Genomic DNA, 69,835 nt, shown 5'->3' on the forward strand with positions numbered 1-69,835 from the left:
AGAAGAGTAAATAAAACAAGATGGGATTGGGAGGGAGACAAACCATAAGTGACTCTTTTTTTTTTTTTAAGATTTTATTTATTTATTTGACAGAGAGAAATCACAAGCAGGCAGAGAGGCAGGCAGAGAGAGAGAGGAGGAAGCAGGCTCCCTGCTGAGCAGAAAGCCCGATGCGGGGCTTGAACCCAGGACCTGGGATCATGACCTGAGCCGAAGGCAGCGGCTTAACCCACTGAGCCACCCAGGCGCCCACCATAAGTATCTCTTAATCTCACAAAACAAACTGAGGGTTGATGGGGGGAGGGGGGTTGGGGGGGTGGGATTATGGACATTGGGGAGGGTATGTGCTATGGTGAGTGCTGTGAAGTGTGTAAACCTGGCGATTCACAGACCTGTACCCCTGGGGATAAAAATATATGTTTATAAAAAATAAAATAAAAAAAGTTAAAATTAAAAAAAAAAGAAAGAAAGTAAATACTTTGTAGTGAAACTGTAGAGATCCTAGGATGGAAAAGATATTAAAATTAATGGAGAGAAAAGACGATCACCTATGAAGGGATTTCAACTAGGCTGAAAACAGTCATCTTTAATGCCAGATAAAAGTAAATGTCAATATAAGAATTTTATATCCACTTGAACTGTCAGTTAAGAATGAGAGTCAAGGGGCACTTGGGTGGCTCAGTCAATTAAGGGTCTGCCTTTGGCTCAGGTCATGATCCCAGGGTCCTGGGATGGAGCCCCACATCGGGCTCCCTGCTCAGCAGGAAGCCTGCTGCTCCCTCTCCCACTCTCCCTGCTTATGTTCCCTCTCTTGCTGTGTCTCTCTCTGTCAAATAAATAAATAAAATCTTAAAAAAAGAAATATGAGAGTTAAAATAAAGACCTTTTAATCAAAGACAGAAGTTATCACTAACCTGCTTTCAGTGAAGGAGAACAATAATAAAACACAAATGCAATAAGGTCTAGAGAACAGTAGCAGCGTGAGAGAGAGGGGTTTCCAAAGAGAGATGAGAAGATAATAATGACCTAATTTGCCTAATTTTTACGTTTTTTACCCTCTCAAGCTTCAATGGCAGCGAGCAAATGGAGCTGGGGAATCACCACTAGCTTAGATCTGCTAACCTTACTTCGCTCCCTGTCTTGCTGCTGCACAGATTATGGGGCAGAGAAGTAGTAGGGTATAATCTTGATTAGCAGGGTAGCACATTAGAGCAGTCCCCTATTTGGTCATTTATGGGATACAGAACATTTCAAAATCTCAGTGAAAAATGAACAATTATAGGGGCCCCTGGCTGGCTCAGTCAGTAGAGCATGGGACTCTTGATCTCAGGATCATGAGTTGGAGCCCCACATTGGTATAGAGATTGCTTAAAATAAAAATGATGAAATTAACAGTTATACAGGGGAAAGAAATCGTTTTGGAATATAGGGTAGTATGGGGGAGATGGGGGTTTTATAGTGTGTTTTGAAATGGTGGAGGGACAGAAGAAAGGTTGACAGAGGGGGAAGGGAGGCGAAATGAGGTGAGAAAGTCTAAGATTGGAAACAGAAGTGACAGGGCGCCTGGGTGGCTCAGTCCGTTAAGCATCTGCCCTTGGCGCCGGTCGTTTGAGCCCTGCATTGGGCTCCCCGCTCAGCAGAGAACCTGCTTCTCCTTGTCCCTCTGTCTCTCCCCCAGCTTGTGCTCTTTCTCTGACCCTCTCTCTCAAATACATAAAATAAAATCTTAAAAAAAAAAAAAAAAAAGAAACAGAAGTAACAGTTGATAGAGCCTATTGTTACAAAATCACTAAAGTTTCGTTTAGCCTTCTATGAGGGCTCCTAGAGGAAGCGTGAGTTGTAGCTTATCAGCTAATTTAGTCAGCAATTCAACTATCTTTTATTTTTTTTTTTTGCTACTTTTTTCAAAAAAAGGTTTTATTTATTTGTCAGAGAGAGCGCGCGCGAGCGCGCAAGCACACAAGCAGGCAGAGGCAGAGAGAGAAGCAAGCTCCCTGCCGAGCAAGGAGCCCGATGTGGAACTCAATCCCAGGACCCTGGGATCATGACCGGAGCCAAAGTCAGCGGCTTAACCCACTGAGCTACCCAGGTGCCCCTCAACTGTCTTTTAGGAGATGCCATTTATTGAGCACTTCTGTGTGTCAGTGGTAGTGCTGAAGGGTGATAGTGTCTTAAAAACTTTAGCATGCAAACTATTCTGTGAAGTAGATTATTATTATTTTTTATTTTGGTAAAATACACAGAATGAAATTTACAATTTTAACCATTTTTCAGTGTACAGTTCTATGATGCCAAGCCTATTCACATTGTTGAGCAAACATCAAATGGAATATATATTTTTTAAAGATTTTATTTTTTTTTAAGAGAGAGAGAGGGTGAGAGCAGGGGTAGGGGCAGAGGAGGAAGGAGAGGAATGAGTGGACTCCATGTTGAGCACAGAGTCTGACGTGGGGCTGGATCTCATGACCCAAGATTAAGACCTGAGCTGAAACTAAGAGTTGGGCACCAAACTGACTGAGCCACCCAGGTGCCCCTCAAATGGAGTAGATTTTTTTTTTAAAGATTTTATTTATTTATTTGACAGAGAGAGATCACAAGCAGGCAGAGAGGCAGGTAGAGAGAGAGGAGGAAGCAGGCTCCCTGCTGAGCAGAGAGCCCGATGCAGGGCTCGATTCCAGGACCCTGAGATCATGACCTGAGCCGAAGGCAGCGGCTTAACCCACTGAGCCACCCAGGTGCCCCTGGAGTAGGTTTTTAAAAGTAGTTTTATTGATGACCAAATTTGGTCCCAGAAAGTTTAAGTAATTTGACTATTAAATGGTAGTAGAGTGAATATTTGTACTCCATGTTTGCCTGACTTCAAATTCCATTTTCTTTCTTTTTTTCTATAGTATAGAGTGTCTTTGCCAGAAGTGACTTGAAAGCCATCTTTAAAGATTATTATCTAGGGCAGGAGCCCAAAGGACTTCCTGGTCTTCCAATCAGAGATGTGATTTTGCGATAAAAAGAAAGATAATGGGGGGTAGATGGTTGGCTACATAGTGATATTGATGGACGAAATAATCATTTGCTTATCCTACATAGTCCTGATTTTTTCCATGTCCACATACCACATATATTGTTATTTAAATTGATCCACTTTGTTTTTCATTGTAACTATATGTCTCTACCATCAATAGAAAATCAGTGGTATTATTGCCCATAACCAGGATGTAACAATAAACACAAAACCAAGGAAACCTAATTCCAGCTAGATATGGTGCCTCCTCTCACATTGTTAAAAAAGAAAGATAAAAGAATATTAGAGAAAATGAAAAATGAAAATGAAAAGGATTGGAAGATATTTGGAAAGGAAACATGTCCTGATATTTCAAGAATGGGGAATATGGCATGGGTGGGCCTCATGGGGGTGGAGGTAGAAATGAGAAAGTTGTTAGGAACTGAGGTGGCCTTCTTTGGTGGTGTTTGGATTCTCCTTCATGATATTCCTGCCTCTCTTTACTCATCTACTGATTTCTCCCTCTACCTACATGATTCTTGTTGGTTCCAAGTGACAGGTTTTGATTTCAGTTCCCTTGGCTAGTTGGCTCAGTCTCTCAGTTCCCCAGTTCCTGAGAGGGGAATTGGAGTGGTCCAGCTAGTCTTTTCAGGCCAGTCCTTATAAACCCTAGGTCATGGCTAATCTGGGACAGCCCCATCACCCCTACCGCAATATAAGCAGCAATGGCTAAACAGTCACATAGTGTGGGATATGGGCATTGCGGGCAGCAGAAGTTTGTGGTAGGACAGATACTAGTGCTCATCCAAGGAATATTTATTGAGTGTTTGCCATGTGTGCAAGCCACTATGGTGGGAGCTGGGGGCTATAAGGGTAGAAAAGACTGACACGGTCCCTGAAACTTTGTGGAGGGAAGTGAGCTTTACACGAGGGACAGAATAAAATCCATGACTGTGTTAAGCCCTAAGAAGGAAATAAATAGAGTGATATGGTTACTAGACTGAAGGTAGAGGAGATTTCTTTTATTTATTTATTTATTTATTTATTTATTTTTAAAGATTTTATTTATTTATTTGACCGAGATCACAAGTAGGCAGAGAGGCAGGCAGAGAAAGAGAGGGGGAAGCAGGGTCCCTGCTGAGCAGAGAGCCCGATGTGGGGCTCGATCCCAGGACCCCAGGATCATGACCAGAGCCGAAGGCAGAGGCCTTAACCCACTGAGCCACCCAGGCACCCCTTATTTATTTATTTTTAAAAAGATTTTATTTATTTGACAGAGATCACAAGTAGAGAGGCAGGCAGAGAGAGAGGGGGAATCAGGGTCCCTGCTGAGCAGAGAGCCCGATGTGGGGCTCGATCCTAGGACCCCGAGATCATGACCTGAGCCAAAGGCAGAGGCTTTAACCCACTGAGCCACCCAGGCGCCTGGAGGAGATTTCTTTTAATGGGATGACACAGAAGCAGAGATCCAGGTGCTGACTCTTTCTTTCTTTCTTTCTTTTTAAGATTTTATTTATTTATTTGACAGAGAGAGAGATCACAAGTAGGCAGAGAGGCAGGCAGAGAGAGAGGGGAGGAAGCAGGCTCCCTGAGGAGCAGAGAGCCCGACGTGGGGCTCGATCCCAGGACCCTGGGACCGTGACCTGAGCTGAAGGCAGAGGCTTTTTTTTTTTTTTTTAAATATTTTATTTATTTGACAGACAAAGATCGCAAGTAGGCAGAGAGGCAGGCAGAGTGAGAGGAGGAAGCAGGCTCCCTGCCAAGCAGAGAGCCCGATGTGGGGCTTGATCCCAGGACCCTGGGACCATGACCTGAGCTGAAGGCAGAGGCTTTAACCCACTGAGCCACCCAGGCTCCCCGCTGACTCTTTCTTGTTGGGAGCATTTATGGGTCCTTTGGAGGCTATACCTGTGAACCTTAAGGTCCCTCTTCAGTCACTGCTTTTTGATGTCCACTCTTCCAGCCCATTACTGGGTCTTTTCACTCTGATGAGAAGCCCTATTGAGTTAGCCACCCGACTCTGTCAAATACAGTGCAGGCTGCCCCATTGCTTCCCTTTTTCCTTATCCTATTGTGGAATGTATCAGCCCTCTTCCCTAATTCAGAATTCTCTAGGCCCATATTGGTAAACACCTTCATGAATGTGCACAGAGGCCCCAACCTCCTGGAGAGACAGGTCTGGTTCACCTCAAAACTCTTACCAATGTGGATGCACAGAGATGGCTAAGTTGCTGTAGTCAGTGAGATTCACCAGCTCGGGAGAAAGATCTTGCAGACACCCCAAGTCTTTTGTAGTGCTCCCTCTTTATAGTGAGGTGAGCATTTCATCCTCTTCCATAATTTCTTCTAATGTATTCCTTTTGAACTTTTATCTCTCCCTGGTGGAGGCTGGAAGTAGATGAAGGTTTTAGGATTGGTCTAGTCATTTTTCAGTAAATCTTTTACTTACTAAAGTAGTAAGGATGAACTGGTAGGCCTCCTGTAGAAGGTGAAGATACTTCCTGCTGTTCTCAGCTGTGGAATTTTATAGCTCATTAGCATTCTGGCATGATATGTTAATTGCACACCAAATTGAGGAGGGAGGAATGCCCTTTCTAAGAAAAGAAAGACTTAGTTTTATACTGAGATTGATGGAATCTCAGAGTTAGGAGAACTCTAGAAGACTTTTAATCTATTTCCCCACCATTGCTATGAATCCTGTTTGCAACTTGATGAGATGTTAATCAATTTTCGTTTGGACACATCCAGGAACTAGGAATGCATTCCCTAACTTTCAGATCTCAGCTCTGCCAATTACCGTATGAGTTTCACCAAATCACTTTAAACCCGGTTCCTCACCTATGAAAGGAGTGTGAATAGCATCTTCTTCACAGAACATTGTTGGAAGGATAAGAGAAGATAAATATATAAATTTCCTAACCCAGTCACAGAGGAGTGCAATGTTGGTTCCCTCTCCAGGTCCCTTTAGGGGACAGCATATTCAGTTTTCGGATTGTCTTCACCGGAGAAATATCTTCTTCATATTGAACTGCCTCTATATTTTTAGCCCTTCCCTTAAGCTCACCCCTCAGTGGTCCTACAGAATGTCTTTTCTCCTTTCACTTGACAGCCCTTCAGTATCTGTGATTTTAGTTGAAGGAGGTGGAAATACTAGAAAAATCCATTTTTTTCTTTTCTGAGTGGGGAGTCCAGATAGCTGTTAGACTTCCGCGTGACCCCCAAGAGGTGTTTATTGAGTGAATGGGGCAAAGATGGTATTTCACTTTCTAACATCAGTTCTCCCCGACGCTGATGGGTTTAATCACAGGCTGGCTATGATTCTGTAGGATTCTAGCCTGCAACGTACGTGTGAGTGTGTGTGTGTGTGTGGGAGAAGAGAGGGAAAGAGAGAGAAAGAGAGAGATGTTATTAGACGCTTGGACGCCTTTGAATGTTGCTATTCTTTGGCACATCGTGAGCACTAATGCGATCGTTTATTGCCCTGAATGAATGGTTAAACGTGGAAGTGACAAAGGAAGCCAAGCGGCTTTCAATGAATATCTAGGCGGGTGCTCCGAAAGTCCTCTCAAGGGCGAGCTAGGAGAGTTGCTGTTACGAGGCCTCTTTTGGAGTGGGTGGGGACTAGCCTTCGGTTCCAACGCTTAGGCACCGCCTCTTTGACTCGCGGGTTGGCCGCTAGGCGGTGCTGGGGAGCTTGCCGCCCACGAGCCCGGGCGCCCCAGCTCTTACCCTCACCCCTCAATCCCCGACTGGCGACAAGACTACAACTCCCGTAGTGCTCTGGGAACGCGAGAGAGAGGGGGCTATGGGGGGAAGAGGGAGGCGAGGGCGGGCTTTCCGGGAGTGTGTTTCCGGCGTCGGCGGCCGCGGCCGGGGACGGTGTGAAAGCGGTAAGATGGCGGCGGCGGCGGTGGTGGAGTTCCAGAGAGCCCAGTCTCTACTCAGCACCGACCGGGAGGCCTCCATCGACATTCTCCATTCCATCGGTAAAGGTCGCCGCGCCCCCTCTCTGACCCTGCCGGCTCAGCTGGGCTTGTGTGGGTCGGCGGCGACGGAGCGGGGCCGGGCTAGCCGGCTCTGGTGCTGCTGACTCACTGTGTGTGAGGGGGGCCGGGCCGGGGGCACAGGCCGCTCGTAGCTCCCTGGAGGCCCCTGGGTCTCACCTGGGTGGGACGCCTCGAGGCAGCCCCGGCGTCCACTTGCCGGCTGCTGACTCACGGTGGGCTCAGCGTGGAGTGAGAGGGTGGGCCGAGCCGGGGCCCCCACCACTCCCCAGCCTTGCCCCCGCTCTGGCCCGTGCGGGCTGGCCCGGGACCGCGAGTAGTGCCGGCCGGCGGGCTTGTCGCGAACAGGACTGAGAGCCTCGAGTTGAAGGGCCTTGGCGAAACCCGCTGTACACAGCGTTTCCCGCCGTTGTTATCAGCACAGCCCGCTCCGGGTGGCAGCGCGAGCGCTCGCTCTTCTCTTGGAGTTTTCTTCCTCGGGACCCTGAGAGCTGCTGCCTCTCCCCAGCCTCGCAGCGGAAGGCTCTACTAAAGGGATGTCTCTTTCTGAATGTGGGAAATAACGGAGGGGACACACACCGCAGATTGGCATTTGGTTTGAAGAGGTGCCCGAGACGTCCCTTTGCCCCCGTGTAGGGTGTAAGAGCGAGATGGGACCGCCCGGCTAGAGGAGGTGACTAATCGTCCTAGTCTCCCCGGTAGAGGTGGGAAGTGAGTTCGGGGAGTGAGTTGTCAGCCGCGGAGTTCGGGGAACCGGTCGGCCGCAGACTGCCAGAGAAAATGAAGAGTCAGTTTGTAGTAGATTGCCTTACACCTTGCACGCCGCAGGAAAACTGAAACGGGAGCTCCAGCCAGTCGCTTCCGACAAGTTTCCACCGGGATTCAGGTGTGAACAGAAATAAATTTGTGATGACAGAGAAGGCTTTTAATGTTCAAGTCGTAAAGGGTTCAGTTAGGGCATGGGTTAGCTCTTCACTGCACATGTAGTAATGTGATCTTTTTAACGCAGCTTGAGAAGATTCAGATCGGATCAACAAGTAGCGTAGGAATGCACGTGTATGTGGGACCTCCAGGATGTTGGCTTTTATGTTGACTTCCTGGCCTGTTGAATTTTGGTATTCCTGACTTGCGTGGAGAAAAGACAATGACAAGAGCTTGATGTCTTTATCTTTGGGGGTACTGGAGAAGGGAAGATGGGGGCTGAGATGCATCTGTGAATGGATGATTTTGTTAAATGAAAGCCTTTAATTCTGAAGTTCTGACCTTTGAGTTAAGTCAGTTACAATTATAGAACCAGGGTCATCTCAGTCACATATATATATTTTTTTATTCTAGGAGTACGTGCTAATGTGAGAAGCATGGATTTTGTGTGTGTGTGTTAAGTGCCTAAATTTTTTACTTTTATAAGTGAAATTATGATGAACATTATAGTTGGGAGTATTTTGTGATTGCCCATTCCACTAGGAGAGAGTTCCCTGAAAGCTTCCCTCTCAGAGCAAGCTTGAGTCATGATGGTTACAGTCTTACTTTTTCCGGACTCCATTATGGAGTATCTAAATCTTGGTTTTTGTCAAGTCATGATGCTTTGTAAGAGAAGTGATAACTAGTGATGGTCACTAAAATGATCACCACAAACTCAGAGAGGTTATTCAGTGTTTGGTAAAATAGTTGTTAACAGTTGAAAGTGGGACAGATAGCACAAAGTTATTTTAACAGGTCCTGAATCCAGTATAAAGCAGCAGTCCGTCCTAAGGATCCATTACAGAGCAGCAGTCCCTCCTAAGGATCACACTGGAGCCTTGATTGAGTTGTTTTTCCTGAATGGCTTTGTAGAACTGCTTACCCCAAGCACCCCATTAGTGGTGTGCTTCAAGTTTATTGAAAGACTCTTGACTTTTTTAGTCACCAGTAAATGATGGTCTTTTGATTTTAGTTTGTGGCAGGTAAACATATAGGCATGTTTAATATTTTCAGTAACAAAGTGCCTAACATGGGGCTAACCACCACAATATGAAGAACTTGTTTGAATTTTTGCTTTAACCAAGTGACTACGACAGAAATCTCATTGTATGTGGGTAAGGGGAATTCTGATTCATAGAATGAAAAGGCACATTTAAAATTGGAGAGGAATCTATTTTTATAATTTACATGGGACATATCTTACATGATGATTTCACTTTTTTAAGAAAAATTTTTTTTAAAGCTCCCTAGAATGTGTCTTTTGTAACTGAGTTTGTAATTGCTCTTGTGAGGGTGAAATCTCCCTCAGTCTTCATTTTTTAATCAGAATTTTAAGAAGGTTTGCATTTTCCTCTCCCAGTGAAGCGTGACATTCAAGAGAATGATGAGGAGGCAGTGCAGGTCAAAGAGCAGAGTATCCTGGAACTGGGGTCTCTCTTGGCAAAGACTGGACAAGCTGCCGGTAAGTGATGCAAACGGGTTGCTTTTTCTTTTACTTGGAAAGTTTCAAGTTTCTTTTGGAGTAGAGGAACATAGGAATGCATCCACACAGTTTATTGGTGGTATAATTCCATTTTATCGTCAACTTGTTGAGCTTCAGTTTTTTAGCAGGAAGCTAGGTGGACCTTTAAATTCAGTTCTTTGGTGGAACAGTTTTCTGCAGGTGAGAGAAGATCCTGTTCCTGTTGGGATATAGTGATCTGTGGGATTTGTTTCTGGTTCTAGTTTTCACTGTGTTCCCTTATATAAGGGCAGCAGCATGAGCAGCAGCTGTCTTTAGTGATTTCAGCTCTGATGTATTTAAGATGGATAGTGACTTAGGCCCCCTGGACTTGAAAGCGACTAGGGATTTTGCATCCAATTCAGTGTGAGAGACCAGTTCAGAGTGAGACGTTCAATGGAATGTCCTTTTTTTCTGTTAAGAAAGTAAGTGAGACGTTAAATGGAAAGAGCCTTCCCGAGATTTCTCCATTGTTACGTGGGACTTCGTGCATGTTATTGCCCAAACATTCTAGTTGTAATTGAATCATTGAGTTTCTAGGCTTGAGGTGATACTCAGATGATGGGTGTGTCCTTGGACTAAGAGTCATTGAAGTAAGAGACCAGGAAGGGCCTTTGACCAAGTTAAGGTGGTAATAGTATTTAGAGAAGCTTAAGCTTAAAATGGATGATTTTTGTCAACTTTAAAGTGAATTTAGGTCTTATCTAATTTAGAATGGATTAAGCTAGGGTAAGGGACCTCACGAATTACTTTCCCCAAAATAATACTGTTTTCCAAGAGGTACAAGTTAGCGAAACTTCTTGAACTTGAGAACTAAGATCTTTCGCAATTAAGGATGACTAACATTGTATAAAGATGTATGCAGTTGGGAGGATATGTTTCTGTAGTTTTTGAATTTTATTTAAAGTATTTAAAAATATCTATAATAAAACAGTTTTTAAGTGCTGTCAACTAGTTACTATTTTAAGCACAAAAATGATACAGTTTATTGCATCTTCAAAACAACTCAGTAATGTGGATGCTGTTGTCCATTTTACACCTGCGGAAACAGAACACAGAAGAGTTAAATAACTTCTCCAAGGTCACTCATCTAGTAAGTGGAAGATCCAGGATTTGAACCAATTTGTCCCACTTCAGTGCTTGAGGCCTTATGGTGTAATGGTTCATGCTTTCCATAGTTAATCACTTAACGCGTTATCAGTGGTCAGTGCTGGGATTTTCACTTTATTTATTTTTTTAAGTTTATTTATTTATTTTTTTAGTAATTTCTATACCCAGCGTGGGGCTCGAACTCGACCCTCATATAAAGAATCATACGCTCTTCTGACTGAGCCAGCTAGGTGTCCCTGTTTTTTTCATTTTAGACTGACTGCCCTCCTATTTAACATATTTATGGATTCCTTTTGCCTGTCAGTTAATGTGAGCTTGGGATTGCATAATAGTTTTGATAATTGGTCCATACAAAATATAATTAATAAGGTTATTTTCCTGAAAGAATTAGAAAGTCAGATAAAGTGATTTAAGACTTTTCTGTTGTTTAAATTTCCAAATATCTGTTTTCCTCCAGTAGCATGGATAATTGCAAATAGCATGTTAGTATGGTCAGTACTTCAAAAATTTATCCAAAAATGTTAACTGTTTTGCTTGAAATTCCCATTTTATGCTTTGCCCTCTCCTTATTCCTTGCCCCTCCCTTTTTTGTGACTTAGTACCTGAGAAATTGAGAAGTGTATAGCTAAACCTATTGGAATTTAACAGATGAATCATAAGGACTTTGAACAACTTTTCTAGGTCATTTGTCATTGTTTTCTAAGAAAGAGTCTGATGAGTATAGGTATATACTGTAGAAACTCTAAGGAAGTCTTGTACCCCACTTTGCTGTTCATAATTGATAGGTTTATATTGTTTCCTTTGAATTTTGGTTTCCTGAGAATAGAAAATATGTCTATTCCATTAATCTTCAATTTTGTTTTATTAGGCACTTAATATACAGTTAGCACTGTGCTAAGTACTCCATTAAAAAAATATAAGATAAGGTCTCTGACCTACAGCAGTCGTTTGGGAATTAGTGAATGAGGCAAGGTTTGATGTATAATAGTGGTTGAAAGTGGCGCTGAGCATCATCAGACGTGATGGCTGGCTCAGGAGCTGCAGATTTCATAGCTTGAGATTCTGAAAGGATTGTTTCGAGTTCTGTGACCTTTTTTTTTCTTTTTAAAGATTTTATTTATTTCTTTGACAGAGAGAGAGAGAGAGATCACAAGCAGGCAGAGAGGCAGGCGGGGGGGTGGGGTGGGGTAGGGGAAGCAGGCTCCTCGCTGAGCAGAGAGCCCGATGCGGGCCTCGATCCCAGGACCCTGAGATCATGACCCGAGTGGCAGGCAGAGGCTTAACCCTCTGAGCCACCCAGGCACCCAAGTTCTGTGACCTTCTAAAAAGAAAGTTCGGGTTGTGTAATTGTAAATAATCTCAATAAGGCAGTATGATTCTTTGGGAATTAAAAATTACTTTAGGATGTATGAAAATGGAAAGAAACAGGGAATAAAACCAAGAATGAATAGCAACAATAGACTGAAATGAAAAGTGGACTGAGTCTTTGGCAACTAAGAGGTCATTTGTTTCTTTGTTGGGATAAGAAGAATAACACTATCAGTGCTTGGAGCAAATACTGTAATGCTAGCAGGTGCTAGAGCAAAAGTCAGGCTGCTTAGTTCATGTTTCACTTCAGCCTTTTCCAGGAAGGAAAATGATTTTCAAAAAGAAAAAGATAGAAAAAAAAATGAGAAAGAGAGAGGAAAGAGCAGATAGGCTCTTTAAATAAGTTCAAGTCTCTAGGCTCTGACAGTTTGTCTTTTAATATCAGAAGCATAGTTCTAGCAGATATATTTATAGAGCCACTATTATTATTCTGAGAAAAGTCATAGAGGATGGAGAAGTATTAAGGAAACTGAGGATGGGCAAACATTATTTTACTTTGCATGAAGATAATGGAAAGAATAATTCCTAGACCCTTTAAACTGGTAATCACTAGTATCTGGGACAGATTATTGGATAAGTAGGTTTTAATCACTTAAGACTGTAGGTTTATTAAGAAAGATTATTTCAAACTCCCCTTCATTCTCTTTGGTTAGCCTTATCAGACGAGTAGATTTGCTGGGCTCCACAGACAGCAGCTCGCCAGCTATTTTTGTAAATAAAGTTTTTTTGGAACCCATCCACACCCATTTGTTTACTTACTGTCTATGATTGCTTTTGTACTGCAGTGGCTGAGTTGAGTATCTGCCAGTGAGACCACATCTCCCAAAAAGCTGAAAATATTTACTATCTGGTCCATCACAGAAAAAGTTTGCCAACCTCTGGGTTAGAGGAATGATACAGACTACATATCTGATGTAAGCAAGGCATTTGAACATTGGCCATGATATTAATGAGAAATACAGAGTATGAAGATCATTTGTCAACCTAGAGGGAAGTCTCTAGCGTCATGTCATAGGGATCTGTCCTTGTTCTTCTGGTCAGCCTCTGGCATTATGGCTAAAGCCACTTCAGAAGGCCTGCTTATTTTTTGTAGATGACTCAGTACAGTAGAGGACAGAATTAAGATTCAGAGTTATTGCCAAAGCCAGCAAGATTAAATTCAATGTGGTAAGTATAAAGTTATTTACTTAAAAGTATTTATCAAAACAGAGGAAGATGAGGAATTACTTGTCTGTGCAAAAAAGACTTTAATAAAGTGCTATTGAGAAAAGGAAGTAGGCTATCATGTGTTACCTGTGGTGGCCAGATCAAGAGAATCAGGCCATGATTCTATTGGTCAGACCCTACCTGGAGAATTGTTTTCAGTTCTGGGTACTATGGATGGTATGTTTGCAAACTAGAGTTCATTCAATGACAAGGAATCTAGAAACCAGAACATTGGAGGAACAGTTGAAATAGCTAAAGATGTTTAGCTTGGAGAAAGGGAAAATTAAGGAGGTATAAAAGATAGTTGTCTTCAGAAATTTGAAACCATGTAGAAGGAGGGTAAAGACTTGGGTCTTAAAAAAAAGAACAATTTAGTTTGACTAACATTCGAATAGTCTGCTTTCTGAACAATTCTGTCATTAGAGATTGTTCAGAATTGTTCTAGCATAGTAGGAAATACTGTGGGAGAAGGGACATTGTACTAAACTACTTTTAAAAAGCTGTGATTGGGACGCCTGGGTGGCTCAGTTGGTTAAGCAGCTGCCTTTGGCTCAGGTCATGATCCCAGCGTCCTGGGATTGAGTCCCGCATCGGGCTCCTTGCTCATCAGGGAGCCTGCTTCTCCCTCTGCCTGCCATTCTGTCTCCCTGTGCTTGCTCTCTCTCCCTCTCTCTCTCTGACAAATAAATAAATAAAATCTTAAAAAAAAAAAAAGCTGTGATTGTATAATTAAAATTTGTACAAATGTAAAAGGAATTTGAGAAGGAGAAATCAGTGCAGCCTGGAGTTGGTTTGGAAGACATAATAGGACTTTAGCTGGACCTAAAAGGACATCTTAAGATTTACATAGGTTGAGAAGATGGAGGAGAAATTCTGCATGGGAATGGAGCAGAAACAAAGTGTGAAAGCAGACACATGTCTAGTCTATGCAGGGGTGAGTGGAGGGGCAGAATGGGGAAAATCTTAGTGGAATCAAAGGTGAGTACTGGGGAGTGAAGGAAAAGATGAACTTTTCCACTGTTTAAGTTCTTTTCGTACCTGACACAGTCCCAGGCATCCTGTGACTGTTCAGGCAGATGAGGATTTCAGGACCCTGAATTAGCATTCTCAGGAGGGTGAGGTTTGCTTGCCCTGAATTAGAATCCTCAGGAGGGTGAGTCCACAATTGGAGAATATTAAAGAGGCGGTGGCACTAAAGTAATTTTAACCTACATTCCAAAAGTACTTCCGTAGTTAACGAGTTGGAATATATTCTCATTTTTACTCTTGTTTCTAAAGATGCTCCCTTAAAATGACTTGCCACCTTTTTTTCCTATACAAGGGGAAGAAAACTTCTGTGGTAGATTCCTTTTTTGTTCATAGTTTAAGACTTAGAACTTACAGATAAATGGAGAAAACACCCTAAGTTTTCTGTGAAAAGTTTATTCGGTGCCAGGGAAGTGCTGTTGCTAAAAGGCTAAACTGGGGAGAACTTCGGGAGGGGAGGAGAAGGGACCCTGGAATTGAACAACTTCATCTGTGTAAGGGGGAGCTGCTACGGTGGACTTGGAAATTCAGCAACAACCACAAAACACCCTTCCCATAACCTCATCAAATTTACCGGTTGTGAGGAAGTGATTTTACCTCAGGTGTCAGAGGCACAACATATTTAATGTTCTAGAAAACTGTGCTCTGAGACCATGAGTACTTTGCTGTTTATCTCTCATTAAGATGGGTAAATGAGGCCAAGAGACGTGAGAGTTTCCCAGGGCCCTCATAGTAATCTAGTAGCTGAGTGCAGAATGGAATACAAATTTAGTATATATTGCTTACTCATTTTTGCTACCCTGTTATCTGCTAAGGATGTTTTAAATTCCTACTATACATCATTTAGAATGATTGCAGTGACATAAGGATGGATTTTATGATCTTGAGTCACTATTTTAATGGGTATTTTGTCTCTGATATTGATGTTTACTTTTTCTTTTCTGAATTGCCTTCCACAAAGAGCTTGGAGGACTCCTGAAGTATGTGCGACCCTTCTTGAATTCCATCAGCAAGGCTAAGGCAGCTCGCCTGGTCCGATCTCTTCTTGATCTGTTTCTTGATATGGAAGCAGCTACAGGGCAGGAGGTAAGTTACTTTAAAGGCAGAAGGTAGATGATATGGAAAAAAAAAAGTGTTTCAGTGAAAGCAATGCCTGCCTACACTGTGGTACTAATGTGGAAGGGACAGCTGGGAGGACAGCTCAGGACTTATCATGTCAGTTTCTCTTTGTTACAGGGCATTTGATACTTTGGGTCTGTTCCATGCTTTGCTTTGTAAGTGGAGATTGTCAGTGGTCCCTGGAATCCTCATTACATCAGGGTCACAAACTGATTCTTGTCTTTGAGGTATTGTATTGCCACACCTTTGTAATGTTTTCTGTGTCTGTGGTACCTTTCATTCTGTGTCGCAAAGCTCTTCGTGAGCACGGAATAAGTCTGTGGCATCCCTTCTTGGCGTGTTTTGTACTGCATATATGCCTTTATGGAGGGGTGAGCATCCATCTGTTTGTGTCTCGTGTGCAGAAGTGACTCTGGTGTACCTGTACATGTCCTCTATGAGTTCAGACCAGACCCTGAACCATTCAGAAGAGTGCCTCTTTGGAATCAGGGAGCCTCTTGTGAACTTTTTGAAGATAGCTATATTTTCTGCAGTTCAGGAGGAGACACTACCAAAGTTAAAACTTACTCTGTAAGAAGCAGCAGATTCAAGCAGGATACTGTTGGTAGAAAGACCATAGTTGTCTTTCCTATAGATACATTGCTTAATATTCACTGAGTGCAGGCTGTGTGCTAAACACTGTTACATATACTGGGGATACATTTGTAAAAACACAGTGTTCTCATGGGAATTAAATTTTAATGAGGAAGGCAGGCGATAAATATATAAAATGTCAGGAAATATAAGGACGGGGTAGGAATAGCTGGCTGGTTATATGTCTGATTTTTTGCTCTGGCCTCCGTGAGTGTACAAGTAAGAAGTATGAAAGGGCACAGTAGCATTCTGAGTAAATAATGAGGAATTTCAGAAATCTAGGACATATAGATCCCACTTTGAAATCAGGTCTTCTGTAAAATCTGCCTTCTTGCCTTAATGATTCTTTGAGGCCTAGTTTAAACACCATAAACTCACTTCATTTGTAGAAAAATTCATTTGTAGGAAAGTTTTCACATTTGTGGCAGAACTGTGTTTCATTATAGTAGATCAAAAAGAGTTAATATTTAGATATCTGTCTTTTGAACCAAAGCATTAGAATTATTTTTAAGAATAATTTAAAAAGAAAAAAAAATGACTTTAATGGGATTTTAGTCTTATTTAACCCTAACTTTTTTTTTTTTTTTTTAAGATTATACTTTGTTCTCACGAAAAAGCAACACCATCTTTTGTTTGAAATGGGGTGCCTTATAATGTACTGACCAAAAAATGTTAGTTTGAGACAGACTGATACATGTTCCTTGGAACTTTTTAGGCAGAAAGAATTAATTATCAAAGCTGCTCCATTACACACTGAAGTCTCTGGAATTTGTCCCTTTCCGTAGCATAGAGTTGACTCAGTGGATGGAATTGCATTTGTGTAACGAGCAGTTCTCCTGCTCCTTTGTGGAGGTCCCTTAAATCAGAATTCAGCGCTCTCCTATAATTGGCTAGTGGGATTTACTGGCCTTTTTCATGTGGCTCTGTGTCTGGTTAGGCCCTCCCATCTGAAATATCCAGTCTGCTTTACCTTTCTTCATATTTATTTTCCTTTTTAACATCTGTTTCCTCCTTAGAAGTTCCATGAGGATAGCTACTCTGTCCCGTCCCATGCCGTATCCTTGGCACTTAGAGTAGTTAGGCCCAGAGGAGCTACAGAACTCATGTTTGTTAGAGGGATGTAGGGATAACGCCATGTTCGATGCTTCCCCATGTTTGATGCTTAGGAGATACTTTGTTGAATTAAGACATAAATTTATTGAATTGAGATATAAGTGTTGTTACTACATTTCTCTAGGTGACTCAGGGTCTCTGACTTGGAGAAATTGGAGCTACATGTTCCTCTTGAAACATTCTGAGTTCTTTGAAAAATTCTTTGAGCAATGGGAAAGGATAGGGAATCAAGTAATGATAGTATTGTCATGATAGTATCATGGCATGAAGCAAAAGAAGAAGTTTGCAGACATTGTTAAGAGAGCTAGGAGTTTTGTGTTGGGGAGTTTGGTACTCAAGAGAATGGAGGAGGGGATTTTCCTTGCCTCTTTCTGTTTAGGAACTAACCATAAGTCGGATAGATTACAAAACAGTTTTTAGCTTGCTATATTCCAGTAGGTGGTAGGAATCAGGTTAGGATGGAGTGAATTGCAGCGTTGAGGTTTACAGCCTAGAAAGGGAGGAGTATGTGTAAGGTAACAGGGTGGGGTGGGAGAGTGAGGATGGGGTGGTTGGTAAAGTAGTGGGGAGTAGAGAAACAGGGTGAAGAGGGGACTGAGCCAGACACTTGCCAAATGGTGAACTGGAATTTCAAACTAACCTTACCTTTCAGGGATCTCTGGGTAGTTGCCCAGGGGAAGCCATTTTTGGTATCGTCTATCCAACTGAAACCACAGTAGCACATTTAAAGAAACCTTACATCGAATCCCATTACTGAAACAGTTATTTCCATGGAAAAAAGGAGTTTGTGCTGGAGAATTTAAAATTTGGAATAGTAGTTATTATTCTTCCATACAGATCTAGTTATTGAAGACATTTAAAAAAATGATTAAGTGTATCGATTTAAAACTTAAACGTCTTGGGTGCCTGGGTGGCTCATTCTTTTAAGTGTCTGCCTTCGGCTCAGGTCATGATCCCAGGGTCCTGGGATCGAGCCCCACATCAGGCTCCCTGCTCTGTGGAGAGCCTGCTTCTCCCTCTGCCTGCTGCTCCCCCTGCTTGTGTGCTTGCACGCAGTGTCTCTCTCTGTCAAAATAAATAAAATCTTTAAAAAACAAAATAAATGTTTGATTTCTATCACTTCAAGCTTTTGTGCTCAAATAAGTGGTTTCTCCAGAGGCAGTGGCTTCTTATATATTCTTATCGCCTTTATTAGTCATTATCTGCATTAACAAAGCACAAAGCCTCAAACAAAATAGTTGTGTAGCAAGGCCAATGGCCTTCAAAATTTTTCCTTAAAATTGAGGTTCTGGTTTTACCAATTAAAGTCCTAGATAGTGCAAATGATGCACCCAGTAATGGATAACAGATGGACCTGAACAAGAGCATTGGAGAAGCACTGGGTCAAGTTCTGATCCCAGCAGCTGGTATGTGACTTTGAGTGAGTCACTTCACATCTGGACTCGGGAAATGGGGACCGTTGAGATGATGGAGTAGAGTTCAGTGTTTTCTTAACTAGAGAGCTGCATCTCAGTGGCCAGGCTCTATTCCAGACTACTGAGTCAGGAGCCTCTGCATCCATTTTTATATTCTTAAAAAAGCTGCCTGGGTAGAACTGGGACGGTAAGCATTTCTTAGCCTTCCAAAGATACATTAGGACTAAGGACTCTTGTATTTTTGTTGTTAAACACGTTCAGCAAAGTGTTTTCAGTTCCATTCACATCAGGAACAGAGATCTTACTTGGAGTTTTGCTTTTCAGAACATAACTCAAAACTCTGAAATTGTGGTTGGCTTGCTTTTAATTTAGTTTTTGTAAAATTTTTAGGTCTGTTGAGTTTAGTGCCGGAGATTAAGTAGCCACCAGGGGGCTTCAGTGAGTTATAAAGGTTCCTTTGAGTCTTTTACTGGTGAATCCTCCAAATACCATGTAATGGCATCTGCTTATTTACTGAGCTTGGACTTGGGATCTAAAAGCAGAAGATCTGTCAGTTTGATTTATATGTGCTATTCATTTTCCTTCCTTATAACATCTCCCTTAGAGAACTTTGGATATACGTAAAGATCTGTTGTATCAGCAGTTAGTTGGTGATCTAACTGCAACTAAGATCTGTTGTAGCAGAAAGTTTAGTTGGTGGTTTTTTTTTTTTTTTTTAAATCTTATGCTCTGATTAGGAATCTTAATACAAAACTTGCAGTAACAAAAGTGATAAAAGATCTGCAGTACTTTTTATTTAAAGATTTTTTTTTTTTTTTTTTTTTTTTATTTGACAGAGATCACAAGCAGGCAGAGAGAGAGGAAGGGAGGGAAGCAGGCCCCTGCCGAGCAGAGAGCCCGGATTCGGATTCGGGACTCCATCCCAGCATGACCTGAGCTGAAGGCAGTGGCTTTAACACACTGAGCCACCCAGGCACCCAGATCTGCAGTACTTAAAACGTAGTTTCTCAAAGCTAATATGTCACAAATACCTGATGGCATGTAGACCATCTAGCATTGAACACTGTTTTAAATCAGTTACTTTGCATATTATCTCACTGCTTGGGTGGCAGATAGAACTGGGGATTCAAAGCACCTTTATTATTTTTTTTTATTCATGCATTTATGTTTTTAAGTAGGCTCTGCACCGAACATTTAGTTCGAGTTAACGGGCCCGAACTTACAACTCTGAGATCAAGAGTCTTACATTCTACCAACTGAACCAGCCAGGTGCCCCCAAAGCAGTTTTAAATAAAGTGTTAAAGTCCTTTTAAGTGTTAGGCTAATTGTAATTTCTTTTTATTCCCTTTAATACATGCTAAGTGTATCGTATTGTGGTGATGAATTGGTTAGCTGCACTTAGTATCAGAAAGGGAAGAGCCAGCTGGGCCTTTTGAGTGTTACAGGCAACTGTTAGGAATAAGGCGTTTGTGCTTAGGCTGAGAATTTCTACCTTTATTACCAATGGGTTCATATTAACACCTTGCCATTAGTATTTGCAGCTATTTAGGGAGAAATTTCTGCTTTAAAGACTTCTCAGCCATTGTAGAAATCTGTATTTCAGGGTATAGATGTTGAAAGTTATGGGTCCATCCTGGGAAGGTAGAAGAGGAATCTTGGAGGGGAAGCTCTTTTTCAAAAGAACACAATTCTTAAGTGCAACAATACTTTCTGTGTAAAATGCCGAGATGGTTCTCCATTATGATAGAACCATTACACAGTGAGATACTGTAGATCAAGGCATGTCCCCTGAGACACTAAGTAGAGCAACATGGATAATATATAGGAGGGAATTAAAGCTGTTCTCCAAAGCGAGGTTTGTGGGAAGAATGTGAGGACATAATATTGCATGTGTTGTCTCTTTGTTGCAGGTCGAGTTGTGTTTAGAGTGCATCGAATGGGCCAAATCAGAGAAACGAACTTTCTTACGCCAAGCTTTGGAGGTAATGTGCCTACATTAGTGCTGCTTTCAGGTCTCTAGGCATTAGATAGATTGTGAATGCAAGTAATACCATTCTGATCAAAAGTATTTTCAGTAATTTTGTATTAGCCAGGCACCCAAAGATTATTGATAGTAGTTCCGCTCATGAGAATACTTGCTTGTGTGGCTCAGAGAAGTAAGCAGCAGCCCGGTAAACTTCATAGTCAGTGGCCATCGTGGCAGATGGACTGGAGTGTTGCTTAGGCTGGATTTGGTGCTCTCTCCAGAACTTGTATATTCAACAGTAAGAATTCTCTGACTGTCAATCTTTGATTTCTTTCTTTGGCTTTTTTCTTTCTTTCTATCAGTCAATGCCTTTTCTCTTTCCTAGGCAAGACTGGTGTCTTTGTACTTTGATACCAAGAGGTACCAGGAAGCATTGCATTTGGGTAAGTAAGCTGGTAGAAAGTAATAAGGCATCTTAGCTGGCTAAATAAATGTATTTCTGAACCTGGCCACTCTTAATGGTTACATATTAATAATATATGTTCTGCCTACTTCTAAGGATTTAAAGTGGCTTTGCATTTACTGAATCTGTTGTGGAGAAATGCCATTTGCAAGTTTTAAGTAACTAACCAGAGTAAATCTGTCAAATTTAGAAAACCAAAGGGTCTAACTGCACATGTTTACTATTAGGCACTGTAACTCAAGAAATAAATTGGTACAAATGTATATGCTGGCTAGAGCGGGCTGACTAAAACCTTTCCCCTGTGTGGCCTTTGAACACCCTGTCATCTTTGCCTGCTGCTTTTTCTTTTTCTTTTTTTTTTAATTGGTAGATTTGGACTATTTTCCCCAGATGGAAGATCATGGCTTCTTATGATGTATTAAGTTGAAAAAATTGCCAATATTCAGTTTTTATCTTGCAAAATGGCATTTCATTTGGTTCAAACAAATAGTAGCATTAAAAAAAATAAGTGTTTTTTTTGTTGTTGTTTTATTTGCTTAAGTAATCTGTACACCTAGTGTGAGGCTCGAATTCACAACCCTGAAATCAAGAGTCACATGCTTTTCAGACTGAGCCAGCCAGCCCCCCCAATAACAGTTTTATTGAGATGTAATTCATAGATCACAAAATTCACCCTTTTAAAAAATGTATGATCCCATGGTTTTTAGTATATTCATAGATAGTTGTACATTCATCCCCGTGATCTGATTTCAGAATGTTTTCATCACTCTGAAAAGGAAACCTTGTACCCATGTACCCATTAGTTATCATTGCCATTATTCCCTCCCCCTGTCAGGCACCCACTAATCTGCCTCTTTGGATATGCCTGTTCTGGACATTTCCTATAGAGTCATATAATATATGGTCTTTGTGATTGACATCTTTCACTTAGCATGTGTTCAAGGTTTATCCGTGTTGTAGTGTGTATCACTACTGTATTTGTTTTTATTGCTGAATATCCATTGGGTGGGTATGCCACGTGTTGTTTTAGCTGTCTTTGTGGGGGTGAAGGTGGTATCTCATTGTGGTTTGATTTGCATTTCCCTAATGACTGGTGATGTTGAGCATCTTTTTATGTACTTTTTAGCCATTAGTATGTCTTTGGAAAAATGTTTATCCAATCCTTTGCTTATTTTTAAATTGGATTGTTTGTGTTTTTATTGTTTATCCTGGATAAAAGTCCCTTACCAGATGCAAAAAAATTTGCAAATTTTTTCCTCGATTTTAGGAATTGCTTTTTCACTTTCTTGAATAATGTCCTTTGAGGCATATTTTAATTTAAAATCCAATTATTTTTAATTACTATTTATTATTTAGAGCCTATTTTTAATTTACCTTTTAATTCTTATAAATTAAAATTTTTTACTTTTAAATTTTATTTTTATTTTTAATTTAATCTTATTTTATTTTTGAGAGAGAATGCGTGCATGAGTGCGAGCAGAGGGTGGGCCAGTGGGGAGAGGGAGAGAGAGAATCCTAAGCAGGCTCCAGGCCCAGCACAGAGCCCGATGCAGGGCTTGATCTCAGCAACCCTGATATCATGACCTGAGCCAAAACCCAGAGTTGAATGCTTAACCAACAGAGCTGTCCAGGTGCCCATAAGTCCCATTTATTGTTTTTTTATTGTTTATGCTTTTGGTATCATACCTAAGAAGGCATTGCCTAATTGCAGATCACAAAGATTTACTCCTGTGTTTTATGGGTTTAGCTCTTACATTCAGGTCTTTGATTTATTTTGAGTTAATTTTTATATATGATGCAAGTCTATTTGAATTTGATTTTCCCATCTGAGATGGGAAGAAGGTGTATTTGGAGAGCATTCACATGTCCAGAATTCTTTCCTTCCTCCACCAACCTTAGTGGCTGCCATTTCGTATGTAGTTGTATGATTGCTAGACAGGAAGAGAATGAGATTGAGTGGCTGTCTGAACCAGATAACTAGTTTCGGCGTGTTCTGGGTGAAGATTCTCATTGTATTCAAATCTTCAGAGGAAGCTTATAGGACTTTTGGCTCTAATATTGTCATTAGTATGCTGAAAACTTCAAAGAGATCTGTTTCTCTTTGGGAAGATAGCACATTAGTAAAAAAATTTAGTGCTTGCAGATAGACCACCTCTATGAGTTCAGGCAGTTTTCTTTATCCTGAGTGTTCTTGTGAGGGTGGGAGAGTGAGATGTTACAGTATTAAGATTATGGCTAACAAAGGGATATGTATTTTTTCCTGCTCCAGGTTCTCAGCTGCTGCGGGAGTTGAAAAAGATGGATGACAAAGCCCTTTTGGTGGAAGTACAGCTTTTAGAAAGCAAAACATACCATGCCCTGAGCAACCTGCCGAAAGCCCGCGCTGCCTTAACTTCTGCTCGAACTACAGCAAATGCTATCTACTGCCCCCCTAAATTGCAGGCCACCTTGGATATGCAGTCAGGTAACACCCTACCTACTCGTGGGCTGTTTTCCTAAAGTTCTTATTTCACAGTGGGGAATGGCGGATGGGGATAGAGAATGTAGTTGGCTGATTCCGCTCAGGTTTCTCAGAGAAACCGAATTAGAAGGGTACTTCCCTTCTATTAACTTGTTAACTGTCTAAAATATTCTAAGAACATGCTTACCTGTGGCTGGCCAGGCAGCCTGTTTGTTAGTGCCAAGATGCTCAACAAGTTTAAAAAGCTCCTTAACCTCCACCTGAGTCACTCATTAGGGGGAATGATTTCTCTCCAGGGTTAGACTAACCCAAGTCTCTTGTCACTTGGAGACCTTGGTAAAACATGTTGGACTTTCCCAGAGGGCCTCAGATCAGGGCTAAGGAAGGCCTCCTTCACTACCCTGCATTTCACTTGAGTGTAGGGGATCCCTTTCTGAAGGAGTGTGTTAATATTAGGGCTCAAAGGTCATGGATTGGCAGTGGAATGCTTTTTCTTGTGGTCAGCAGCTTCTGTTAGTCATAGTTTATCATCATTATGGAAGGAGCACTGGAATTGAAGGCAGAAGACGAGTGGACCTCCTGGCGTTACCTCCCTGCAATCTTTTAGAATGCCTGCACTACCAGCATATCGGGTATTATGAATAGCAAATGGTTTATTTTGTCATACAGAGAGAGATTAAGAACAGGAGCTCTACAAACCACCTTTCCTAGGTTGAAATTTTGGTTCTGTCAGTTTGATTCTGTCAAATTTTAGTTCTGTGAGACTTTGGGCAAGTTACTTAATTTAATTTATCTTTAGTTCATCTGTAAAATGGTGATAATAATCATGCCTCCTCATAGGATTGTGGTGAGGATTCAGTGCGATGATGAATGTGAAGCTCTTACTGCAGTACCTCACTTTGACCAGTATTGGTACTTTCTTTAAGCTGCTACTCTTTCATTATGCCTGTCCTTAAGGGATAACAGGTGAATTTGCATCAGATTTCACAGAGGAAATAGAGGTCATGTTTACATGAACTCTCCCTCCTTTCCTCTCCAGAATTTGTGTCACAGCCCAATTTACTCCATATGAAGAATGATTCTTTCCCCTGTCCTTTTGTTGCATTCTAAGTCTTCAGTCTTTCTTCTCTACTTGTATCTTCCTCTTAGTCCTTGAACTGCCCAGCTGCAAAAAGCACAGCCCTCTCTCCTTTCTAAATTGCTGTCTTCTTTTCCTGTCAAGTTTCTTGAAAAAGTTGAAAGAGTATGCGTACTTTGGGGTCTCTTTTGACTCCTTGAAAGAAGTCAGTAACTCCCTAATAACCTCTGACTTTTAGGGGAAGTCGACCCTATTGAACACTCCATAGGCTTCTTTGACATCACTCTCTTCCTCATTTTGCTCCCTTGACTGGGTGTCTCTGGCCACACTTTGCTGTTTCCTCTTCCTTCTGACTTTTAAGTGTGGGTGTTCCTCAGTGTTGTTTTCTTAGTTTTTTTTTTTTTTCCTAGTTTTTTTTTTTCCCTTCCTGTTCTCTGTTTCCTGTCTAAAATGCTATACTCACCCATGGCTTTAGCTGCTGCCTGCCACTAGTGGTCTCCTTACCTAGATCTTCAGTAGCTTCCGTCTCCTAAATTCTAGATTCAGATTTCCAGCTGCATCGTGGACGTACATACCTGAATGCCTCCTAAGTGTCTCAGCCTCAACATGTCAAAAAGCAAAATTATTATCTAACTCCTCCCTATACCTTTTTTCCTACTCAAGGTAATGGTATCATTATTGATTTGATACTGCTCAAGCTATTATCTTTGGAGCAATTTTGACTCCTTTCTTCCCTTACTCCCTGTATCCACTCAGTTGCTAGATGAGGTGGAGTCTGTCTCCAAACCTATCCTTTCTTTTCCATCTCTGATCACTGCTGTGGTGAAGGCCTAGGCCACTGGAGCAATCTTCTGCTGATCTGATATGACTGTCCCTGATCCCTTTTCCCAATCTACTTTTTTTTTTTTTTTTTAACCTGGCCCCAAAGTCATTTTTCTCAAAACACAAATCAGATCATGTAATGCCTCTGAAATTCTTCAGTGGTTCCCCATTATCCCCAGGCTACATTTTACTTTAACGGGTATGCAAAAGGAAAGCATCTTTTCCTTTCCATTAGTCACTGAATGACTTCATGTGTTCTTGCTTTTGTGCCTTTCTGTATTTTGTCTTCTTTGCATGGAAATTCCCCTTCTCATCTATCCCCTTGGCAAACTCGCGTGTATCCTTCCAGATCCAGTTCATGTCTCCTCTATAAACCCTCTCTAGTGCCACCTTTTCCTTTGGACTTCCCCTCTCAAAGCTATATTCTTTTGTATGTATTGTGGTCCTAATCTTGTTTCTGTTTTGATGATCATCTTTCCCACTGTGAGACTAAGCTTCATGAGCACCTTTTATTCATATTTCCTCTGTAGTAACCATTTATTGGTGCCTGGCAGATTGAAGACATTCGTTAATATCTGTGTTGAATGAGTGACAGTCTAGTTTTTGTTTTTTTTTTTTTTTAATAATAAACCTCATATACTAGCCATGATGCTTGGACTCCTAATGTAGGCCCTATTTATTAATGTATTTGGGAAAGCAGTATACCAGTTCTTGGGCTTATTTTACCTTTTTTTTTTTTTTAAACCAGTTTTACTGTGCATCTGGTCTATTCTCTTCCAGCTCTGGGCCAGGAGGTAAGGGAATGGGGATTTATCCCCTCTAGGTTAGTAGTGTTAATAGTTCAGTGGACATTCTTAAAGGAGCTCAAGTGAAGTGTGGAGTTTCTCTAGCTCTCTATAGGTAAGAACAGGAGAGAACAAGGGTCTGATTCCTTTAGCCTCAAAATGAGAGGCTTCTTGGGTAGAGTAAAAAGTACTGGAGTGTGGCACATACCATACTCAATAAATGGTATTAAGTCCCCAGATGTCGTGGAGGCACAGAGCTATGTGACAGGTGGGTTGAAAATGTGCTGATACATTGTCCCCTTGGGTCATGTGTAAGCAGTTTCATCCTTCTACTTCAAGTTGCTGAATACTTTGTCTTTGTACCTCAATGTGAAAAATGTTGGGAAGCACTGTGGTAAACAGGTGGGGCTGAAGTCTGTAACCTCATAAGGGGCTGAAGCAGAGTTAGAACGGATACATACACTCGGAGGGCTTAGATGCCTCCCAAGCTAGGAGGAACTAAATTTCTTTTTTTTTTTTAACTTTTTTTTTTTTTTTTAAGATTTTATTTATTTATTTGACAGAGAGAGATCACAAGTAGGCAGAGAGGCAGGCGGGGTGGGGGGGAAGCAGGCTCCCTGCTGAGCAGAGAGCCCGATGCGGGGCTCGATCCCAGGACCCTGAGATCATGACCTGAGCTGAAGGCAGAGGCTTTAACCCACTGAACCACCCAGGCGCCCCGGAACTAAATTTCTTGTTGGATAGCACAGGTTGGAAGTAATAGCAAGTTCAATCAAAGTTAGCCTCATTGGGATCAACCCAACTTCTAAATGGTAGAAGCTTGTTTAGATAAACTATTCTATCTCAGCCTGAGGAAATACTGCTTAACCATGTCCAATTAAATTAGTTTCATGGATCTGGCATTATATGAAATCTGTATATTGATTGCTCTAGGCAAGAGCACATCTATAAATGACAACTATCAAGAGTATAAGAAATTGGATTTTTTTTTTTCTCTTTTGAGAGCTCACATACAAAAATGTCAAGCTTAGAAAAGCTATCTTAAATGTTACTAAAACAGGTTATTTAGGCAGGCAGTCCAAGGATGTTTGGTTCAACTTCCTGACGTATGAGGGTGATGTCCTGAAGGGTAACTGTGGCCTTTTCTAGTGGCTTCAAAAGATAGCAGATCCATAATGGTTATGAGAAGCATGGGGAAAGATGTTAGTGCATAGTTTTTAGGATCCCTTTTAAGTAGGGTCTCTAACTCTTTTGGGATTTATATTGTCAAGATGACATCGAAACTGGGAGGTTAAAGATCTCATTCTATCTTTACCACTAGCTGGCAGTGACTTTAGGGCAGGTCCTTTAACCTTTCCTGACCTCATCACTAAATGGGTGGCATTGGGATAGATTTTGGAGGCTTTCCCCAGCTCTGATCTTCGATTTATATCGTTTTTACTCCTATCTTTTCAATGTCCAGGTATTATCCACGCAGCAGAAGAGAAGGATTGGAAAACTGCATACTCCTATTTCTATGAGGCATTTGAGGGTTATGACTCCATCGATAGCCCAAAGGCCATCACATCTCTGAAGTACATGTTGCTGTGCAAAATCATGCTCAACACGTATGTGCCTGTTAACTTGGGGTTATGAGAACTCAGGTTCTTCACCTTGGTTTTCTGCCATGCAGACATAGCTCGCACAGGGAGTTTGGCTGGTTAGAAGCAGCAGCTGCCGCCTGTGGGACTGGGTTGACTTATATAAGAGTGGGAGGATCGAAGGTGTTCCCCAGAGCACTTTTGCTTGCTAGTTTTTGAGAACTGGGGAGACAGATGAGAGAAATCTCTTTTCCAGACCATGGACTATTCTTGTCACCCTGCAGTTATTCTGACCAGGGAGTTGCTGAGCACCAGACAGAGGGCCTGGAAATAGCTTACAGTCCAGCACTGGCCCACTGGGCCACCCAGAATGGGGGTGGGTTAAGGAAGAAGTTGAGAGGTTTGAGAAGGGGAACAACAGCAGGTAGGACAGATCTTTTTATAAGGAATTCTGGAGAATTTATCCACATTTGTTTGGGAATAAATGTGATATTGACTAGGACTTTTTGGATCTCTACATTACACAGGGGTTGTGTTTTAACAAGACCTGTTGTCTGGGGATTTGACTTAAATTTATCATCCTGCCTTTTGGGTTTATTACTTTTGGATTGTTCACTGTGACTTTCTTTTTAATGCCGGAGTTTTTCTACTCTTCAATGCTGAGCTTGGGCCTAGAGTAGCGAAAGCCTGGCTTCTGTGAGGTGAGGGACATAATGGGGTTTTGGGGTGAGGCTTCTCATCTCCGTGGGCAGTCTTCTCAGTGGAATTTTGAGATAAAGAAATTTGTCTGAACCTATACTTAGAAGCATAACATCCTGGAGCAGTGACCAAGTTTGTCTTTTTTTTTCTTTTCTAGCCCAGAAGATGTCCAGGCTTTGGTGAGCGGGAAGCTTGCACTTCGGTATGCGGGGAGGCAGGTAGGGAATACCTTGACTGCAGTTCTCATCACTACTTACTTGAAACCAGTACGTCATCAGTCATGATGCCTGGTGGGACCAGTGCTCTTCACGTTTCCATTCCATGTTCTCTGAGTGTCCCCCCACCCAATTCCTTCTGCCAACCCTTTTCCCGTAAGCCCATTCTGTGTATTTTCTATATTAAATTCTTGGCCTGGAGAGTCAGTGTGCGGTGCTCTTACAGATGTCAGATGGTTTGAGGGGGTTCTAGAACTGAACTGGAACATTTGTATGAGTTAGGCTGCATTTAGCTTTGACCAAAAACATTTATCTATCATGAGCCTGACTTAAAAACTTAACATGTGCAGAATATGAAGTGTTGGGTTCTCCAGGAGTTTGGAGGCTGTTAAGGTTTGGTGCACATGTGCTTTATAGGGAGGTCAAAGTGCTTGGTGCAGAAACTGAGTTTTGTTTTGTTTTTTTAAGATTTTGTTTATCAGAGAGAAAGAGATTGGACCAGGGAGGGTTAGAAGACGCAGACTCCTGCTGAGCAGGGAGCCCAACATGGGACTCCATCCCAGGACCCCGAGATCATGACCTGAGCTGAAGGCAGGCACTTAACAACTGAGCCACCCAGGCGCCCCAGAAACTGGGTTTTGAAGGCTCACCCAAGTGCTTCTAAGTACGTTTTCACTTAGGTCCTGAGTTTTGAGCGTGGTTCAAAAGACCTTTGATAGTCATTAGTCCCTTTTGTGCCTGAGTAGGTATGAGTGTGACATGTGTTACAGATGGTCTCAGGCTCCTGGACCATCTCTTCTTTGTACTTTGTCTGATTATCAGTAGTCAAGTAACAGTAATCTTTCTAGATTTCAAATGCAGTTGTCTCTTAAACAACAGACACATTAGCAATCTCATATCTTTGGAGGAATGGCCACAACAGATGGTTTCCTCCTTTTCTACGAGTGGCCCTAGTTTTGGGATCCTAGTTTTGACCACAGGAATAGTTGTTATTACTACAGTGAAGAACTCCCTGCCCTATTTAGAATTAGAGTTGAGGAAAACGGGCTAAGAGAGGGCAAGTGTCCAGGACAGGATCAGGTAACTATTAAATAGGGGAGCCAGACTTTAAACTTGGGTTATCTGGCTCTTAGTTTCAGGCTTAACTCATTTGATATTTGTTCTGTCTGTGGGACAAATGCTGACACACAATACACTAATGATTAGTTTTGCACCATGTCAAAGTCTGTCATAAAACACACACCATCCTTATGTAAGTGCATAGGCTGGTACCAGAGGAGCTCCTTCTGGTCCTTTGTGCCTTGATGACAGCTCTTAAGCAGAAGTCAGAACAGACTCCCAGAAAGATCATGGATTTCTTGCTGAGAAGAGACTTGATAGGTTGGTGATGTGCCTTTTATAATCAAGTTAGAAGGTGCCCTCAACCACTGATTGTACCTTCTTCTCTCTGTGGCATTATAACATTGAGTGCAATTTGTGGAATTTTGGTGGCTCAACCCTAATGAAAATAGACCCTGGCTCGGGCTCTGTACTACATCTAGCAGAATAAGACTTGATGAAGCACAGGTATGACCTGAAGCTAAGGGCAGGAAAGAGTCTGTGGGCTTTGGGGGTAAGCAGCCTTGGAGGAGGGGGAAAGAGATCACAGTTCTCTGGTCATTGTTTCTTGTAGCTTGTCATCTTTAGAGAATGCTATGTAAGGGCCTTTTTTTCCTTTTTAACTTTTTATTTCCTAGTATTTTTAAGTAATTGCAGATTTCAAAGGGAGACTGGTTGGGACACAGGGGTGGTGGTCTAGCTTCTCTTCCCCGGCCTCTGAAGAAGATCGGTGGTGGGGCAGGATCTTCTTGCAGCCAGAAGTTGTGTGGACATAACACACTGCTTAGGACATTGATTGGATGGAATGTGAGTGTGCAGAATAGATCGCTGTCACTGTTTTTCTCTTTATTCTTAGACAGAAGCATTAAAATGTGTGGCTCAGGCTAGCAAGAACAGATCACTGGCAGATTTTGAAAAGGTAAGCATGGTATTGGGTTGGTAGGGAATGGGTGGAGGAGAGGGACATTTACATACTTAAAACCTTTTATTTGTAAATAATTATAGTTTCACAAGAATTTTCAAGGATAGTACACAGTGATTCTGTGTACCCTTCACCTAGTTTTCCCTAATGGTTACATCTTAATTATAGTACATTATCAAAACCTGGAAATAAGCACTTTCGTACAGTGAAGCTTGTTGAGTTGTAATACCTCATTTATATTTAGTACCTTTCAGTTTCAAAAAGTTCTTTCATCGAGGGCTGCCTGGGTGGCTCAGTGGGTTAAGCCTCTGCCTTCAGCTCAGGTCATGATCTCAGGATCCTGGGATCGAGTCCCACATCAGGCTCTCTGCTAGGCAGGGAGCCTGCTTCCTCCTCTCTCTCTCTCTCTCTCTCTCTCTCTCTCTACTTGGGATCTCTCTCTGTCAAATAAGTAAAAATCTTAAAAAAAAAAAAAAAGTTCTTTCATCGGAGGTGCCTGGGTGGCTTAGTCAGTAAGCATCTGACAGGATCTCGGGGTCCTGGGAACGAGCCCCACGTTGGGGAGTCTGTTTCACTCTCTCCCTCTCCCTTTGCCCCTCCCCCTGTTCATGTGTGCGCTCTTTCTCTCTCTGCTCTCTCAAATAAATAAATAAATCTTTGAAAAAAATGTTCTTTCATCCTTTTTCACTTTGATTTTTCACAACATACCTCTTCTCTGCATTTGATGGTTGAGGGAGCTGGGGTTCAGTGAAGGTGCCTGAAGCCCCACAGATTACATGTCAGGGATTGAGGCCAGGCCTGGCACTTGTTCTTCGGGTTATGTTTGTAGGGTTTCCTTCAGCTCCAGAAATACCAACTCTCCTTCTCTGGGGGCAAAAGAGAAGTCTTAATATGTGCAAATGGACCAGAAGACACCTCCTGTGAGGTTGACATTCCAGGCTTGCTTTGCCTCCTGTGACTTTTACTCATTGTTAGCAAAAGTTTGAAAAGGGAGAAAAACATATCTAAGCAGTAGAGTGAGACTTGTATATTCTCTGCTGAGTCTCCTCTTAATCTGAGTAAAGTGGCCAGTTTAATTAAAAACAAACGTAGATCTAGGAAGAAAACTTTGTGCAGACAGAGGTTAGACCATTTGACTCTGGCTCTCCCCAAGATTCATAGTCTTGGTTGAGCTTTCTTGCCAATTTTACTTCCTTACTTGGCATGAGTTGCTTGCTTCTCTTAACCCCTTATAGCACAGCTGACATGAGGCTGGATCTTGAGACCATTTCTCAAAGTAAATAAATTACATACATGAATAAACAAAATAGACTAGATCATTTTATCCTAAAGTTTGGGATGTCTGATGGGATACTTCTGTTACTAGGGGTTCCCTGGGGTATGGGTCTGGGAAACAGGAGGACGAAACAAAATTAGGTGTTTTGCATTCTGTTAACTGCAGAACTGTATGCTGATGTGCTTGTAAAACTCCACAAGGCACTTGTGGGATTCAGTATTTCCCATTATTTTTTTACTTATTTTTTTTTTTTTTTTTTTCGAGAGAGTGGGTGTGCAAGCTTGTATGCACAGAGGGGGAAGGGCAAAGGGAGAGAGAATCTTAAGTAGACTTCATGCCCAGCTCGACATGGGGCTCGATCTCACGTCCCTGAGATCATGACCTGAGCAGAAATCAAGGGTCAGATACTTAACTGACTGAGCCACCCAGGCACCCCAAGTATTTCCCATTATTTAACCTCAGAATTCTTTTTTTTTTTTTCCCCCTGGAGACCTTATTTGCTCTGTGGGATACCTGTGGAGAACTGCTTTTGTAGTGGATTTGGCTTTCAGGCTGAGCTGTTCGTGGGGCTTACACGGTTTGAGCTGTCAACACAAGGCTTTCCTTCAGAAAGGTGGTGCCTAGAAAGGGCTCCATCTTTTAGTTCCTAATGGTTCTTTTCTTTTCCCTTATAGCATAGCTGTAAGGCTATGTTTTAGCTCTTCTTTCATCTCAAATTCTCTAGAACTTGAGTTGTTCATGTATTTACGAGGTCCAGCAGACTGCTTAGGAAGCCAGGAGTGGCGTGGCTTCAGGGGCTTCTCTGAGCCAATGCCTGTGACCGTCTTTCTTGGCAGGCCCTGACAGATTATCGGGCAGAGCTCCGGGATGACCCAATCATCAGTACACACTTGGCCAAGTTGTATGATAACTTACTGGAACAGAATCTGATCCGAGTCATTGAGCCTTTTTCCCGAGTTCAGGTAAGGACCCGCCTGGGGACTCTAGTTCTCTGGCTAGGCGTCCTCTTTAGTCCCCTCGCTTGCCACACCAATGCAGAACAGGAACTTGCTTCCAAGACACACTCTGGTGGGCAAGAGGCTTGGGCTTTTTTTGACACAGGAACAAGAGTTGTGAGAGTGCCATGGGGTGGAGCCTGGTGAGATTGCCTCTGCTTGTGCCGAGTGCAGTCCCCTCCTTGCTTCTGTGGTCACCGTGCATGTGGTAGACGTCTGTGTAGGGGGTGTGTGCTCTGGGAGTGTGTATGGTCTAGTGATGAGAGACAGGCAGAGGGACAGAGCATGAGGGGCCTGAACAGGACCCAGGAGAGTCTATTCCTGGGGAGACACACACTCAGCAGACACAGCCGTCACACCCCCACCCTGCCCCTAGGTTAGAGGAGGAAGTAGGACTCTCAGTGTCGCTGTCTCTGCCTTTTCTTGTAGATTGAACACATATCTAGCCTCATCAAACTCTCCAAGGTAAGGAGTCCTGAGCTTGTCTTGGGGGTGGGCACAGGGAAGGGGGCATGTGGAGGCGGTTAGCATTTCTACTCCATGGGCCTTGTTGGAAAGTCCTCAGCTTCATAGTGTGGAATGGGGACTGTGAGCTCAGAGCTCGAGTTACATTGTTGCTGTTTTGTTTACAGTCCCATTTGCCGTTTTATACAGAACTTTCTTGTCAGTGTGATCTTTGACTAGTGGATACCCGTCCCTTTAATCATGTGCTTTGATTTTAGGCCGACGTGGAAAGGAAATTGTCACAGATGATTCTTGACAAGAAATTTCATGGTGAGTAACAGTGGTGAAGCTGTTGATGCATGAAGCTCTTATTCATCTCGAAAGGAAATGTTCCATTTGTTTCACCTGGTGGCTCCCTGGGACCCTGGGCCCTCTTCTCTCCCTGTGAGGAGATGAGGAGACTGCATAATAAACATGCGCAGATGGCACGTGGAGATGACTTCTGGTTCTCCTTTCTGGAGAAAGGGAGGCAGCTAGGGAGTGAGTGGGTGGCTGCTCAGGTGCCTTTGTGTCTAATCCCTCTTTTACCTGGGTTGCCCTTGTGTTTCCTGCAGGGATCTTGGACCAGGGGGAGGGTGTCTTGATTATTTTCGATGAACCCCCAGTAGATAAAACTTACGAAGCTGCTCTGGAAACAATTCAGAACATGAGTAAAGTAGTGGATTCCCTCTACAACAAAGCCAAGAAGCTGACATAGGTGAGTGCTGGCTCCGGACCGGGACCGGGCAGCGCGTCTTCCGCCTGTTGAGACCGAAAGCCTCCAGGCGGCCTCGAAGCTTCCCCGATTGACACTGCTCTGTCTTCTCTTGCAGAGTTGGATCCGTAGCGGTCCTTTGGAGAGTGTGTGTGGCGGGAGAGTGAAACCTTTGGGGAAAATGCTAGGAGATTCTTTTTTCTTTTTGTTCTACTTTTCGCTCGGAAAGTTTTTAAATCCTCATTTGGTGCATCTGTATTCCAGCCAATAGGTGTGCCAGTTTTCATGTAATCTTTACTGGCCCAACTTGGGAGTGGGGAAATTGCTTAAAAAAAAAAGAAAAAGAAAAAAAAAAAGGTTATTCTAAATAAAAGGAAAAGGCTTACACTACCTAAAGCTGTGCTCTCTGCCTCCTGGGAGAGGGCCGCAAAGCCAGGTGCCCCGCCAACCACTGGGGCTCCCGACCCACCTGCTGGGCGCCACCTCTCCTCCTCTTCAGAATTGGGTGTTTGCCTGACCATCAAAGCAACGACTTTTTATTCTGTTTGTACTGAACCAAAACAAACAACTGTGTATAGACTGCTATTTTCTTTTTTATTTGAAACGAGGCGTTTCGGTGTTCTTTCCCCTGCCACATGGCCTGTCACCCGCCCTCCCCCCGCCCACCCCCGACAATGGCTCCAGTAGATTGGCCAGAGGGCCCGCCGCCGCCGCCACTGCCGCCGCACCTGCACGGCTCCGCGACGACCTGTGGAGGAATGGGGACGAGGCCAGGAGCTAGTGTCCACCAGGGCCACACGGGAGCAGTGTGGGCCCTCAGGGGGCCTACTGTGCATGTGGCTCTTTTTAACACAGTAAACTAGATTAGACGTCAGTGTTTTAATTGCCCTTCTCCTCCGTTCTTCTGTCCTTTCTCTTTCCCCTCTCAACCAGGAGACCATCCCATGTCTCTCTTCCTCCCTCCTTCCCCTCCAGGGGAGTCAGGCTGTCTGAAATCCATCAGCTTCTCTCCCTGTCCCACTCCTCCTCCTGCTGTCAGATGGATTTAGTCTTTTTTTAAACAAGTGAACATTGGAAATGAGACTGTGGGGTGTGGGTTTTTCTTTCTTGCTTTCTTTTCTTTCTTTCTTTTTTTTTTTAAACCTTCGTTGTTGGGTTTTCGAGCAACCTCATGTCCCCCTCCCAGGGAGTTGCTTTATTTACCTCTTAGAAACTGACCGGCTGGGAGGTAGAGCATTGTATTTCAGCATGCTTTGTGTTATGGTAAGATCGTGTAATGAGGCTTTCTGCCATTTGGGCAGGTAAGCTTCTGCACCTCTGTCGCGCCCAGCTGTATTCCTTCCTCCTCTCATCCGTCTTCTCTTTAACTCCTCCCTTCCTGCCTCCTCCTGCTGGCCTCCTTTTCTCTTTCTTTCCCTTTCTCAGATTATCCTTCCAGGTTTTCGTAATAAATTTATATTTTGTAAAAGGATTTTGTTGTACCAGGTTTTGCATCCTCACTGAATCTGACTGGCTTTTACTTTCCTCTCCAAAATCAGGTTTTTGTTCTCAGCATCTCTCCCCATCATGTCCAGTCACTGTTTTGGTTTTGGCACCATCAATATCAAATGTACAAACGGTTCTTGCTAACCAACACCAGGTATATCTGATGTTCAGATGAGTTCCAATAAAAACAATTTTTTTTTTTTTTCAAAAAGTGTCCTTTCTTGAGTGCTGGAGGGCTTCTGATCAAGTCTGCACAGCTCTGTAGCCTTCTAGACCCGCCAAAGCTCTGGTATATCATTTGCTTTGTGGGAGACCTTTAGATTTGGGGTAAAGTGGAGGGCTTTGGGTAAGAAAGGTGGTCATTGAGGTCTGAAGTGGGAGGTGGTGTGCAGGGATCCTTCTGGTTTTCCAAGGTAACCGGGTCCGGTGAGGACAGGGGGTTTGGGCTGCTTCCTTGGGAGGCAATTGTGCTATGAAGGTTCTATGAGGTGATACCAGTGCAGGTGCCCGGAGAGTCCTTTTAGTTGTGGTTTTGTTTTTAGTTGAAATCCTCAAAAGCAGTGATTTTCATACCGCCCCTCAGACCCTGGCAGCGGCTTGAGGGGCTCTGAGGCCAAGGCGGCGGGCAGGGGGGCGCTCACTGCCAGCTCCACTCCGGTCCCAACCTCTTTGTTACTCTGTTTCAGTTCTGTGGAGTCTCCTGTATAGTTTCACTTGCAGGAAGAATTTTGCTTTTGCTGACCCTGCGGCAGAAGGGGGGGGCGTTCCCCAAGCACAGGGCAGCCCCGAGGCTCAGTTGGCAGCGGCCCTTCCTCTGCTCCCTTTGTGGGTCTGACGGTCTCTAGACCTGCGCTGTCCACTGTGCAGCCACTGGCCACACGTGGCTGTGGAGCCTTTGACATGGGGCTGGTTCCGAGTGTGCTGCACTGCAAATGTAAACAAACCAGACTTTGAAGACAGTATGAAAAAAATGTAAAATAGCTCAACTTTTTTATATATATGTTGAAATATTTTGAGCATAATGGGTTAAATAAAATATTAAAATCCACCCGTTTCTTTTTTTTTTTTTTTAAATGTGGCTACTCGAAAATACTCAAACACCTATGTGGCGTGCATCTGCGGCTCACGTTCTGTTTTCCTGGACAGTGCTGCTCTAGGCCTCCAGGCCTGCTCTCCCTCCCTGGCCTCAGGTAAGCTGGGGCTGGGCACAGTTGAGTGGGCCTGGTGGCCCGTAGGCTGGCCTGGGCCTGGCTTCCTCACCCAGGGACCCTTCCTGGAACCAGCCCTCAGGGTGCCAAGGGTTTCTTGTGTGCTACGGAGACCACGCTGGTGTTGGGGGCTGGCGCTGAGGCACTTGGCTCTGGAGCGCGGCTGCGTGCTCGTTACATAACCTGTGCTGCCCAGAAGGGCCGCTAGATGCTGCTCTGTGATCCCTGAAGGAACAAGGCATGGCTTCCTCAGAAGCCAGGGCTTAGCCCTGCTTTATTTGGAGCCCTCCTGGAAGGTAGCCGGCTGGGGCCTTCTCTTCTCTTTCTCAGGGTGGCGTGGGGACGAGGCCATGCAGAGGACAGGGATTCTCTGTGACACCTTGGAATACCGGCCCAACAGTGTAGATAAACAAGCAGGCTGGCCCTTCTGGCAGCTAGAGATAGGCTATAGGATGAATAGGCTGATTGACGGGGAGGTTTGGAGCTCTTACCTACAGTTCTCTGAAGAAGACTGGGAAGAAAACAGCTCTGCTTCATTCAGCTGGGTCTGCATTCTGGGCCTAGATTCTGCCGTTTCTGGCAGAATCTTCCTTGCCTTGCAATTGGAGCTGTGATGGGAGCTTGGAGGGGTGGTGGTGATGGTGAGTGCCTTGAAACAGTGGGCACAGCAGGGGGGGTGGACGGGACTTCCAGACAACCCCTTTCCTCAGTCAAAAGAGCAAGTGGGCTGGCAGTGCACATTTTGTTCGTGCCGTGCTGCAGACATGGCTTTGCCTTTGACAAGTGTGACAAGGTTGAGGTAGTAATGCAAAGAGCTCTTCTTGAAGGTGCTTGGGAAGGCTGGGTGGACGACGGCGAGAGAGGATACCAGTGTGGCCAGACTGGAAAAGGGCCAGGCAAGGGCCTGCTGCTTTGGTTTGGGAAATGAAGTGGGGTAAAGTGGACCTTGGTTACTGCCTGCCATGAATTGGAATAGCTAGAACTGAAATTTGTAGGTACAGGTAACAGGGTGGATCTAAGGCGAGGCTTACAGACTTCGATATCTAGGCATATTTTGTGAAGTGGAAAGCATTTAACCTCTGCTCAGCACCTGAATCCGAAGGGGACCTTGAGAGGCAGTGTGGACAAAGGCCTACTTGGGAGCTGGGCCTCTCCACCAGGGGCTGGAGGGAAAAAGGCTTTGCCTTGGAGACAGAGAGTCACTGGGCCAGGGGACCTGGAGTAGATTACTTCTTCAAACTCCTTACTCTCCTTCCTGTCGGGAAGGAGACAAGTTGAGGACCCCCGCATCTCAAGAGTAAGAAGAGGCTGCACACGGAGGAACATGGGGAGGGAAGAGCCCATTGAGCTAAGGGTTAGTTTTCATCTGAGTTAAGATTCGTGGGTGTTTCAGAAGTAGCCCTCTGGGTACACAATAATGCATTTTCCATTATATGGTCACCAAAGTCTTTAAAGCTTTCAATCGCCACTGTTGACAAAGAAATTGCTGGGTTGTACATATACACATTCTAACACTTTCTGACTCGATAGCAGCATTGTTTTTGTGTAGGGCCGCACGGAGGCAGCACTGGCAGAGCTGGCCCAGGTTGACGGCCTCCTGTGCTGGAGTGGCTTGGAGTCTGGGAATTGGTAGTTAATCCGGATTACCACTCACTTATCTTTTGATCTAGAGGCGATAAGCTGGATGAAGATAGGTTTGACTCTTCTGGTTCTCCCGTTTGTGCATAACTCTAAATCAGTTTCCAGAATCAAACTAAAAGAAAAACAAATGAAGAATGGCTCTTGTGAAGAATCTGAATTCTTGTCTTTGAGAGGAACTGTTCTTACCGGAATAAGAATTTTACAATGACCGGCACCACGTCTACAAATGATAATGTGGTTAGCATGAAAAGCATCGAAATCAGAGGATCAAAGGGTTGGAAAAGCAGTGGCTTCAGTTTTACTATAACTGATAGGAGGGCCACTGGAAATGTCGAGGTCACGTTTGTGAAGGACTGGCCCATCTCTGGGGCAGCGGCCCACCCGGGGGGCCTCAGAGCCCCGTCCCAGGAGGGTGGGGGAAAGCCAGTCGCTGTTACCTGGACCAGCCCAGAACTGCCTACGCCTCTCTGGCCTGGATTTCTATTTACCCGGGCTCCGGCCCTTTACCTGAGGTGCGGGAATACAGGCCCCCGGAGGGGGAGACATGAAAGTCGATGGGGCAGTCCATCAGGCTGTGAGTGGCTTCGCAAAGGCTTCGCCTCCCCCGGTTCGGGGCCTTCCTCCTGGCGCTTCCAAGCTTCTTTCCCGGGGGACGAGGATGTTAATGGAAAAAAAGGTCTCGAGGCCCCGGCCGCCCTCCGTGGATGGCTTCTGCCGCGGCAGCCTCAGCCCGAGCGGGCCGCGCGTCGACAGGGCGGGGACGCGGCGAAGAGCGCCCCCGCGGTCCGCTGCTGCGGGCGCCGCGGCGGGAACAAAGGCAGCACGTGTCTGGGCGGGGCGGCGGGCGGGATCGGCCCTCGGCCCCGCCCCCGGCGCACCTCCTCCCGTCCCCCGCCCGGCCCGAGCTCTGCTGCGCGGGGCGCCGGGGACTCTCACGCGGCCGGGCGGCTGCTGGCGCGGCGGCGCAGAGCGGGCGGCGAGCGGTGCGGGAGGGGCGGCCCCGAGAGGCGGGGCGGCGCCGGTGCCGCGAGTACCCGCCGCCACCGCCCGAGTCCGGGTCCCAGATGGGGTGCGGCGAGTAGAGGCGCTCGGGCTCGCGGCCACATCCCTGCCCGCACCGCGCGCGGGGGCTGGCGCTGAGGACCGCGGCGGCCCGGTTCCCAGGCCGGAGCAGGCCAGCCCGGGCCTGCGCGTGGGCCGCGTGCGCGCGCGCGCGTCCCCGACAGGGAGGCCTCTGAGGTGCGCGCCGGGGCGGGAGCGGGAACGGGAGCGCGGCGGCGGCGAAGGCGGCCGGCGGGGGGCGGGGCCGCGGCTCCTGCAGAACCTTGGACAGAAGCTCCGGAGCCGCCGCCGCCGCCGCCGCCGAGCGCGAGCCCCGCCGAGCCCTGCCGAGCGCCGGGACCGCGGGCCCGAGCCGCGGCGCGCATTGCGGAGGGAGGGCGCGGAGCGCAGGAGTCGCCGCCGCCTGCCGGGTAAGCCTGCGCCTCGGAGCCGCCAGCTGCCGCCTCGGAGCCGCGGCCGGGGTAGGGGCCGCGCGCGGTGTCGAGGCAGGGGTCTCCCCCACCTCTCCCCCCGGCCACCTCCGGCGGCGCCCTGGCCCCTTCCGCGGCTGTTCGGACCGCAGCGGCCGCGGCAGGCGGGCGGGGGGTGCCGCAGTGGAGGCGGCCGGGCTGCGGCGCGGGGGCGCGGGGCCGGGGCCAAGTCCGCGGGGGCCGGGGCCAAGTCCGCGGGGGCCGCGGCCAAGTCCGCGGGGGCCGCGTTGGGCCGGGTGGGGGAGCGCGGCGCCGAGCCCCGCCTGGTGCTGAGAACCATCTTGTTTTCCACGCAGATCCGAAGGGGCAGCAAGCGCCCCCGGGAGCGCCCCCGCCTCCTGCCCGGGGCCGCCGCGGGCTCGCTGAGCTGTTCTCTCCCTCGGTCCGGCAGGCTGGGCGCGCAGGGGCGCCGGCCCCCGCCCGGCGCGCAGCGGCACCATGGGCACGGTGCTGTCCCTGTCCCCCAGCTACCGGAAGGCCACGTTGTTTGAGGATGGCGCGGCCACGGTGGGCCACTACACGGCCGTGCAGAACAGCAAGAACGCCAAGGACAAGAACCTGAAGCGGCACTCCATTATCTCTGTGCTGCCGTGGAAGAGGATCGTGGCCGTGTCGGCCAAGAAGAAGAACTCCAAGAAGGTGCAGCCGAACAGCAGCTACCAGAACAACATCACGCACCTCAACAATGAGAATCTGAAGAAGTCGCTGTCGTGCGCCAACCTGTCCACGTTCGCCCAGCCCCCACCGGCCCAGCCGCCCGCACCCGCTGCCGGCCAGCTCTCGGGCTCCCAGAGCGGGGTCTCCTCCTCCGTCAAGAAGGCCCCGCACCCTGCCCTCACCTCCACAGGGACGCCCAAACGTGTCATCGTCCAGGCGTCCACGAGCGAGCTGCTGCGCTGCCTGGGCGAGTTTCTGTGCCGCCGGTGCTACCGCCTAAAGCACCTGTCCCCCACGGACCCTGTGCTCTGGCTGCGCAGCGTGGACCGCTCGCTGCTCCTGCAGGGCTGGCAGGACCAGGGCTTCATCACGCCCGCCAACGTGGTCTTCCTCTACATGCTGTGCAGGGATGTCATCTCCTCCGAGGTGGGCTCGGACCACGAGCTCCAGGCCATCCTGCTGACCTGCCTGTACCTCTCCTACTCCTACATGGGCAACGAGATCTCCTACCCGCTCAAGCCCTTCCTGGTGGAGAGCTGCAAGGAGGCCTTTTGGGACCGCTGCCTCTCCGTCATCAACCTCATGAGCTCCAAGATGCTGCAGATCAACGCTGACCCGCACTACTTCACGCAGGTGTTCTCCGACTTGAAGAACGAGAGTGGTCAGGAGGACAAGAAGCGGCTCCTCCTTGGGCTTGATCGGTGAGCCCCGTGGCCCGCATCATGGCTCAAGGATTCCATTCATTTTTACAAAATTTATTATTAAGCAAATCAGATTTTGTGTACAGTATGTGTCTAGCAAAGCCACCGAGGGCCTCTCCCTTTCCATCGTCTCTCCTTGGGGTTTTCTTCAGCCCTGCCTAGAACTCTGGGCTCTTTTGAACTCCCGAACCTTGTGCAAAACCCAGAAGATGTATTCAGAGCCACCCGGGCTGCTGACCTCTCAACTCTGGGGAATTCAAAGGACTGAGCTGCCTCTGCGGCCTGTGTTCTTGCCGGACTGGGGCAGGTGAGGCTGCCCGCTGCTGCTCCTGGCACGGGAGCCGGAGAGGGGCCTCTGGCCAGTTGGCCTAGGGAGCAGTTGGCGTTCCCGGTTGGAGGTCTTTTCCTTGCTCTTGCTTTGGGTCATCCATTCTCCCAGAGGCCTGTGGAGCTGACCATCCCAACCGAGCCCCGAGTAGGGTTGGGAGGCAAGGAGCCCACCCCCCGGGGACAACTCTTCAGTCGAGGAGAAGCTTGGCCTGGTACAAAGATTGGGGCCTGTCGTTTGACCATGCACCACGCTGGTTTGCTTTTTTCTTTTTTAGAGAGGAGGGCTTTCCTTTAGTGAAGACATGGACCTTACCCCCTAGTCCCTTTAGCCCCTGCTCCCAGCTGTGTTGGCAGTGTTGGGTTAATGAGCTGGTTTGATTCATTAAGGTCTTCGATTTTGGGTCCCAGCTACAGGGGTGGGGTGCAGCTAGGGACAACTCCTTTCCTGGGTGAGTCTTTTCATTTGACTAATGCAGCTTACTCACCCTGTGGTGATGGCCAGGACAGCTGCAGGTGCCCATTACCAACAGCCTGCCTTCTGGGCGGGTGGGGTTGTCATGCCTGAGACCAGCCAGCGCCCACCTAAGGGCTAAGGCTTCTTGCTGGTGCATGACATTCATTCCGCAGAGTTGGGGTTGGGGGGGGTGATGTCAGGGATCAGGGCGATGTGGTCATGACGTACCCCTTGTCCCTACCCTTGTTCATTTCAAGCTGTTTCCAAACAGTTCAGTTTCTTCTGAAGACGAAGCCTTGCCCCGCAAGGCCCCATGAGACCACTGGATCTTGGGAGACAATTCCAAGACGGGCGTAGCGCTCCTGATCGCTTTGGAAGCCTGCTGAACCTGTACCTGATCATTTGCAGCTGCTGGTTTGGGTTTCCACCTTACCCTAGTGGCTGTGAAAACACACCAGGTGTACTTAATCAATTTCCTTTCTAACTCTCCCAGATTGATGGCTTGGGACTTGGGAGAGGATTGGGAGAAGGAAGCGAACCTTCCTCCGTGGCCCATCACTCCAGCTTTGGGGAACAAAGACCAATGTGAAGGCGCTCTGGGGAGTCCTTGCTTCCAGTCTCCATGCACCCCACCCCCTCCCGGGGAGTGCTGGGATAAGGGGCTGGGGGCAGGCAGAGGGGCCTTTGCCCTAGTAAGATTAGGTTCCAGGTGGATGCTGGTTTTAGCTCGAGCACTACTGAAATTCATCCGAACAAGAGAAAGCTGTGAAACCCAGAGGTCCCAGTTTAAAAGAGGCCTGGAGGCGAGCTGCCGGCCCTGGGTGTTCCCTGGATGAGAGGGGGAGGGCCCACCCGGGCTGGGATCGAGTTTGCCCCAGCTAGCCTCGGGCCCACGCTGAGCCTGAGCCTTTCCCGGGACTGCCAGATAATCCCGTGTGGAGCTGGAAGGAACCTGCTGGAAGGATCCTGCGGCTGCTGGCACGGACTTCTCAACGCTTATTCTCCTCTCCGTCGGAGTTGTCACACAGCCTGTCTGTGCAGATCCCGCCACCACGTGTGACCCGAGGTAGGAGGCCCGTGGGGGCAGCAGGCCCTGGCGGCCCGGAAGAGGGAGGTTCGGGAGCCCAGTCTCCAGAGGAGGGGCGCGCGTCTGTAGTCACTCTTTTCTCCGCGGCGGCCGAACTTGGCCTGAGACTGTGTGCATCGGTTGCGTCCCCAGGATTCCGGTTTTGTGTGTTTCCTTCTCTTTCTCCGTATTTATTTTTTTATTTCTCGGAGGAGGTGCAAATTTCAGGAGTGGCTGGTGGACCAAGGCAGCCAGTCTCTGGCTGCTCCCCCCACCCCGTCCCGTGTGAAGCCTGCGCCGTCCTCCTCCGCGCCCTCGTGCTGGGCAGTCCTGGGGTGCAGGGGCCGCTGGACTCTGTGCAGGCAGTGAACCCATTTGACATGCTGCTATGAAGACTACTTTTAGAACAACAATTAAAAAAAAACTAACCTACGGAAAAGAAACAAACCCTTTATTCTTTCATTGTTGCTTTGACAGTGATCTCGTGCATGCGAACCAGGAGCATTTTGTGTCTTAAGAAAAATAATCTTAGAACAGATGGCCGTGAACATTACACCCGTGCGCAGTCACAGGAATAATAGTTCAGGATTTGGTTTTTCTCTTTTTCTTGTAAACCTGAAGGGTTGCTATCTTCTTTCCATGCAGTTCTTAGAATTTAGTTTTGTTCCAGCAGTTGTTAAACTTGCAATGAGAAGAAAATGTGCCATTTTTCCCCCCACTCAGAATTATTCATCGCTGTATATTTGAAACTGCTAATTACACGTGCGGTGTATGTTGGTTCTTAGTGCAATTTGTTCTGTAGTTATTCTTTGACTAAACCGTGGGTATTGTTAATATTAATTTATATTTGTCTCATTTTGTATGTATGTGTAGTGTGTTTGTAAGTGTGTGTGGTTTATAATCTGACAAGGTCATGAAGCTCAGTTTGGCTGTAATTTAATTCCCTCTCCCTTATTTTTATTTATTTTTGTACTGTGCTGATTAAATAAAATGCACTGACCATCCATTCCGTAGGCCTCTTGTCATTCACGAACAGGCTGGGGGCCCCTTTTATAAATGATTCCTGCGCTCTGAACGAAATTGGATTTGTATCGTGGGGAGGGGCTGGGTGGTGGGGGGAGGGCAGGGCTCAGGGAGAGGGCTTAACTGGTGTGTTCAAGTTAAGGTGATTAAGAGAGAAGTGCAGGTTAAGTCAACTACGGCTTAGCTGGGCCAAGGGCGGGTGGCAGGTGTTGCTCCCCCGAGGTACCCTGGGCTTGGCTTGGCAGAACTGGGTGACTGGGACCTGTGGCCAGGGGGCGAGGATTAGGCCCAGGCTTGGCCCCGTGAGGGCTGGTGTCATGACTCCCGCAGGGGAACCAGGTCTCGGCTCCCTTTGGGGAGCTTGGCTCTGAGGCTGTTGCCCAACGTATCCCTGGCCTGGCTCTGCTCAGCACCCATGGCCCAGAGGCTTCCTCTCTGGCCGGTGGCTGCAGAGTTGTGTCCACGTGGCTCAGACCTGCCACTTTAGCTGGGAGCAGGTTTCCAAGAGTGAGGAATCCAGCCCTGCAGCTCCCAGCCCACGATTGTGGCAAGAGTGGGGCCCCCTACTGGTGGTACTGCCAGCGGTCCTGGCCCCCTCCTGTCCCCAAGCCCAAGCTTCAGGGTTTTGGGCAGCGTGAACTTGAGCCGACCCAGGGCCTGCACTGTGGTCCCGCGGTGCCCTTGGACGCCAGGAAGGCATTTCCACCCAGCTTGCCCTGCGGGAGAGGTCTGCTTTGTGACGGGGGCCACCGGTTCTTCTCCGGGCCTTTCCCTCGGTCTGAGTTGCAGAAGCACGTTCTTTGCCACCAAGGACAGTGAGCGAGCGGGGAGCTGGGGACTGGGGAGGCTCTGCCCTCTCTGTGGGGCCTTGCTGACCTGCCCCCACCCAGAGAGGTTTGGATTCCTCCCGCTCCTTCTCCTGCCAGCCCCCCTTGTCCCCAGCCAGCCCTCCCGGGGAGAGGCCTCCAGCCGCTGTAGGCTTCCGAGCTCTTCCTTCGCTGATACGTGCCCTGACTTCAGTCAACACCACACCGTGAACTTTGAGTCTGAGTCTGACGTGCAGGCCTCAGAATGGTGGAACGACGTGCTTTGATTGAACTGTTGCCTCTCAGCCTTCCCGCTGGGTGTTCAATATTTTCGTTGAAAAGCCTCGGTAAATTAGCCTCCATTTTACCTTCTTTGTGGTTAATGCTCCCTCCCATCCTCTGGGGCAACAGCTGACGTTTTACCAGCTGGAATGTCACAATGGTAGGTCTAGTTTTCAATCACAGATAAACAGGACACCTTTAAAAATAAGATTTAATGCTTTATTGCTCTTGATGGTAAATCAAAATATGCTCTAGAAATAAAGTTAATTTAATGGAAAACAGGAATAAACGCAGCAAACCATAAAACTGCACTTAATTAGATCAAGAGAAACACTTCATTGCATACAATCACTGTGTCCTCCTGCTCGCCCCCCTCCCCCAGCACCTGGAGGCACTGCGAAGCTGACGCCCTGAAGGCGGGAGCCTTCCCCAGGGGCCACATACTGGGATTCTGTTAGGACACCAGGAAAAAGTGCTTGTCGACTGGCCCTCCGCTGCAAGGGGCCGAGGAGCCCCGGGCAACCCCGAGAGGCAGCACGAAGGACCCCACCACCACCCTCCTCCCCAGCCCCGGAAAGGCACTCCTTTTGGCATGTTCCATTTTGGTGCATCTAAAACATACATGCGCACGTCTCTAGCGTAAAGCAACAAGTTTGGGGAAATGAGTGGAAAGGAGAGCAGGCGCCATCCCAGGGAGGATGGTTCTGCTAGTGTCAAGGTGATTGGCAAAACTCCGCTGCCAAACAGGCTGGTGGTGCCTCTGTGCGGGCAGGCAGCTGACCGGGCTTCCAGAATGAGAAAGGCTTTCTAAGGACCGGATGCCAAGAGGATTCTTTGTCGCAAATTGCACATGGTGCAAAGGTTTTGCGGTTTTGGGGGCCATGGGGAGTCAGGCAGGGGGTGTGGGGGAAAACCGGGCTGCTTGTTGGGACCACCCGGCGGGTCGGCCAGGTCATGGTGGCAGGCGCTGGGCCAGGCACGGCGGGGGCAGGGTGCTGCGCTCAGGTACTAGTGTGTGTTGCGGAGTCAGGGTGGCGGCTCGGCTCGGGAGCAGGGGGAGGTGGTAGGAGGAGGGAGTGGGCACATCTGTGGCATAAAAAGTGAGGAGAACGTCAGCGCGTCCCTCTTTTATCTCCCAATGGTCTCCTCCCAAGCTGTGGGCTCCCCCTCAGCCTCCTCCCCACATTGGGGTGTCCCAGGTCTCTCTTTTTAAGTCTCCTGGCCTGGGCAGCCCGCGCTGCTCGGGGCTTGGGGCAGCGTCCTCAGTCGAAGCTCAGGAGCGGATGGGTCTCAGGAAGCATCCTGCTGGGCCCAGCCTGGCAAGACCGTGGCACTCTCCTGGCATGAGGCCTGCAGGCCCAGCCTGGGCCCCAGCTGCGGGGGTGGGGTGGGGAGGTGTATGCGGGGCTGGGGGGGCATCCTGGCCTGGCCTGCAGTGCCAGGACCCCCCCACTCTGTTTCTGTCACTCTGCCCCTCTGGCCCTGGTCCTTGTTCTCCAAACGTGTCTGAAACAGGGGTGTCAGAAGGGGAAAACTACAGACCCCCCTCTCCCCCACCACCACTTGGAGTGCTCCCTGCCCCCTAGAACTCTGTTTTCTAATTGGTGCTCCCTCCGGGAGTGTGGGCACATCAGACATTGTGTCTGATGTGCAGCCCTGAGTGTTGCACATGTCCCTGTGTGACTGCCATGGGCACAGGCCATGCAGTTAAGATGGGCCTTGGAGCACCTGCTCTGCTCTCTCCCAGAGAGGTGGCCTGTGGGCCCGGGGGTGGGGGGCAGGGGGGCGTGCAGGCTGGGCCGCCAGCTGGGCACGGCTGTTCTGGCCAGGGGCCGAGGGGCTGGCCTGACAGGTGAACCTGCCTCCCTGATGGCTCTGGCTGACTGCTGGGGAAAGGAGCCCCACTGAGGAGCTCTGAGCCAGGGACCCTTAGGGGAAAGGGGTGGCGGGCTGTGCTTATGGAGAAAACAGGACTATATCCCCAGCTCATCTCCGACGATATCCCCCAACCCCCCCAGGGGAACACGTTTTGGGTTGGGAAAACTGCATCCACCCCTTGTGGGGTCAGGTGCAGGTCAGTGGGTCAGGGCATGTGGACCTGAACAGGCCAATGGGGGTGGGGGGTGTGGCGGCGGGGGCCTCTGCCGACATTGAGTGGCCTCTGCGGGGAGCTGTGTCTGGGTGTGAGCCCAGGGGTCTGTGGCAGGGCACCGGGGTCTTTGGTTTGTTGAGTGAGGGCTGTGGAAAGTGGGGGGAGAGGAGGATGGAGACCAAAGGCAGAAAACCAGCAAGAAAACCTCAGGGGAGGAGCCCTGGAGGAGGCAGGAGAGGGGCTCGGCCCCAAGCACGGAGGACCCTTGTGAGCTGATTTCTAGCGGGCGGTAGCGGGGAGTCAGCAAGTCAGACGGGGGCTGCAAGGCCTCCCCGGTGAGCGGTCAGTTCCCTGGCACGCTGAGGATGAAGCCGGAGCGGTTCTTGGTGAAGTCGGGCTCTGGCTGGTTGATCCGCGTCTCCACGGAGACCGTGCACTTCTTGCCGTGCAGGCTGCACTGCACGGGGTTAGTGACGTTGACTTGAAGGTGGCGCTTCTCACTGAAGAACCAGAAAGAGAAAGACCAGACAGGCAGTTAGCAGCTGGCCAGAGTGGGGTGAATGGCCCTGGCAACCCCTGGGGCCTCAGGGTCAGGGGCACAGGCGATGCCCTCGGACAGGGTGAGGGCAGCAAAAGTCGCGCTGGGCGGCCTCAAGCCGGCAGAGAGTGGGGCTGCCACGGGGCACCCAGCCTGCTGCGGGAGGACCAGAGCTGCACAATGCGGCACCCTGGCCTGAGGCCGGGGCCTGGTCACTTGGGCGGGAAAGGTCAGCAGGGGGCTCGTCAGAAGAGGCACGAGTTTCTGATTCAGGGCTACTGATCAGCAGTCTGTGGCCGCAACAGGGAGCTCTGGGAGGCGCGTGGGGGCGGTGGGGGGACTGGAGATTCTTGCCTGTGGGCTCCGCCTGGCGAGAGAAAGGTGTCCCTGGAGTTCTGCCCAGTACGGGGCCCAGCAGGGAGAACTGGGGCTGACTCCCGCTTTCCCAGTGCCCTGAGCGGGCCCTCGCCCACTCGGGGTCACCGAAGGCCTGCCTGGTAGATGCCCCCCAACCCCAAGTGCCAGTGCACCTGCTGCGGGCTGCCACACTGCGGGCACTCCAGACGCCACCTCTTTGCCAAGCGGAGAAACACGTGCAAAGTGGCGGGCACCTCCCGTGCACTCACGCACAATAGCACACCCCCACAGTGTGCTCTCACACAATGGCACACCCCCACACCGTGGCTTGTGCCCCTCGGCTTTCTCGGAGCCAGAGATGCAAGGACGAGGGCCTGTGTCGGCTGGGATCCCGGGCGCTGGGTGGGCTGGCAGGGCACGCAGCTCTGCTGTGCCCAGGTGTGTGCAAGGTGCTTTCTGGGCACGTGCTTGGCCTGACGGGAGTCGCGGCCCCTCGGATGCGGGACCTCCGCGCCGCAGCGGGGACTTCCCGGCACCTGTCTGCACGTGGCCAAGGATGTCGGGCTCGGGCTTCCTCCTGCCTCTTTCCCACCTGCCTTCTTCCTGGTCTGTCCCGGAGGCAGATGGTGGAGCAGGAGGAGGCTCGTGGTTATCACTCGTGGGCATTAAGTATCTAATACTTGATGTCTTCAGCTGCAGCTAAAACCTTGGCTTAGACAGATATTTCTAACTAGATTGGACATAAATAGAGTCCGGCGGAGGCAGTGACTCAGGCACTGCTCTGATCCTGGGGGAGCCAGGGCTGTTGTGTGGGGTCTCGGTGAGGGCCCTGCGCTCCTGGTCCCCACTGTCATGCTGGCCCAGGGCAAGGAAGGCCCCCCCCACCCCCGTTACAGCCCTGCCTGTGGCCGCAGATGCTTCCAGGACCTGGATCCTGTACCTTCCCCGGCTTAGTCAGCCTCCTGGTCCCTCTTGTCAACCTGGCACCGCCTCTGGGTCCCTCTGAGCTGGAATCACAGCCCCTGGGGATGTCCCTCTTCTGGCTCTGGTAGAGGCATCCCTTTTGCCCTTGCCTGCTAATGGGCGCATGTCTTCCCTCCGTGCACTGCTGGGAACAGGCCCTGTCTCCCACTTTCTGCGTCTGTGTCCCCCACCCACTCCATGGCACAGTAGTGTGCACGCAGTGGGTTCTGGAGAAAGTCCTCAAAATGGCTCTAAAAGGGCACCATTCCAAACAGATGGGGGGGATGGTACTCACCAGCGACCCCCATGTTCTCAGGTTTGTACCACTGGGAAAGGCTACTTTCAGTAGGGTCCTTCTGACTCCGGCCCTCCCCAGCCCTGAGTTCGGTGTCCACACAGTGTGGCCCCTGACTTCACTCTTCCTCCCTCTTTCGGGCTCTGGGCATCTCTAGCATCTGCTCTGAACTCTCGGTGCAGGGGTGAGGCCGGTGGGAGATGGAAGAGCAACCGGTTATGTAGACTGCAGAAGGAAGTCACAAGGGCCCAACTTCACCTTGTAAATGAGCCCCCCGGGTGGGGGTTGTAGGAGAGAAAAAGCTCCAGACAGAGAACCGGAGCTCCAGGCTGCTGCTTCCTACACTGGGCAGGGCTGGATGCATCTCCGCTAGCCTTTCTAGCAGCCTCAGCCCACGGTCTGGGCTCCACTTCCAGAATGCGAGTCCCAGAGGGCAGCAAGGGCCCTTAACAGGGCTCACGCAGCGCTGGTGTGGTGCGCAGGCCTCCTGTCCCCTGCTCTGCACACCGCTCCCTGCCCCCAGCAACACAACTCCGCCAACTCCAGATACTCATACAGGCTGGGCTCAGTGAGGGCCGAAGCAGGCCCAGCCTGTGAAGTTCATCCCAAGGGGAAAGTGGCCAGACAGCCTGTATAATGGGAGGCCTGCCCCTTAGCAAAGGAATATTCTCTATTCCCAACTTAAGTGACAGTCCGTGCCGGCGCTCCTGCTCCTTCCCTCGGCAGAGCCCTGAGGGGCCCTGTCTGGATTCCCAGCCTGTCTTCATGGGGTGCTGTGGGGTGTGGGCAGAAGTCAGGGGTGAGGGGCTACATGTGATGGTTTTAGGATAGAACAACGTGGGCTGCAAGGAGAACAGCCTTCTGGTCTTCAGGGCTGGGCTGAGCAACACCTGCCAGCGCTGTCCGCATACAGCCACCGATGGGTGACAAAGTGGGAGGACGTGGATGGAGTCTGGTGGTTCCTCAGCAAGTCACACAGAATTATTACCCCACAACCCAGCAATTCCTCCCACTCCTGGAGACACATCCAAGAGAACTGGAAGCAGAAGTTCACACAACACAACATTTACCAGAATGATTATGGCAGCTTCACAGACAATAAACAGAAGGTAGAAATAACCCAAATATCTGTCAGCCAATGAAGGGACGGAGTGGCATATCCGCGCAGTGAAATATCGCTGAGCCGTAAAAAGGAAGCACTGACACAGGCCCCAACACAGACGACCCTGGAAAACAAGCTGAGAGAAGCCAGACACAAAAGCCATGTGTTGTGTAATTCCACTTGCAGGAAATGTGCAGAACACCCAAATCCACAGGGTTAGAAACAGAGGGGTGGGGTGTGGAGGGACTGCTTGAAGGGTATGGGGTTTCCTTCTGGGGTGACGAGAATATTCTGGAACTAGACAGTGGTGATGGCTGCATAGCACTGCAACTGTACTAAACATGACTATGGTAAATTTACGTTCTGTGTGTTTTAAACCACGATAACGAGAAAAAAAAAAGTAGATTCCTCTGAAAGACTAATTGGGACCCCTGGGAGGTACAGTTGAGCATCCGATTCTTGGTCTTGGCTCAGGTCAGGATCTCAGGGTGGTGGGATGGAGCCCCGGCGTGAGCTCCGTGCTCCATGCAGGGTCTGCAGGCGATCCTCTCCCTCTGCCCTGCCCCCTGCTCATGCGTGTGTGCATTACAATAAAATATTTAAAGAAAAAAATTTTTTAAAGATTTTTTATTTGACAGAGAGAGTAGAGTAGGAACATGAGCAGGGGGAGTGAGAGAGGGAGAAGCAGGCTTCCCACTGAGCAGGGAGCCCGATGCAGAGCTCGATCCCAAGATCCCGGGATCATGATCCGAGCCGAAGGCAGACTCGTAACTGACTGAGCCACCCAGGTGCCCCTATACAATCTTGCATAAAGGACAAATAAGAACTTGCCCTCAAACTGTGTTTTCTTTCTCATCTCAAGCTCAACCAAAAATGGCTCTAAGACCAGCTAGGGGTTTCTTGTGCCTGTTTTGGGGACAGAGCAGTAGCTGGGTTCCAGGGGTGGCCAGGAAGTAGACCTTCTGGGAGCGTCAGCTGACCTCTCTGGCTGGAGCTTCACCACACTAGAAATCTTTAGAGCGCTAGAGTGACTTCCTCATCTTTTTAAGAAAAGGCAGATTTTATAGATGGGGGTGGGGTGTCTCCCTCCGATGGCATGCCAAGCCCAGTGACAGCTGCCGCTGGAGGCTGGCGGCAAGGGGAGGGCTGCTTTCCTCCCCGTCTTCTGTTACAGGACTTAATGGCTCAGCAAACTCTGGAATTCGGGGACTTTCATCTTGTTTCATCTGTTCCAAGCCGTTACTGCAGGCAAATGGCCTTTATCGAATTACGTTCCTTCATTTTGCATTTAGACGCTGGTCCTCATTAGGGAAATCCGTGGGTAAATGCAAGACCCCAGCAGCAGGCATCCCCGTGTGAGCTGTGGGGTTTCTCTGTAGGTCCTGCACAGAAAGGGGTAACCAAAGTCCCCCTGGGAGCTGAATCGGCCTAGGAAGTGTCCACTCCTGTCCAGCCCCCTGCAGCTGGGATGGGGAGACTCCCACCCACCCAGAAACGAGTGGGCCACTTTCTCAAGGGCGTCGCCGGCGTTCCCCTCTAGAAGGGTGGTGACCCCATTTGGATAAATGCGCTCTAAGGGGGAACGTAGGGGGTGCGGGGTATAGTGCTGTGCCCTGGCGAGCACGTTCTCTGGGGGCCGGCGAGGTGTTCCCAAGTGTGAGGCTAATTCGACCTGCGCCCTTGGGTTTGCACACAGGATGTGGTGGGAGGAAGCTCGCCTTGCACCAGACGCAGGCAGGTCGTAAATAGAGGCCTCTCTAAGCGGTAAGCGGTGTGGTCAGCATTTCGTGCCGGACCCCCGGGGTCCAGAGTCAGGCCCTTCTCTGGGCACCCCAGGATACAACGTGTTAGCTTGGGTGGTGGCTGGGGATGCGCTATGGATGGGACAGCCAGAGCTTGTGTGTGCAGCTGTCCCTGTGCGTTTCGCGTCAGGAAGCAAGCCCCACTCTGCTGTGTCAAACCACACAAGGCTAGTCTTTCAAAACCCGGCTTTAGGAAATGCTACTTCTGTTTTTCTCGGGGCTGAAGGGCTACTCAGGTCAGGGTCACTTGTAAAGCGAGACTGAGGCCAACGTCACTGGTCCTGAGAGTGGGGTATCCCAACTCCTGGTCTCCCGAGTCCTGTCTGGGTTGCTGCTGGTGAGGCATGGGGTCACCATTTTTAATTAGAAGAGAAAGCTTCCCTTGTCACGACACCGCTCTTGGCAGGCAGCTTGTTCTGAGGCCCCACGTCTGCCTCCACATCACTGAACAGAGTCTGCTCCCAGGTCTGGTGGGCAGAAACCCACGTCCCCTATTTGTGGCCTTGCCTCGGCTTTCTCCTCGCCGACCACCATCGCCCATTTCTCCCTGGCCTGCGGTCTGCCTGGCAGCTCTTCACTGAGCAGCTACCCTGGCTGGACCCTGGGCCCTGAGCTCAAGGTGCTCCTGTTCTTGATGGGGTGATGTGCATGGGACCCACAGAGGAGGGCCCCCTCAGCTGCCCTGGGCTTCCAGAGGTGGGGATGTCCAGACTGGCACTTAAGGAAGGACAAGGACTCCTACAGGAGTATCTTCTTACTCCTTAAGTTTTATCTTTAGTCCTTCTCCTCTCAGACATTATCCCACAGTAGTGTCACCCCATGCCTGTGGTTTCAGTGGCAGTTACCCAGTCAGTGTCCCCATCTTAGCATGGGGTCCAAGCACAGATCTGCTACCACCTACCAGAGAAACCCCCTGAGCTGAGTCTTCATGTGTTCAATGCTGAGCTCATCCTCTTGGCCCCTTCCCCAAAACTGGCTCCCTCCTCTCATCACGCCTAGGACGGGGAGTGTGGTCATCATCTACCTGGTCATGGAGGCCTGGAAGCCGCAAGTCAGCCTGGATCCTTCCTCTCCCTCCGCTGCCCACAGCGAGTCACCAACCTCTTGGTTCACTGCGTTTTCTCGGTCTCACTCCCTTGCTGTCACCATAGTCCAGAACTCAGCCCCGATGCAGCCTCCCAGCAGACTCCTCTGCCTTCAGTTTGCCCCCTTCCCCCCCTCACACACGTCCTCCACATTGTCATCAGAGAGATCTTCTTAAGGCACAAAAAGATCCTGTCCCTCTCCTGCTAAAATCCTTTCAGTCATTCCCCAGAGCTCTTGAGAACCGCCTGCCCCCATCCTGGGCTGAGCCGGGTGTTTCTCTGTGTCCACTGTTCTCTCATAGCTCAGAGTGAGCAATGGTGCCCTGCTCGTTCCATCAGCATGACGGGAGCTGACAAGCTTCCCTGATGGCTTGCTGGTGTCTAGGAATATGAACAGAATTCCACATAAAATCGGAAGTGGAGGCTGAAGGAAAACAAGGATAATCTCCTGGAGTTAGAAGAAAGGAGGGAGTACGAGGCTAGGGTCCAGCAAATGCCAAGCCTGGGGACATGCTGGCTTGAGCAGGCGTCATGCCCAGGTCTGAGGTCTGGGAGGAGGCTGAGCCCCGGCAGGCTGCAAGATCTAGGAAAGGGTCATAGGAGTCTATCTTCAGGCCTGGCAAAGTGGCAAAGGAATCACTGGGTGGGAAAACACAGTTTTCCAGAAAAGACCTGAAACCTCAAGCTTTCTTTTTTTAACCTCTTGAAGAGCAAACCCACTGCAGATCACCAAATGGCAAACCACAAGAACACCCAGAGGAAAAAGATGCATTACTTGCAAAGGAAGAGTAGGCCTTCTCATCAAATGTGAAGAAATAATGAAAACAGACTCTTCCAAGCGTTGAAGGAAAATAACCGTCAACCTAGAATTCTATACCCAGCCAATTGCCTGGGTATGCGGGCAAAACAATGACCGACTCAGACACCAAGGTAAATCTAAATAAGCATTCACTGTAAATAATAATAATAAAAATGAAAATGACTAACTTTGGGGGTTCAGTTGAGGATGGATCTAAATAAAGTCCTGGAAAACAACAACATGATAGGTTGGTGGTTCTCTGGGAGAGACTTGGGTCCTTGCATCTGGGAGGAGGATGGGGATGACACTGATGAACTCTGGATTTCCTAAGACCTGCACGGGCGTGAAGAAAACAAATGGGAAACAAGAATGCCCAGCTAAACCGTATAAGACGGGAAGAAGTAGAAGGAAGTGGGAAAGACGCTCCCCTTCATCTAATGCAAGGTAGACAAGAGCGACAAAGGCAGCCAAGAAGAAATGTGGGAACAAGGAAACACGAATGTGGGTATGTAGACCCAGGTGTGTGAAGCTCTGTTAAAGGTGACTTCTTGGATTTGATTTAGAAATGCAGCTACAGGGCACCTGGGTGGCTCAGTGGGTTAAAGCAGGCTCTCTGCTTGGTGGGGAACCTGCTTCCCCTTCTCCCTCTGCCTGCCTCTCTGCCTACTTGTGATCTCTGTCAAATAAATAAAATCTTTAAAAAAGGAAAAAAGATCGTTCTATTGCTCACAAATGCTAACCATCACCCAAGCTTTCAGCAAGCTGTACTCTTTTTGCTGGTGGAGGGGTCTCCCCTCGCTGCTGGCAGCTGTAGACAGATCGGGGTGCTGGCTGCCGAAGGTCGGGGCGGCTGGGGCAGTTTCTTAAAATAAGTGAAGTTTGACTCTTCCATTCAGGAATGCTGTCTCTGTAGCAGGCAGTGCGGTTCAATAGCATTTTACCCACAGCCAACCTTCTCTCAAGGTCGGGAGTCAGTCCTCTGGAACCCTGCTCCTGCTTTATCAACCAGGCGTATGTCATGTCCTAAATCCTCTGTGGTCATTTTGACAGTCTTCACAGCCTCTTCACCAGAAGCAGTTTCCATCTCAAGAAACCACCACCTTCGCTCCTCTATGAGAACCCCGCTCAGGGTTCATCATGAGGTTGCAGCAACTCTGTCTCTCTCCGGGCTCCACTTCTCATTCTACTTTTCTTGTAGTTTCTGCCACATCTGCACGGAGGTCTTGAACCCCTCAAAGTCCTCTGTGAGGGTGGGAATCTACTTGTCCCAAATTCCTGTTAACATTAAGATTTTGACCTCTTCCCACGAATCACAAACATTTTTTTTTTTAAAAGATTTTATTTATTTGACAGAGAGCAAGAGAGAGTACCAGTGGGGGCGGGGGTGGAACAGCAGGGAGAGGGAGAAGCAGGCTCTTCCCTGAGCAGAGAGCCTGATGCGGGACTCGATCCCAGGACCCCAAGATCATGACCTGAGCCGAAGGCAGATGCTTAACCCACTGAGCCACCTGGGGGCTCCAATCACAAGTGTTCTTAATGGCATCAGGAAAGAATGATGAATCCTGGGGCGCCTGGGTGGCTCAGTGGGTTAAGCCGCTGCCTTCAGCTCAGGTCATGATCCCAGGGTCCTGGGATCGAGCCTCGCATCGGGCTCTCTGCTCCGCAGGGAGCCTGCCTCCACCTCTCTCTCTCTGCCTGCCTCTCTGCCTACTTGTGATCTCTGTCAAATAAATAAATAAAATCTTAAAAAAAAAAAAAAAAGAATGGTGAATCCTTTCTAGAAGGTTTTCATTATTTTGCTCTCTTAGGTCCGTCAGAGGAATCACCACCTGCGGCAGCTAGAGCCTTAGGAAATGTATTTCTGCAACAGGACTTGAAAGCTGATATTACTCCTTGATCTGTCTCCCTCACAGCTCTTGCGTGACCAAGTGCATTATCTGCGAGCCGCCGTATTTTGAAATGTATCTTTTCCTGAGCAGTAGCTCTCAACAGTGGGCTGAAGCTGCTCAGTAGACGACGATGTTGTAGACAGATCCTGCTGCATTATCCCCTAACAGGAGGGTCAGCCTGTCCTCTGAAGCTTTGCACTGACTTCTCCTCTCTGGCTATGAAAGTCCTAGATGATGTTGTCTTCCGAGAGACGGCTGTTTTGTCTACGCTGAAAACCTGCGGTTTGGCGTGGCCGCCGTCATGAAGGATCTGAGCTGGATCTCCTGGAGATCTTGCTGCAGCTTCTGCCTCAGCACCTGCTGCTTCCTCTTGTTGCTTCTCTGTTATGGAAAATGCTTCTTTTCTTAAACCTCATGAACTAACCTCCACCAGCTTCAGACTTTTCTTCTGTGGCTTCATCCCTCTCTCAACCTTCACAGAAGCGAAGAGAGTTGGGGCCTTGCTCTAGATTAGGCTTTGGCTTCCGGGAACGTCATGGCTGGCTCGATCTTCTGTTCGGACCCCAAGAACCTTCTCCGTGTCAGCAATCAGCTGTGTCGCTTTCTCACCGTCCGTGCGTTCGCTGGAGGAGCCCTTCTAATCTCCAGGCACTTTTCCTCTGCGTTCACAACTTGGCTGTTGGGTACAAGAGGCCTAGTTTCTGGTCTGTCTCTGCTTTTGACGTGCCTTCCTCACTAAGCTTGCTCATGGCAGGCTTCTGACTGATGGTGAGAGATGTGCGACTCTTCCATTCCCTTGGGCACTTAGAAGCCACTGTAGGGTCATTCACGGCCCTGATTTCAAGACTGTTGTGTCTCAGGGAATAGGGAGGCTGGAGGGAAGGAAGAGAGACGTGAAGTGGAGGTTGGGAGGGCGGCTGGTCGGTGGAGAGTCAGAACATACACATCTCCTTATTCACCATCTTGTATGGGGGCAGATCTTGGCACCCAAAACAACTGTAGCAGTAACACCAAACACCACTGATCACGGATCACCCTAACAAATAACAATGAGAAAGTTTGAAATAGTGGGAGGATTACCAAAATGTGAGAGACAAAGTGAGCAAGTGCTGCGGGAAAAATGGCGGCAAGGGACTTGCTCGACTGTAAAAATGCGCTTGGCATTCAGTGCAGGAAGTGAAGCCCAGTAAAAGGAGGTGCTTCCGAGAATTCGGCTTCTGCTTCCCCATCTCCGATCCGTGAGGCATAGTAAAGGGAAACTCGATGAAACAAGGTATGCGTGTGTAATAACGAATTCAAGAACAGTTTTATAGATACCGGTTCATGGGATTCTCATGACTAGGTGAGGGAAGCTGCATTTTCAGAAGAGGAAATAAGGCGCAGAGACGCAAAATACCCGCCAAGGTCACACAGCGTCATCAGAATTTGAACCCAGGCAACCAGGCTTGAGTCCAAGCCTCCGCCCCTGTGAGTCCTGCCACTGAGAGTCATTAGAACATACCCGGGAGCTGGTCTCCCTGTTTACTACATGCTTCTGAGCACAGCACTGCTGCGTAGTTTTCATCCCCCTGTGGAGAGCCCCTCGTGCGGTGTCTCCTCCAAAACAGGAGTTTCATAAATGTCTAGAGAAAGAATACTGGTTTTGTTTTTAAAGATTTTGTTTATTTATTTGACAGAATTCACAAGTAGGCAGAGAGGCAGGCAGAGAGAGAGAGAGAGGGAAGCAGGCTCCCTGCTGAGCAGAGAGTCTGATGTGGGGCTCGATCCCAAGACCCTGAGATCAGGGCCTGAGCTGAAGGCAGAGGCTTTAACCCACAGAGCCACCCAGGCGCCCCAGAATACTGGTTTTTAAAGAGACATGACTGAGAAGGTGGCTGGGACTCTCTGGGGAGACCCAGGGCCAGCCTGGAGCATCTTCAGAGCAGGGTTGCTGGGAAGTGTGCCCCCGGCGCCTGGTTCTCAGCAAGGGTCTGTTTACGTGCAGGGACCTACTAACAGGCACGAGCGAGGCTCACTCTTCAGAACACAAGAGTCCCTTTGCACAGCGACTCACGACCTTGCTTGGTCAATCCACACTCTCCTGCATGAGGTGCCGCTGCCCCACTGCTGATGAAGTTCTCCGGGAAACAAGAACACTTGGACTGACAGAGTCTGGAAACACACACACATGTATAAACAGAGACACGTCGGCGAAGGCTGGTACTGCTTAGTAGTGTGCCTTGTGTAGATGTAAGGGTGTCTTAGATGGGGGCAGGGGAGGCTGACCATTGTCACGCATTTATCAAGAACCTGCCGTGTACGAGGCACTGGAGGAAGCGTTTTACTACCTGCGCCGCCTCCTTTAATCCTCACCCAAACCTTAGCAGGTGCTGATGATGCCTGTGCTGCGGACGTGGACAGGGAAGCTCGGCTGGGTCACGCAGCTCCTCCCAGCCGCGGAGTGGGGAGGCTAGACCCAGCTCCAGGGTGTTGGTCTCAGGAGGGAACCCCATCTGCCCAGTCCCCACGCTCTTCTAGTGCTCGTGCAGCAGGCGTGGGATTCCTTGATCCCTGGCGCTCCTGAGCCAGGTACAAAAGCTTTCGGAATCTGCTAGAATGAGGCCACGGCAGGGACGGTCTTGCCTGGGGCCACGCCCCTCCACTGCATGCGCACTTTCGCAGCTTGTCTGTTTCCCTTTCCGGGTGTTTGCGTCTCTCACTCCTGGGCCAGAAGATGGTTGATGTTGCCAGGCATGGTTGGTTCCAGGCAGTCAAAGGATGGGGTGCTGTCCTGGGGCTTGGAGAGTCTGTGCGCTGTTTTGACTCCTCCCTGGTGCATCCTGGGGTCTTGACTTGCCATTCGGAGTCCCCGAGGAAGGCTGTTTCTCCCTGGACACCCTGGCTTCTGTTTCTGTCAACCGGAAGGTTCCTATTCTCTGTGTGTTGGCAGCTGTCCCCTGGCAAGGTGAAGCAGGGCATGGCCTCCTGTGGCCTCCACACGCTGAAGCAGCTCAGGGAAGCTCACCCCCGGAGGCCAGGGGTTGCCGCTGGTGTCTGAGTTGTGTCCCTCCCCTGCCATCGGAGACCGTGGCAGTGAGGCGGCTTCGTTTTGTGTTATATGTTTGGAATCTGGACTCTATTTAAAGGCTGCGTCTCTCTGTCCCTCCCAAAATGCCCAAATTTATGCTCAATGTGAGGGATAATGAAGCCTTTCAAAACCAAATGGTAAGAACAAAACCATACCCGCAGCTCCCTCAAATATGCAGAAAGAACCAAACACAGAAGCAACAAGACAAAACACCACCAAACCGAACAAAAAAGCCTGCCACAGAACAAATGGGACAGCTGCTGGGAACGGGGCTGCCTCACAGGCTGGGTCGGGGGACACGTGGGCCGTGTCCCATCATCTCTAACAAGAGGCCAGGTCTGCAAGCCCCTCTTCCCCGCCTTTCATTAGAGCTCTCCCTTCTTTCCCACTTCCCTTCAGCTTCTTATCCCCGTGCTTGTGCTTGAAGGGGCTTTATTTTACTCAAAAAAACCACAAAAAACAAAAAAACCCCCCAAAAAACCTGTTTGAGAGTTCTTTTTTTTTAACATCTTAGGTGTTTCCTGCTTACATTTCTACTTCTGTCTTGATGCTTCTGTTAACAGCACCTCCAAAGTTAGCACCATCTGTGAACGCTGGTGTTTATTTTCTACTCACATCGTTAATGAAGGTGCTAAGTAAGACCGGACTGAACATGCCCCAGGACCCACATCTTCCTCTGAACAGATGGGTTCTACTGGTTTGTCAGGGACACCATTCTATATCCGTCTGTTCAGCCCCCGAGGGTCAAGGAGCATCAGGACTTCAATCTGTGGTGGCCGTGGGTCACTCGACAGACATGGCAGTCCCCCATCTGCGAACGGAGCACTGAAGGGGGTCCCGGGTCCCCACAAACATACTGGGGATGCGTGTACTGAAAGGAGACTGATGAAAAGAATGCATATACAAGATTAATTATTTTCACTGGGCTTGGCCTTAGAAGATGGCATTTTCTTTTTTAAGGATGGCATTTTTAATAAAAATTTATTTCAGAAAGAGAGAGGGTGAGCATGAGCAGGGGAAGCAGCAGGCACAGGGAGAGGGAGAAGCAGCCTCCCCGCTGAGCAGGGAGCCCGACACGGGGCTCAACCCCAGGACCCCAAGATCATGACCCGAGTCAAAGGCAGACACTTAACCGACTGAGCCCCACCAGGCGCCCCAAGGATGGCATTTTTGAACAGTGTTGTTCTATTAATAAGCTCAGGAGTTCCTCAGCTTTGTCTTGAAACACGTTGACATCAAACGTCTGTGTCTAAGGCTCTGGGCTGTAAGATAAAGAATAAAACAGCTCCGTTCTCGAGGAGCTCACAGCCTGGGCGGGGGGTGGGGGGGAGGCGGACTGAACAAATGGCTACCATCTAAGGTACTAGAGCTGGCATCACTCAAGGGCTAGGGGGTGCACGCAGGAAGCACAGGGTGGAGGCAGGTGCCTAGTCCAAGCAGACGTGGAGGGCTTGGTGCAGCCTCCTGGCCTGTGTGGCCCAGGGCTCTGCCAGGCAGACACGCTCTCTGAACAAACCGGGGCTCTCAGCGCCCTGATGGAGAACTGCTCTCTCTTCCTCACATGACTCTGCACAGACATGGAGGAAAGCAGCTCCAGAACATGGTGCCAAGTCCCTGTGGGAACAGGCTCATGGTGAGCCCAGGGGGCTTGCCCAGCATGGCCGCTGTGTCTCCTTCCTTTCACAACACCCCCCAAGCTCTAACTGCACTTCCTCCCTGAAGCCCACCTGGCTTCCCCAGCACACACGGATCTCCAGAACCCTATAGATAGGAGGCAATGAACTGCCCCTCAGAGGGTGAGGAGGCCTTGGCCAGACAGAGATGACCCTGAAGCTTGATCTGAAAGTGAGATTTAGAGAATGTGGGGAGAATGGCAAGCATGGGCCCAGAGTTCAGGATTGAACTGTGTTTGGAAGAGGGTAGTGGGAGCTGAGGCCAGCCAGATAGGCTGGGGTAGATGACAGGCAAGGAGTTTAGGCTTAGATCTATAGGCAATGGGACACCCTTAAGGATTCTTATTTATTTTTTTTTGAGAGACTGCACAAGCTGGGCGTGGGGGGCAGAAGGAGAGGGAGAAGGGGAAGCAGAGTCCAATGCAGCTCTCGAACTCACAACCCTGAGATCATGATCTGAGCTGAAATCAAGAGTTAGATGCTTAACTGACTGAGCCACCCAGGTGCCCCCTTAAGGATTCTTAGTAGGGGAGATAGAGAATACTTTGTTTTCTTCTGTATGGGTACTACTGTCTGAAACTGACTTGTCTGACTCTTGGCTGGCTTACTGTCTGTCTTCCTGTGGCTCCCACCCCCTTCCCAAAGGTGAGCCCCATGGGAACCGCATCTTTCCATATCCCCTGTGCCTAAAAGGGTGTCTGGCTTACAGTACGTGCAAGAGTGAAAACATGAAACTGACCGAGAGGAAGCAGGTGACGTGGAAGAGCAACTGGTGTGGGCATTCAGGGTGGAAAACCAGCTGGGATACTGCCAACTGAGGGAGTGAGGACAGTGCTTGGTAAGAGGGCAAAGACAGGCCAAGTGCGAGAGATGCATCAGACCGAGAATCTGGTGACTGATGAATGTAAATGGTAAAAGGGGGTATGTCACGTTCCCAGCTCTTCAGCTTGGGCAATGGGAGAGACTGAGACAAGGCGTCTGGTTGTGGACACTGCTGAGCTCGACTTCCTCTGGAAAATTGACCAAACGGTTTCACTACACATGATGTAGACTCAGGGGGTACACACCTTATTGCTCTCCTTCTCTTAAGGGAAACCTACCCAGTAAGGTAGGTCGTATATCACAGCTGTTTCACAAATCCTACTCTGTATGTGGACTCTATTATAAAACCGTTATTTACGATATTACTGTACTGCTGTGCTCTATTAGGCAGATAAGCCTAGGATTTGAGAAACCAGCATCACCATGGCAAGTACAGTGGCCCACCTGAGCAACCATGCTTTTCCCAACCTGGCTGCTGCTCTCCTCCATTCGGGGTCCCTTCACATTTCAAACCCTTTATTATATATATATATATATACACACATATATATATATATATATATATAATTTTTTAACACTTTCCCTAACATTCTTCCCAGCAATTGTTACCTGAAAATGTCCAAACTTTATTTATTTTTAAAAAGATTTTATTTATTTATTTGACAGAGATCACAAGTAGGCAGAGAGGCAGGCAGAGAGAGAGGAGGAAGCAGGCTCCCTGTTGAGCAGAGCCGACACTGGGCTCGATCCCAGGATCCTGGGATCATGACCTGAGCTGAAGGCAGAGGCTTTAACCTACTGAGCCACCCAGGCGCCCCTGAAACTGTCCAAACTTTAAAAACAGTATTCCGGGGCATCTAGGTGGCTAGCTTCTGCCTTCTGCTCAGGTCATGATCCCAGGGTCCTAGGATCCAGTCCTGCATCAGGCTCCCTGCTCAGCGGGGAGCCTGCCTCTCCCTCTGCCACTTTCCCTGCTTGTGCTCTCTCACTTGCTCTCTGTGTCAAACAAATATAATCAAACAAACAAACTGGTATTCCTAGGAGCACCAGTGCAAATGACAAAGGAAAGACCAAAAGAAAAATGATAAGAAGTCTTGGCTTTGCAAATAGGAGGCCACGTTCTGTCAAACTGGTGGCCTATAGGAATCTGGAAACTGGTTAATGTCCCATGACAATCAGCAAATTACGTTTTACTGAACCGTTAGCTCAAGTCCCCGTGGAGGGGCTGTTTGCCAAGCCTGGAAAATGTGATTTCTCTGGGACACCGACCAACTAACTATTCCACACCCGGGAGCCGGACATTCCAGCTGGCGGCAGCAGCTGGGAAGAGACGGGGCCTAGGGCCTTGCAGGTTTCTTTGTATTTCTGGGAATGTCGCTTAATCAGGAGAGGAGACAACGGGGCACGGCGGAGGGAACGTCCAGTTTGGAATCAGCCGGTCTCAGGTCTGAATCCAGCTGTCTAGCCTGGCCGGTCACTTGATCTTTGGAAGCCGTTTTCTAAACAGGGATAATTAACTGGGGGCGATGCCCTTCCTTCCAAAGGGCTCTGGGGAGAGCTGGAGAAAAGGTAGGCAAGGTGGCTTCGGTACGGTACCTGGTGCGAAGCACGTGCTCTGAGAATATCTGTTAGTGGAGTGAAGGGCTTCAGGGAAGGAGGGTGTCATGCTCAGGATGTTGGCCGAACAACGGAGGCGAAGCTGAGAACCCTCGAGTGTCAAGGCCTCCGGGCTTGACCATGGCCAGCCCCTTCGGAGGCCACTCTGCCGCCTTCCAGTGCCACGCCACTGATTCCAGAAGGCCCCCTCCACCTGTTCTTGGGTATTTAACCAATCCCATTTGAGCTGACAAAGGATGATGACACAGTTCTTTTCATACATTTCCCACCTCACTCTGACTAAATTTTGCTGCCCATCCAGGCAACCGTAGCCCACGGCAGAGGATCTCTGATTAGGCAGCAAGTGACGGGGGATTTTTGTTCTGAGGGGAATTCAAAGAGTTTAAAACAGAAGCTACCGTCTCATAAACCAACTCCAGAACACTGACACGAAAAGAAACAAACAGCCCACTTTCTACCACCTGTTTGAGAACAGAAGGATTTGCACTCGGTTATGTTCACTAAAAAAATGTGCCCCCCCCACCCCTGTCCCACTGCGGTGTAGAAGCCTTCACCACACGAATGCTTTTCATGGGAAATCTGCCCCCTGCTCCAGTACAGCCTTTCATGCTGCTAATAACAGAGGTGAAGCGGGCCTTTCTATCAGCATGTTCTGCACACTTCTGAGCAGCTCTGGTTTTTCTATTCTGCATTTGCTATTTTAAGCGAGTACATAATGCATCAATTTTCAGACTCTTACTCAATGCCACTGCTGTAGAACTGAGAACTCAGTAATCTTGTCAGGCAGCACAGAACAATATTCCAACAGATGAAACATTCCATGCAGCCTTATTTCCCTTTTCCTGGGATGGGGCATCTATTTCTGGCCCTCTAATGAGAGAGGAACCAGTGGCGGTGGTCCAGTTCTCCTTGCTCAGGAATCCCACATCATAGAAACCACTCACCATGCTGCTGCTGGTAGACACATCAAAGGCCCCATGGGGTCTCCAGTCTATCTGACTGCTCTCCTACTTTTTAAGTTCCCAGAAATGGGTTTTTTGGATCCTGGCTGGAGCATGCCGGCTGAAAAGGAGACCACATCTGCATTCTTCCTGCCTGCCATGAAGAGCTCCAATTCTTTCCATCATTGCTAACTTAAGAGCCCAGGGCAACGTTTATTTCCCTGCGCCCCCCCCCCCCCCAGAGAGTTCAGTGGGAAGCGTCCCCAGGGGGCTGCAAACCAAATTTGCCTTGACCTTGAGTGCAGGCACGCTTCTAGGAGAAAGTCAATTGCAGCTAGTGTCTTGGAGGGCAGTGGACGGAGAGTTCCTGGCTGTGTGTGCACAGCGTTAGTGGCTTCTAACACTGGCCTTATTTACTGCCCACAGGGTTACCTGGGAGAGAGGGCTGAATAACCTGTTGGCTCATTAATGGGTTAGTCACACTTTCCAGATTCACCGTGGCTGGTATGAAAGGGCTGAGGTGTTTCCACCAACTCCTCCAGTTTCTATCTCCTAACAATTAAAAAGATGGCACCACAAATTAGGTTGAGTGTGTAACTGATTCTGCTGACAAATGACTAATTCCGTAGTAGCTCCATACCACTGCTTTCTGTCTAAAGAACTATTTCATAGCGTCCAATGACTGCAGCCATCCCGATGGGGACTGTGAATTACTGGCTCAAGTTCATTAGCATGAAAACAATCAAACCAAGTACACTCTTCCTCTGGGGCTGGAAGTCAGACACCCTGAGTAATATTTAGGTCACTGCTGCCCAGGCAAGTCTGAAAAATGGTTCGTGCCCTGATTAGATGGTTACATATTTGTTTTAAACAACTGTCACGGAAAGGGACCTGCAGGCTTTTGAAGGTGAAGCGGGGAGAGGTTCTGTGAGCAGCGCTGAGCCAGTCCGAGGTGGGCTAAAACAAGTAATCTCTTTGTCCAGCCTAAAGTGCATTAGCATCAGCTTTAAGGCTGAAATAAAAATCTCTGGGTTTGGTGCGTGTAAGTGTCCCCACTCGCTCTGGGAAGCCCATGGAGCGATGATTCTTAACCTTGACTGTACACCAGGATTATCAGAGAAGCATCTGCAGAACAGGGGCCCCCACAGGGGTCAGGCTCCCCTCCTAGAGACCGACTGGCTTGGTCTGGGTGTGGCCCCTGGACCTTGGTGCTTTAAACCTCAGGGAGGGGTGCCTGGGATCAAGCCCCACATTGGGCTCCCAGCTCAAGGGGGAGCCTGCTTCTCCCTCTGCCTGCTGCTTCCCCTGCTTGTGCTCTTGCTCTGTCAAATAAATAGATTAAATCTTAAAAAAAAAAATAAAGGCTCAGGTGGTTTCCCGTGCGCCTGGCACTGCAGAGCTCCGGAGTGTCTCCCTCCCTGGCAATGATGGGGAGAAGAGCTTGCCCTATCTCGTCAGAGACAACAGTTCCAATCAGCTGCTTGGGAACTGCTTTGGGAAGTGGCAGCATTCCTTATACCCAAGGTAACTGATTAATCAAGCTTCTTACTGTCATGCATTGCAAACACAGGATAGTGGGACATGAAAATTATTTGGAGCCATGTCCTAGAGGTCCTCAGTACGGGAGGAGTTGAGCCTCTGGAGGGTCACTGAGCTTAGAGGAGGGCCGTGGAGATGAGCGCCCCTCCTGACTCCCAGGCCCCATCACTCGGTCATTACCCTCCTGTACATGCCTCCTCCTCTCTGGAATCAACAGATACACACTAAGTGCTGAGTGCCAGCCAGCCCTTGAGCACACGGCGCTGTGTAAGATAGACCTTGCTTCTGCCCTCACGGAGCCAAGAGTCCGGCATGGACACTTATGTAAACACGACTTACACACTCACCGCTGTTGAGACAGAAATCTGGGAAGAGCTCTGAACACAAAAAGTACAGAATGCTATGGAATCACAGAGATTTACTTTGGTGGTGCTGGTGGGGGGAATTAGGGGACATGTTCTTGAGGAGGTGATACTAAATTTTAACTTCACCTTTTAAAAAGTCAACAATAAATGCAATGGCATAACATGCCATTGCACATGTTATGCCATTTCTGGGGTGCCAATAGGGAAAATCTATTTGCCTTCCACCTTCTCCTCTAGCCTCTCAGCTCCCCTCCCTGCAAGCACCCACCATCCCATGACCGTGTAGCAGTCCGGACATTGTTCTGTGTGAATATATACGATAAATTCATTTATCAGGGGTAACTCTAAAGTGGAAACCCAAACCATACCCCTTCAAAGGCAGACCTTTCATTGCTGAGGTAGGAATGAATGATGGCAGTGGGTCCATGGAATGTTATGGAAACGGGAGGCCACTAGAGAGCTACTGACTCTTGGCCATGACAAGAGTGGTCTGAGGTTCCTGTTAATCACTGTTTCATCATTTCACTTCTGTGACCTTCAGAAGATGGAAGAGATCATTCCAAAATGTACAGGTAAGCCAAATGCCTAACTATGTGCTGGATAGGTAGAGCTAGTATTTAGAATACATTTTTTAAAAAAATCTCATTAGACCATGGTGTGTCACAACTGTCTTTTTCTTTCCCTCCCTCCCTTCCTTCCTCTCTCTCCCTTTTCTTTCTCCCTCCCTCGCTCTCCTTTCCTTTCTTCCTCTCTCCCTCTCTCTCTCTCCCCCTTTCTTTCTTTCTCTCCCTCCTTCCTTTCTTCCTCCCTCCCTCCCTCCCTTTTTCTGTTGTTGTAAAGAAGGGGGCATCAGCTAGAATCTAAGACAATCTGCCATCTTAAGCTGGGCCACCCATTAGAGCTGCTTCATTGCACGAGGACAAAGATGGGTAACAGAAGGGTGTATGGGTTGGGGCTCACTACTGCAGCCACCCTTCATTAGAGGTCACCCTGGACGCTAACAGGAGCACGGTGCATTTTGCTTACACGGCAACTCCACAGACCCCCACCAAGGAGCTCAAGCCCTGGCCATTCTGACCTGGGGCCAGCAACCCCATCTAGATGAGGAACTCCTGCAGTTGACGAGTTTTCTCAGGCCCGGAAGGAGTGAGTCTGCAGGATGTCCAGCGCCCAGTCACGGCGGTGGGGTGGGGAGCGTGGGGGGTGGGGGAGGAGGAGGGCCCGGTGGGCAGCCCGGGACCTCCCGGTCCGGTCCGGTACTGCGAGAGGGTGAGAGGGTGGCCACGGGCGGCCGCAGCCAGAGGGGCAATGAGCCAGGGGTCGGGCGTCCAGGTGAGGAAGAGCAGCTCCTGTTCTAATCTTCTCTTTAAAAGACTGGTTTCAAGGGAGGCCTTAAGGGCCCCAAGGCGGGCCCAGCCTCGGGTTCCCCGCACCTGCTGTGGGTGCGTGGGGGCACGGCGACAAAGGCCGGGAGGCGGAGGAAGGAGGAGGAGGAAGCGGGGAGGCGGGGTGGCGGCGAGCGAGCGAGACAAAGAGAATCCGCGCGGCTCAGGGTGGGCTGCGGCGGGGGAGGCGGGCCGGCCGAGGCTGCCGCTTTTAGCTCCGCCGCTCCCCTGGTCGCCATGGCGACGCGCGCATTAGCGATTCCCTGTGACACTGACGGGCCGCGGCCGGGGCGGGGGCGCTGCGGGCGGCACGTGTGCACTCGCACACGCACGCGCACACGCACGCCCACCGAGGGGGCCCGGCAGCGCAGGCCCCCTTCCAGACTCTAGCTGGATGCATCCCTACGGCGCCCCCCGCCCCCCTCCGCCAGTCCGCCCGCCCTCCTTCCGGCTGTTTTTGTTTGTTTTTCTGGAGAAGGTGATGATTGGGGCTTAGCTCATCTGCTGGTTTACTCAACTGGGGCGGGGTGGGGGATGCTGCACAGGAATGGGGGATCCGGATTTTGGGTCAGCTAAGGAGATGCGATTGGTTTAAGACAAAAACATTAAGAAATTTGGGCCGGTAGCAGGCTTTCTTTCATTTTTTCCCCTCTTTAAACCAGGGGACTGTATTGGCCAGAAGTGCTTAAAGGCAGAGGGGGGCTAGAGGGCTACCCCCACCGGCACATGAAATAGGATTTGGGACCCTTAAGACCCAGGCCGGCAAGAACTAGCTTGCAGCAGTTTGCCGGCCTGACAGCGTTCCTGCTCAGATTCCTGCTCCAGAAAAAGAACGTCAGCCTGTGGGGTTTTTTTGGGGGGGGCGGGGAGCGGGGGTTGGTACTTGAAGCCCAACCTCATCTCTCAAACTGTATTTCCACGCGAACAGGGAAAGACTCATGAAACGACTCTTTGAGGGCAGAAACTGGTCTTAATCGTCTCTGTAACCCAGAGATGGGACAGGAGACGTGACACTCGCAGAGGCCAGTGGCTTGGGCACTGGGCTCAGACAAAGTGTGTCCAGTGGACCTCCCGAAGTCGGCCTCCTGCATGCAATGGGGACTGAGCCCAGAAACATCCTGTTAGCACACATGCCTCCCTTTGAACTCAAACAAAGACTGAGGGGTGTGGTTGGGAAGTTTTTGAAAACTCAGCAAATAGCAAAACGTGGGCAAGAACGCATGCCTTTTTATCCACGGGGCCAAGTCTTCCCTTTATGACGCATCTGCCTGGGTCTGGCGCATCACACTTTGTGGGGTACTAGAGAAGCACGCTGATGATACTAGAGAAGCACGCTGATGAATAAGAGGCCTGGGACAGGGGGTGTGGGCTGGCAGGAGCCGACTCCCAAGGGCTCTGCTCTCAGCTGCCGTGGCGAGGGCTGTGGCGAGGGCTGTGGCATTCCCAGAAATGAGAGGACACGGAATCTGACAGGAGTGCTGTTTCCTGACCCACAGAACTGGGCCTGCCTCGCTGGACAGGTGCTGTGTCCATTCCAAGAGCCCTCTGTGCTAATCTTGGAAGCCACTCTGGGACCCCAGGGTAGGGAAGAATTCTCAAGCAGACCTTGCCACAGCCACTGACAGAAAAACTCTGGACAAAAATAATAAACGCAAACTGCTCTTATGCCTGCATTTCAGAACTCTAACCTTACAGTGTTCAGAGATGATTGGCAGAGTTCATCCTCCTTGCGAGTGGAATGGTGGTGGAGAATGAACAGGGAACAGAAAGACAAGGATGCTGAGAAGACGGGGGCAGGGAATTAGCCCCTTTGTGCAGCCCCTTCCTGACTAGTACAACTGAGGAAAGAAGCCTGAAGACAACACGCTACCTTTCCATACGCTGACCTGAAAGACCGAACCTCAGTTCTGGAAGCTGAGAATTCTACAAGAGGGCCCTGAGAAATGGTCTGACCTTGAGTTCTGCTTTAAGCAGAGAAACATCTGAAACATTCTGGCCGGGAGGTTATTTATTTCCTCAAGACCTCTCCCTGAGGGACAGATGGCCTGTGCCTCCCTCTAGTATGACTGCATCCTGACAGTGAAGTTCTTCCAAACCATGACAACCAGCCTACTCCTTGGAAACACACCTAAAATAGGGGCGAGAAGGCCCCAGTGATGCACTTCGTTTCTGTCGTCTAAAAGGAGCGTTATGGTAGCGACATTAAAGCAGTCTTCCTCTTTTAGAGGCTGACTTTCTGTGATCAAGGCCCACAAATTCCCACACAATCAAGGACAAACTGAAAGAAGGCTGGGGAAGTTAGGAAATT

General features: G+C 48.6%; 3 protein-coding genes across 4 annotated transcripts in view; 2 read left to right on the plus strand and 1 right to left on the minus strand.

Annotated features, from left to right (window-relative positions):
* Positions 1-6,863: 6,863 nt before the first annotated feature.
* LOC111151359 (proteasome 26S subunit, non-ATPase 11) lies at positions 6,864-34,349 on the plus strand. 2 transcript variants are annotated; one of them, XM_022509324.1, is made up of 14 exons: positions 6,864-6,984; positions 9,323-9,424; positions 15,135-15,259; positions 20,364-20,435; positions 20,805-20,862; positions 23,152-23,346; positions 27,491-27,635; positions 28,465-28,525; positions 30,477-30,539; positions 32,655-32,780; positions 33,243-33,278; positions 33,536-33,587; positions 33,872-34,014; positions 34,130-34,349. In XM_022509324.1, the coding sequence occupies exons 1-13, from the start codon at positions 6,894-6,896 to the stop codon at positions 34,012-34,014; spliced, it is 1,269 nt and encodes a 422-aa protein (XP_022365032.1). In that variant the 5' UTR covers positions 6,864-6,893; the 3' UTR covers positions 34,130-34,349. The 2 variants fall into 2 exon arrangements, with proteins under 2 accessions (XP_022365032.1, XP_022365033.1); XM_022509325.1 differs by having other exon boundaries at positions 33,872-34,349.
* Positions 34,350-39,355: 5,006 nt separating this feature from the next.
* Positions 39,356-44,092, plus strand: LOC111151672 (cyclin dependent kinase 5 regulatory subunit 1). The gene is made up of 2 exons (XM_022509805.1): positions 39,356-39,817; positions 40,174-44,092. Exon 2 carries the CDS (start codon positions 40,316-40,318, stop codon positions 41,237-41,239), a length of 924 nt encoding a protein of 307 aa, XP_022365513.1. The 5' UTR covers positions 39,356-39,817; positions 40,174-40,315; the 3' UTR covers positions 41,240-44,092.
* Positions 44,093-46,659: 2,567 nt separating this feature from the next.
* The window catches only part of LOC111151444 (myosin ID), a 243,387-nt gene continuing 220,211 nt past the window's right edge, over positions 46,660-69,835 (minus strand). Inside the window, exon 22 of the mRNA XM_022509449.1 lies at positions 46,660-47,788. Coding sequence (XP_022365157.1) covers positions 47,632-47,788 — 157 coding nt within the window. The 3' untranslated portion in view covers positions 46,660-47,631. The remainder of the gene's footprint in view (positions 47,789-69,835) is intronic.

The sequence above is a fragment of the Enhydra lutris genome, unplaced genomic scaffold, assembly GCF_002288905.1.
Source record: "Enhydra lutris kenyoni isolate GAN:26980312 unplaced genomic scaffold, ASM228890v2 scaffoldscaffold26, whole genome shotgun sequence".
Taxonomy (NCBI): Eukaryota; Metazoa; Chordata; class Mammalia; order Carnivora; family Mustelidae; genus Enhydra; species Enhydra lutris.

Bases quoted from the DNA above. Each gene is read 5' to 3' on its own strand.
- LOC111151359 (XM_022509325.1), top strand. From the start codon at position 6,894: ATGGCGGCGGCGGCGGTGGTGGAGTTCCAGAGAGCCCAGTCTCTACTC. The intron at 15,260-20,363 runs GTAAGTTACTTT...TCTTTGTTGCAG, and splicing joins AAGCAGCTACAGGGCAGGAG to GTCGAGTTGTGTTTAGAGTG. The intron at 20,863-23,151 runs GTAAGTAAGCTG...TTCCTGCTCCAG, and splicing joins CCAGGAAGCATTGCATTTGG to GTTCTCAGCTGCTGCGGGAG.
- LOC111151672 (XM_022509805.1), top strand. From the start codon at position 40,316: ATGGGCACGGTGCTGTCCCTGTCCCCCAGCTACCGGAAGGCCACGTTG.